Genomic DNA, 72,089 nt, shown 5'->3' with positions numbered 1-72,089 from the left:
GCCAATCAGCGTCTTAGCTGTAATGACGAGTCATGTTTCTTCTACGAGAAAGAACATAGGGATGCTTAGGGCCAGGGCCGTCGCTGTGATATGGGACTGGGGTGGGATCTTGTTTTTATGGAATAACCAGTTCAGGAGTCTACTGAAAAAGGTCCAAAAGGTCACTGTGATGGTCGTCGATGCTACCGATGTCCAGATCTCAGTGGCGTAAAGCAGCGGGGATTGCAGAACAGGCATCACATATTTTACTGCTGTGGCCTTGTCAAAACCATAAACAAAGTACTGTTTTGCTCTTCACTCAAGGCATGTGGCACGCTTGATAAGTTCATGAATGTAATGGCTGACTCCCAGCTTGGTGTCGAAGGCAATGCCTAAATCTCAGTAAGTGAGTGAGTACAGTTGAAAAGCTTCTCCGAGCTTAATTGGACTTAAAGAATAAACTTTTATACATATACACTTATTTTATATAAAATCATATAATTCATTATCAGCATAAAAGTTTCAGTTTATACGAAACTCACTTCTATCTGTAATTCTTTTTACTACAGTTAAAATACTTAAACATGGAAGAGAGGTTAAAATTTTACATTGAGTTCACTTAGTATTATCAACATCCCCTTGTATAGGAATGGACTGGTCTATGACGCTGGTGAAGGCTCAAATTCGGGAAAGGCTGATATAAGATTTTCGTTCACACACCTGGCGATCAATTTTTGAGTTTCTAGGGTAGGTGTTGCTAATTCAAAGCCAAATAAGAATAGTATTTGCTACAGTAGTCATTATAATTACCAAGCTACGTCACCTTTCTAACGTTACTTCTTGATCAGTACATTCAACAACGGTGGTTGCCAATCTGCAGGGCGTGACACTCTTTCTAGTGAGTATGCCGAAAATCACATCACGATACTAATCATACAAATCACTATAATCAACATTAGTAAGTGGGGAATGAATTAAATGAAAAAAAGTTTGATAAAGATTGATTTCATGCAATCCACCTATTTTATATCATAATAATAAAATCTGAGTCGATATATTAAATTTAAAACGTTTTCCGGCAAATATTTAAATTTTACTTCCTTTCTGCGTTTACAGTTTTCGTAAAATACAATTTTCATAAAAGGAACGAAAGCACCAAATTTCGTTCTTTTTTTTCTTCCCTCTCCTCTTAGCTCATATTTTCCACGAGTTTCCTTTCCTGATTCTATTCGTAATCACTAATTCGATTTTTAATAGTGACGTCATTATTTATCCGAAGTTGTTTTCCTTTCTTCTTCTTCATTTAGGAAACAAGGCTTGCCTAACCATAAATGGAAAAACGGCGAAATAGTAATAAATTAATCCATTTAACTGATTAACACAGAGTAATCACAATACAGTATCCACTCCTAACAGACTGAGAATTAAGCTGTTTCTAATTGCGCTGTTAACTACTGCATACTCACACTTCCAAACGGATAAGTAAAAACCACTTAGCGAAATATCCATTCGGGGAAAGACATACATCATTTACTTAACTGAATTAAAAGAATGAACTTTTATACATATATTTATTTTATATAAAATCATATAATTAATGAAGACTCACCGTTGTAAATGAAAGCTTCTCTAAAAACAATAGAAACCAGCAGAGAAGGCTGGAAACTTTTGTCCGTGAAATTAATTATTTTCCAGATAAAAAAAACTGCACATTGTTATAACAATTATGTTATTATTATCCCATGACAATTAAGGAAAAGGCAGAATTATAACAACTGCAGTAATAGTTGTCCCCCAACATGTTTACTATATCTAACAATTGGCAAGATCCTCCATTCGATCAGTGTCTCGCTAAAAGAAGGACACAGCGAATAGTCATAAATGGACAAACCTGGTGTCCCTCAGAGAGATCAGTGTTGGGGCAACTTCTGTTTTTATCTTTCTTAATAACATTCATAAGGAAGTGCAGGGGAAGCTGTCAAATTTTGGTGATGATATACAGGTAGGAAAGGAGGTTAACGACATAAACTAGGCCATTTTCCCGCAGAATGACTTACAGACGTTGCATAAATGGTCTTAAAAATGACATCTAAGGTTTAACGCTCCTAAATTAAGATACTGAAACTAAGGAACAGAAATCAAGGAGTTGCAAGTTCAGGAAGGGGGAGTAGGGGAAGTTCTCTAGGAAGAAAATGAGTTAATGGTTACAGTTCAGTCGTATGTGAAATTTTGTATGTAATGTAAACTTGCTTCTAGAAAGGCACATAATGTCCTGTCTGTAATAATATAGGACCATTGAAAGTAAAGAAAAGAATGTCATCACCTGTTTGTATGGACGATGGTGAGACCACGTTTAGACTAACGTGTTCAGGCCACACTTGTAAAAAAGATACAGAACTTCTTGAAAAGAGTTCACTGAAGGACAACCAGATTGGTAAGGGATGCGAATCGATATCCACATGAAAAACGGCTTAAAAAAGTGCGGCTACAAAGCTTGGCAACCACACAATCTTTAGGGAGAGGGACCTGATAGAGTTAAACAAGGCCCTGAAGGGAATGAGTAAAATGAACAAGAGGATATATTGTAACTAAGAGAGAACCACTGGGCTCAAATCACAAAATTTGTAAAAAGGCTTGAAGTTTACTTTCGGGCAGCTTGTTATAGATATTGTAACGAATTTCCTGGCACAGTGGCCAAGTTTGATAGTTTGGTAAATTTTAAAGCGACATTGGACAGACACTTTTTTGGCGAAGGGGAAGATGTGAATGACAATTTTTTTTTTAAATTTTTAGCAGTGCGGAAAAAGCCGGCTAACAAATAACGGCCAAATGACGCAATACTTGACCATTATAATATTAATACTAACATGAACAGAATTCAGTAGTTCCCTTTCGACTCACATTTGCTTTTGTTTTGTGTATGAACAGGAAACAGCACTCTTGCTGCTACCCAGACATCACAAAAATGAGTAACATTTTCAGTACACCAGAATCCACCTCACCAGAATCAATCAGTACACCTGTCTACTGGTTCTGGTAAGGGCACATTCAGACCAGCTCAATATATTGTCTGCTCATCGCTTATAATCATACCGAATATTGTTAGTTTGTGAAATGTGATCAGCAGGGAAGGGTGTTCGCTTAATTAATTATAACGCACATTGTTAATCTATTAAATTTCTCATACATTAGCATATTATATTAGTTAATTTCTAAATTGTGCATCTTTCTAAATAATCATTAACATACAACACTATGTGTTATTACATACGAGTGATTTAATTTGGTACGTCACATGTAATATGGGTAAGCCCATTATTCATTTGACAATGGTTAAGCAAACTTCTAACAGAACAACTAATAAAAACTCCATTATAAAAGTTTCAGTAAAAAAAATCTAAATTGTGAGAAACCTCCAGTAGTACTCTACTACTAACGGACACGTATATATTTATGCCATTTTTAAAATTTGTAGTGGAGAGCAAAACCAAGTGGTTAACTGGTAACTAAAAATGAAACTGTTGTATTTCCACTAGTTTTCTGATGCGTGGAATGTGAGGAACAGTACTTTTGCTTTTTTTTTTTGCGCTAAAGCAAAATGCTATGAGTTGTCAAAGTACTGTGTCTATTCTATGGTCGGCTTGTGTCTTGCTGGCTGAAAAACTTAATCCTTGATCCATCAGTTTGGAGAGGGTTGCATGGTTATTGGAACCATGCATCCCTTTCCAAACTGTGAAGTAGTAATAATTATAACTGGAGCAATTTTCATGAATGCTATCCTAAAATACAACGATCAACCAATTACTTCATTTGCTCATTGCATTTTTAATTAAAGGATTAAAAAATCCGGAAGAGATATTCAGCTTGATTGCAAACTAAATAGAAAAGCAACAGAATACGATCAAACTTTAATGAATGGGGAATTTTTTTAGAGAATTTTGGTACTTTTTACTTTTTTTTTTTGGCACTTTTTAGCTATTCTGAAAAGGCATTTTGAACACTTGTGGTGCAGGTTCTCTAAATGCCTTGCTGGCTGAAATGTATGCCAGCCACGTATCCGGATAGCTTACTGTCCGCATGTAATATCATGGTCAGCACTCGTAGAGAAACCTCGTCTATATTTCGAGCAACGTAGAATAGAATATAGAATGATATAATTGATGCTTGCAGTGACAACATAGTTTAAAATATCAAAGTTTAGTTGAGATAAACGCTGCACAAAGAAAATTTTAAAAGTTAATCGATCAATCAAGATACTAATGATATTTTCCATTTCGTGAGATGGTGAGTAGGTAATCGAAGGAAATTGTGCTACAGTGTCACCAAGATAAGTAATATAATAAGCTATAAGTAAAAACTCAAATAGCGAAAATACTAATCTCCCTTTTATTGCCAGTTCTAAATGAAAATTATAAAAATTTCTTATACAGAAAGACAAGTGACAAATCTGATATGAAATAAAACTTTAAAGAAAATCACACAGCATTCAGCTTCACTACAGCAATCATATTTATGTATTATAAGTGTACAACATAAATTTTTATCTAGTTCAGCCAGTAGCCTTCAAAGAGAGAAATGCAATGAACAAAGTGAAGGAGCGGGGGAAGAGCGGTAATTCACACATAGGGTAAACAAACACATCATTGGTATTTTTTTTCAGTGTTCAGGGGAAAAAATAATAATAACTATGTTTTTATGCAGCATTCAATCCTACACGATGTGGATTAAAATCCCCATTAACGCGTAACAAATACAAAATTCTATTTCTGGATGTGCACGGTTTCTCACTTAGGAGTATAAATTTGAATAAAAAGTCACCTAGTTAGAGTAATAAAATTGAAGGAAGCATTAATGCTTCTACTTGACGTTTCTGCAATCAGAGAAGTATAATTCCTATTAAACCGAAAGCTTCGATGGAAAGTCTAGAGCTGAATAAATTCTATTTCTGGATATACATTGCTTCTAAGAACCGTTAGAAGTACAGAATCTTTTGAATTATGAGAAAAGGAAAAATCGGATTTTATCCCAAACCTTTTTGATCATTGCAGTACTTGTCTTCCAGGCTAAACTTTCTCATTCAATTCCCATCTTAGCAGCTTCCCTCTATTATCTCTACTGCAGACTTCAATACCTCGTCATATCAACAGAACATAAATCCTTCCCGTATGACGACAGCACTTTTTTCAATAACGATGCAATTCATATTTGTGACACTGAACAGTTTAGAATATCGTACCAACTTTGCCTCAAACTCTAAATCACAGCTCCCTATTTATTCCGAGACATCTTATTGCTTATCATCTTTCCCATTCCACTGACAGTTACACCTTTGGTATTTCTTTTCCATTCCACATCAGTAGGCCAAATCGCTTCATTCTGCACATACCAATCGAAAAAGGACAGGCGGAAAAAAATTTAATAGGTTTCTGCATATCGGCGACAATCCATTGTGCGAAGTCGTCCACACAAAAGAGCGTGAGACGGCAATTCATATGAAGTAAAAATTTAAATAATACACAAAACACTGATTGAAATAATGCACATAAAATTGATTGAAAATACGTGGGTGACAGGAAGACGAGTAAAGATTTTTTTTTTAGTTAATCAAATTTTTCCCTTTTTACAATTAAAAGAGATAAAAAATGAATAACTTCTTTTCTAATTAATTACTAATAATTAACTAATATAAAAGTAATTATTTTCATTTCACTGCATATTATACAGAGGTGTCCAAAGAAAGTGTATCACCAAGGAATTTCACATTTCTAACCCTTTTTCACGATGGTAGGTTACATTAATGACTAATATCACAAATAGAAATATAAACAAAAGATATTTACTAAGTAATATTTGACAGTTGCTCTCAAAATATTACAAAATGAGCATTTGCAACCTTTATACAACAGTTTTGGTAAACACGACAATTATGGCGGAAATGTTATCGGAAGCCCTCAATTTGCTTCAGTTTATCATTTTAAATGGAAAACAAAATGGGTGCAAATTAGGTGCAAACTAATATTTAGATGAACTGCCTCTGGCCCTGATGACTGCAGCACACCGTCGAGGCATTGACAAGATCAATTTCTGAAGATAATCAACTAATAGTTCGTGGTTCGAAACACGAATTATGGCTTCCTGAAGTTCACGAAGAGTCTTTGGTTTCTTTCTGGCAACTGCAGATTCCACATGATGCCAACAGTTCTATAGGATTCAGGTCCGAGCTGTTTCTTGTTGAGTGTGCCACTAAATTTAAAGCGCTTCAAGATTTTGCTACAAATGTTTTCAAGAAGCGTCTTCAACTAAGATCCCTAGCTTTCGGAGGATGTAATTAATAAGTGATCTCCTCAACTTCTTTCTCCCTTTCTCTCTCTCACTCTCCCTTCTTTTTTTTTTTTTTTTTTTTTAGTAAGGATTTTATTATTCATTTATTTTAACTATTTTTATTTATTTTTTATTTTTTTCGGCTGGCTCCCAGATGTGGGCTACCTGGGAGTGGGACTGCGGGCACCCACTGGTATTGCGCTACCTCCAGTGGGTGCGGGATTTAGTGCTTATCTGTACATCACAGGTGATAATAGACCCAGGCCTGGATCCTAGTGCCAGGGTTGGGCACCAGGCAAACAGCTACCCAGCTGTTGGCTGCTCCCTGGTAGAAAAGTGGCCTGACACAAACCAGAACACACACTAACATCTCACACCCAAAAATTTACACTTTTCCAGAGTTCCTGTACCAACACAGAGGACAAGGTGGAGATGGGCTTTTAGCCTAGGAGCCACCCAGAAATACAAATACACACACACACACACACACATACAGATATTCCCAAATGAGAATGTATATTTAAAATTGTATATAAATTAATGTATAAATTTTTAAAATGTACATAAAATTGTGTGTTTAAAAATGAATGAACGAATGAAATTTGACATTTTCCTTACACCAAATTAATCAGGCCTTTTTCATTTTTTGTGAGGAGGGGTTTTTTCCTAGGACGACAGGCTACATGTCCATTTTTGAAGAGGTGTCTTCTGACTGTTACTGCGCTTGCTACCACTCTTGTATGTTCGTCCCATTCTGTTTTCAGCTCAGATGAAGAAGCTTTACGGTTTTTAAGGCATAAGTGCTTCAAAACGCGGTCCTGTTTTGGCGTAGAGACTCGTTTGCGTCCGGTTCCTTTTTTCCTATCAGCAGAACCAGTATTCTTGAGTTTGGAAAGAAATCTACTCACTCTCGACTGATTTCATGACACTCTATAAGTAATATGACGGGAAGAATATCCTTCCTCACGTATCGCAACAATAGCACTCTTTCTTCGTGGCTCAACTGCACGTAACTCGCCATCCTGACACAAGCAAGGAATGACTGCAACTCTTGCAGAGAGTGCTTATATAGCTGAAAGTAACAGCTGATGCAATATTACGTCATCACCTAAGCGTGTCAATCTTATCTGATGCAATCTGTAAGAAATATTGCCATATACTTACGTTATTCGGACGACAATTACAATTTTAAGGGGTGATGCACTTTATATTAACACCAGTGTAATTTACAATTAATATAAATATTCGCTCAACGTTTTGTAATATTTTAGTTATTTCCTCTTGGATTTTATTTAAAATTAAGATATATTTTAGGGATCGTCTTTGAAAGCAGAAAAAGCAAATAGTAATATTTACACATTTATAAAATTGATGATAAAAGATCATTTTCAAAAAGGAATAATTTTTTAATATGCGTAATTTCTTAATTTCTTAAGCTAATAGGTTTTTTCCGCTCTTTCGCTATATGTGCACATTCATTCCTCCAACTAGTGGACTACCAAACACAGAATAACCAGTGCTTCAAGTGGTACAATATATGAAAAAATATATAAAATAATTGCTTTATTTAAAATAAAGTTTTAACATAAAATAACAGTCCTTCATACTTTACTATTATTTTCGTGACTGTTATGGGGAGAAAAGTAGTCTCGTTTTGAGCACAGCGAAGTGATTTAAGTATACAATAAAGAGTTCTTCAATTTGTATTTCATGTTTCCTTCCGTTGTTTCTTTTTTCATATTTTTCTTTAGACTTCTTTTGTTTTATTAAATATAAGTCAATAAAGAAGTTTTAATATTAGGTTAAAATTTAAAAAAATAAATACAAGTTACAATTAAAAATATTAATATTAGTTACAATGCAATTTTATATATAGGCATTATCCAATGAGAAAATATAATTTAATAAATATATATAAATAATACAAAATTCAATTAATACTCAATATTATCAAACGAGCCTAATAATAGCTCAATATTATTAAACGAGCCTGATTAATCTGACAATATTATCATATTGTCAGTCTACCATTCAGACGACTTGGAGCATTATGGCCTCAGTTGCCAAAGCACCATTAAACACTAAACCAACCAAACAACCAATGAATTCAGACGCCGACTATGTGTTTTGTGGCTTACCACATTAAAGAAAAAATAAAAACATCGCGAACTGAAAAGCGCATAACCAAAGAAATGATTGTACATCACAACCTTGTATATCCATTATGCCAACGTAAGGGGGGGGGATACCTGAAGAGTCACTGGGCGTCGTTCAAGGTTTCAGGATCATGAACTTGTCCAATTTCACCCCCTCTCTCTCTCTTATAACACATTTTAAAAAACTGTGTGCGCAGAGCACGCATAGCGGAAGTTAAGTGAAACTTCTTTAGAATCTTTTGAAACGTTTATTATTCCAATGCTACAGCGGTTTAATATTCATTTGACAATGTTTTACAAGTCTAATACAAAGTTTTTACAAATCTCTCCTTTTTACTCAGTGGAGGTTGTTTCTGTGGTCGCATTGCACGGATACGTGCTCTATGCTCTTTACAGCACTCACTATTAGTCTTCGGCATGTTGGATCATAATTTTTTTTCCGCCGAATTTTTTATGAAATACGATAGAGAATGAGGAAAGAAATATTTTGGTTCTTAAATTTTTAAAATTGGACTGCTAGAAGCTGAGATATAGCGATTTAAAACGTAAACGCAACATGCGTGCTAGTTACACCGTGGCCGCGCTGTATGGGGTACTGATTGTGTCATGCGTCGCTGCTATGTACGGAACCGCGTCACTCGTGCCTGGTACGTAGTGGTACAATGGTGTATGTGTAGGGGCAATAAATAATTTCGTGTCGCATTTTCGTGGCGATTTTTGTCAATCCACGGACGCAAGTTACTCCCATGTGAAAACTGCCTGGGGGGGGGGAGCCTAAAGAAGTTTCACTTAAAAACATGCTATTACATTTTTTTTTTAATATCTTTAAAACATACAATATGTAAAAATATAACATTTTATAACATTTTACATAAAATTTCAACTTGAAACACAAATGTTATCTTTTATATCATTTTTTATAGGAAAGTTTTATGAGGAACTAATGTTTAGTATTAGTATTAGTATTAGTATTAGTAACGGCCGTATGGTGCAAGAAAGCCTATGGCTTATGCTGCACCAGCCAAAAAAAAAAAAAAAAAAAAAATCCGAACAAAACAATGATAAAAACAAAAATTAAATAAATAATAATAATTAATAAATAAATAAAAATAATAAAATGAAATTAAAAATTAAATAAAAAGGAAATTAATCCTATCATCCTATGCGCTTCCCTTACCCGAAAGTACTATCCAGATGACCTTTGAATTTCCCCAAACTGTCAGCCTCTACCACCCATGAAGGCAACTTATTCCAGTAATTTATAACTCGCTGGCTAAAATAAAACTTCCTGCAGTCCAATCTAAACATTTCCCCGCGTAACTTGAATTTATGTCCCCTAGTTCTAGCATCATTTATAATCTTGAAAATTTTGTCCTCATTCATTTCACTGATGCCTCTCAGAGCCTTAAACACCTCAATCAAATCTCCTCTAAGGTGTCTAGTTTCCAAACTCTGCAACCCACATATTCGAAGTCTTTCTTCATACGGACGCCCTTTTGCCGATCTCACCAGGCGAGTTACCCTTCTTTGCACCCTTTCAAGAAGCTCGATGTCTTTCTTTAGGTGCGGTCTCCATACTTGAACACAGTATTCCAAGTGTGGTCTAACATAGGCCTTATATAATGGGATTATCACGTCCCTATCTCTACTTGCAAAAGTTCGATAGATCATCGATAGGACACCATGGGCCTTCCTTGCAACCTGTTTACAATGCTCAGAGAATTTCATGTCTGACCGTATCGTAACACCCAAGTCCCTTTCCTCCAGTACTGGGTTTAGTTGAACTCCACCAAGTGAATAAGTTATTTTGGGATTACTGTTTCCCAGGTGTAATACCTTACACTTTGTTGGATTAAAGCACAGCTGCCATTTTTCTGACCATTCTTGAAGTCTATCTAGGTCTCGCTGAAGAAGCTCAGCTTGACAGTGATCATTAACTACTCTACCAATTTTAACATCATCTGCAAATTTAGACATCACGCCCTCTATCCCTTCATCAATGTCGTTTATGAAAATTAAAAACAACAGTGGTCCTAATACTGATCCTTGGGGAACCCCACTTCTTACATCAACCCAATCTGAGGAATAGCCATTTATCACAACCCTCTGCCTCCTGCCCTGAAGCCATCCTTCTATCCATCTAAGGATTTTTCCAGTGATTCCAACCTGTTCCAGCTTATAAAGCAACCGCTCATGTGGGACTGAGTCAAAAGCTTTGCTGAAATCTAAATAAACAATGTCGAAATTATTCCCTAAATCCAGCTCGTGAGTGACCCTTTCGAAATAGCGAACCAGATTTGTTAAACATGATTTTCCCTTTACAAAACCATGCTGAGTATCCTTGAGAATTTCAATTTGATCCAAATGATCCTGAATTCCACCCTTGATCAATGTCTCCATGATTTTCCCTACTACTGAAGTCAGACTGACAGGTCGATAATTTCCCACTTCACTTTTAGAGCCACCCTTATGTATGGGAGATACATTTGCACTTTTCCAATCCAAGGGAATCTCCCCAGAGTCTAGTGATGCTCGCATAACCAGCCTCAGTGGTTCAATGCACTCGCTTGCCGCCTCTCTCAAGATTATAGGGTATATTCCATCAACTCCAGGAGCCTTACTAGTCTGTAGGCTTGAAAGTTTTTTCATTAAATAATCTTGCGAAATTTCAATATCATTAATTACATATTTTTTAACTTCGCTCCCACAATTTCCCATTGCCACAAAAGGCTTTTCATTTGTAAATATCGATGCAAAATAACTGTTGAGTTCATCTGCAACGGCAGCTGGTGTATTTATTACTATCCCCTTTCCCTTACGTAAAGGTCCGATCTGGTTTGTCCTGCTATTCTTGGCATTTATATATGTGAAGAATTCTTTATCCCCCCTCTTTGCTCTGTTTGCTAGTGATTTCTCATAAACTGCCTTTGCCTGTCAAACCTTTTCTGTGGCTCTATTACACATCACCTTGTAGCTGTTATAGGCTTCAGTACTTTTTATTGCTCTGTAAGGTTTCCATGCCACCTTTTTCTGCTCAAGTAATGTGGCAACTTCACTATTCATCCAACTTGGAACCCTTCTCGTGGAGTATTTTTTTAATGGTTTACTTTAATTGTAGGCCGTGCCTTTAAACAAAAATATCGAAATTATGAGCTTTTGAAAATACAGAGCACACATTATCTTTATAATCCTCATCAAGTCTCTAATGCTATTTAAAGAACAAGGATAAAACAACAGTTACGTTACTCCACCAGTACATCCATTAAGGAATGAGGTAATTCAATTCCAAATTAATTATGCATAAGGGGAAAATAAATATGTATTCCCAAACAGAACGAAGCTGAAAACAGCTCTTTTATTGAAAGCTGTTCATGAACATCATTCTCACTCTTACAGATGATTGAATACAAAACTAATTGCACTCGATCAGGAAAGGAATGGCTTAATACTATATGCATATTTGTGGAGAGATCAATATTTGCATGTAGAAAGAACCGTTAAAATAAATTGCTGCAAAGGAACAATGAGAATAAATATCTATTTAAAATGCATATCACCACCAATTACATTATCTATTACGTGCATTTTACACATAAACATTACGACTAAATGTATGGTATTGTTTACTTCGAAAAAAAAAAATGGTCAATAAGAGATTGAGTGTATCTTCTATTAGTCCATTACCGTCTTTACATGGTGATGGTCTAACCATCACCTTATAAAGAGGAATAATGGTGCTCTTCTCCCTACTATTTTTGCCATTTTCTGTGGCACTGTAAAGTGCCACAGAAAATGGCAAACAAAATTTGAAGCAACATGGTCTGGATGGATCGGATTGTTAATCACTCGTCCCACCTTCAAATCATCAGTAAACTGTGATGGCTTACCTTGGATACCCTAATCAATATTATTTATAAAAATTAGAAACAGGAGTGGCCCAAACACCGATCACTGAGCCACACCACTTATTACGCTGGTCCACCAAGAATAAGGAATCAAATCACATTTTTTTTTTTATTTTTGTTATATTTTTTCCCAATTTGTTTTATTTCTCTACAAATTGTTTTCCCGACATTGTTTTATTTTTCCCCAAACTGTTTTCCCGACATTTAAAATTCATGCCTCTTTTGATAAACAAAACGTATTATGACAAAATTAAAAATCTTAAATAAAATATCAAACCGGTCTGGAATAAAATTTCAATAAGGAACTCAGAGCAAAGCAATGAAAAATTTTCTAAAGAAAAATCCTTCCATTTTTCGATTTTTTTATATCAGATGTAAATTTCTTCAGTTATTGTTAACTGAATGTGATTTTTTTCTGTACACAGCTCCCCTCCATAAGAATCTGATACATCCTCCTGGGATCACACCCCATTAGTTTGAGAACCCATATTTTAAATGAATAAAAATTGGTGCAATAATTTGATATATTTCAGAAAGGACTATGAGCATCTTTTTATATAGCCAGCTGTGTGTGGGTGTTCCTGTCAAGCTAATGAAGTTATAGATGAAAGTTTCTTATAGATATGGCAGTCGGTGTCCTTGATGTAAGAACTACTGCATAAAGTTTGCTAATTATGATAATTAAACGCTCATTAACGACAATCCCATGATCTCCTAACAAATCTTCAGGTCTCTTTCAGAACTGCAAGGAACTTTATGGCTAGGAGTTGAAATCTCTATGGTGAACACTATACTGAATTTCTTTCAACTACGAGGTGAGATCAAAAACGTTTGGGACTTTGCATTTTGAAATTGAGGAGTCGTAGCGAGTTGAGACTTTTCGGAGCATAAATAAATTTTCTGTTTATACTTCGGACGACTATGTAAGGGTCAGAGGAGTTCACAAGACAGAAAGATTACAAGCACATTAATGTATTCTGTAATCAGGTGAGATTAAAACACGGTCGGTCAATGAAGAGCGTACTGGCGCATGAATTACTTGTTTATCTGCAGTCATTCTGAATTGGAGAGCGTTGAACAGAATTTTAATCAAATTATGTTTCAAATTCCGGAAACATAAACCTTGGTAACGTTAAAAAGACTTTCGGAGGAGATGATACTCGTATGTGTCGTTCGAAGACTTTTCAGCTGCTTGCAAAGTTTAAAGAGGGATACTTGCCCGTCAAAGATGATCCAAGCTCTGGCCGCCCTTCAACCCCAAAAACCAGTAATTCCACAGCGATTTTTCACATGTCAGGATCTTCGTAAACTTGATGCTACTGATCCACACTTTGTTTTTAATATCATTATAGGCGACGAATCGTGGCTGTACAGGTATAAAACGGAAACAAAGGCCCAGTCCTCTCGATGGAAGAAGACTCTGTCATCTGTAAGCCTTAAAAAGCAAGACAACCTCTATCATATTAAAGATCATGGTTACAGCATTATTTCTAACTCACAGTACATTATTCATTATGGCTTTCTTCCATAATGTCAAACAACGAAACTGGAATACTACACTGAGTGGACAGAAATCACTGGATACCTACCTAGTAACGGGTAGGCCCACCTTTCGCCCAGATAAGGGCAGTTACAAAGCGAGGCATTGAGTCCACTAGTTCACGAAAGCGTTCCACAGGTATTTCCATCCATGCTTCCTGCACCGCTGTTCATAATTCCGTCGCATTCCAGGGCGGAGGATCCAAAGCTCGAAGGGACCTTTCCACAGCATTCCAAAGATGCTCCACAGGGTTCATGTCCGGAGAACGGGGAGGCCATTCCTTGGTGGTAAAATCTGCGGAATGCTCTTCGAACCATAGAGCATTCGAACGGAATGCTCTTCGAACCTAGTCGCCACGGCCCTGTGGGGAGGCGCATTGTCCTGTTGGAAGAGTCCATTGCCCTGTGGGTGCATCCTGACCATGAAGGGATGCAGATGGTCTGCAAGGATGGACACGTAACCTGGACCTTTCAGAGATGCGTCTAGACTACCAGAGATTCCAACGTGTGCCAGTTGAACACGCCTCGGACCATTACCGATCGCCCACCTTCCCGATCAGTTCCTAGTTGACATGACGGGTGCATAGCTTCGTGCGGTTTCCGCCAGTTATACACCCTCCCGTCAGCTCGAAATAACTGGAAACGGGACTCATCGGACCAGGAGACCCGTCTCCAATCAACCAAGGTCCTATACCGATGTTCTTTCGCCCAGTTGAGGCGTAGAGTTCTGTGTCGTGGTGTTAGAAATGGGCTCCCATAACCTATTGCGGCTAACGATCGCCTGGTGGTCTTGGTGGAGAAGTTTCTGGAACCTCCCTCGTTGAAGTCGACGATGATTTGTGCCACGGTCGCTCTCCGGTTGGCTGAAGCAATGCAAGACAGACGTCGACGGCTACGTTCATCTACCACCTTTCTCCGCTCACAGCGTTGTCCACGATGATATGTTATTCCGGAAATGGCGTATTCCCGACACACTCTTGATACTGTCGAACGGGACAGTGCAATTTCTGTACCACCTCCACGATAGAGTGACCCATGCGTTGGGTACTCACTATCATCCCTCTTTCAAAGTCGGTTAACTCACGACGTTTATCCATACTGACATCGAATTACTGTCTACGTGAATGCAGTGTACCTATATACCTGGCACGTGATGGGGTCATCCACTAGGGGTGACAGCGTCGCCTTACCCAGGAACCAGGTATTCCCATGAATACTGTCCTTTCAGTGTATATGCTAAGAAAGGCTCTAAAACTGCCCCAAAAAGGATAGCTGAAATCACACTTTCCGCTGGGATTCCTCACGTAATGTCACAGGTTACCTTGTAGTCGCTGTAGGAAATTAACATATGTCTTGAAAGTAAACTTGACTCCAAAATTTGCAGTAGGATATCTGACAAACTGAAAAAGTGTTTCAGTATGGTAAAAAAGAGCTAGCAGGTATACTCTGTCATATGTCGATTTTATGCCCAAGAAGATAATGCCAGTCTTGGATCTGTTGTTGGGAGACTGTGTTGTACTCTGAAGATGTTATCTAGAAGATTGGTAGTTGTTGACTTTGTAGATGACGGTATGTAGATACTCGGGTCTCTGACAAAAACAGTGCTAGACTTTTGCTGGCTAAATCAGTTTTTGAACGCAATTCACAGACAATATACACACAGAGACATGGCTTAAGTAGCCAGTGCTCCTAAAACCCAATTACAGCAATAACAGTATTTGAGTAGAGAACAACTGATGGAGACTGGCCACATGTCTTTAGGAGATGTTGGATTTTTAATCTTTGAAATAGGCTTGACGTGACTGGAATCCAAATTGTTGGGACGATTCAATTTGTAGTAGTTGTTTGACGATATTAAGAAGACGGCCTATAATATTTGCTGCAAATTTTAATTATAAACAGTTTTAATCCATCTGGACCCACAGCAGTTTTGATAATTTGTTTATGATACCAATAAGATTCTCTCTAGATATTTCGACAGCGTCCATCCGCGACTTAGGTACCCAGCCTCCCGTAGGAGAGAAGACACTATGTCAATAACGTAAAGTATAATAAAATTTATTATACTTTGCATACATTTTCTGAAAATGTATGCATTTCCAAAAAAAAAGTGGTAGAAGGGATAAATGAGAAATAGAAAAGGTTGTTCAATGAGTTAGGAGGCGCACGGTGAACAGTTGATAACTGCATCACGAGTCCGAAGTGGTTTGGAAGATTGTAAGGAATTACAAATGCCAATTCAGTAGAATAGTGCCCATCGATGTAACTATAGAAAGGGCAGGTGGCAGAAAAAGAACACCTATGAGACAGAGAATGGAAAGACTTTGCAAGAGATGGGTCATTAATTAACTTGACTGCCTTCTTTTGAATGGAGTCAAGATGCTTGAGAGAAGTTTTGGGAGCGTCACTCCACATGGGAAACAATATTCCATTGTAGGGAGTATTTAACGTGTGTACATTTTATATATATATACACAAATACTTTTCATATACAATCCTCCAGTTCTGTTGGGAAACTCCTAATTATAAACCATCTCATACAAAACCATAAAAAGCAATAAACACTCAAAGACTCTATAGAAAAACATGTATGCATGTATGTATGTAAGAGTTCTGTTTAGCGGCGGCACCTGGAAAAGAGTCAACTCTGCCAGTAATCACCGTATTGTTTATAGAATGCCAAAGGTATTTGGCCAAATGTATATCACACGTGTTTTGTATGTGCCGCCTTAACCGGGCAGCAGCAAAGCGGTACTCATCCTCAACACGAGAAGATAGGCCTATTAACTTAATTGCCCAAAAGGGGCAGATCCCGCACCCACGGAAGGCAATGCTAAATCAGTGGGTAAATCTCTAGTTGCCCAAACCAGAGAAAAAGAAAAAAAAAGAACAAGTCACTGAAGGCTACATGAATTTCAGTACTACTAATATTAATTCTGAGAGGCAATCAGGATGCGAAAAGAAAGCATACATTCATAATGATATGTCATTGGAACGAATCGAGAAGGTTGTCAGTAACTGCCTTCTTCTGTTGAAAACGTCAACAGAAAACTGTTGAAAATGGTTGAAATTGGAGACAGTTTCAATCAAAACTTTTACATTGTCAAATGAGAACTGCAGAACTTTTATTTAAGATCTATACAGAATGAGCTCTTGGCTTTCTCTCAAAAGCCAAGAGCGAAAAAGAAAGTCCATATTTTTGGATGCAGAAGAAGCAACAGTTGTGACATGCTTAGGCCAAGATAGATTAGAAGTTAGGGTAATCTGTAATGAGAACATCTGAGCGTCATCAACGATAAGCATAGGAGTAATACAAGGAATGTCAGAATGAACATAAGCACAAGTACCACCACGGAAGAGAAAAGAATCATAGAGTGAATAGTCAGGGCAACTAAGACGAGTAGTGGTTGAAGCAACCAATAATTAAGACTTAGAAAAATAACTTTTTGGCGGATTGCAGGTGGAAATGGACATAAATGAGATTACAACCGAGACCACGTATATTTGCGAAATGAATGAGGAATCTTTAGGAAGCTTAGACATTTCCGCAGATAATTTTTTTCTATTACTTTAACTATTCATGAGCGTTTACTAGATAAAGTAAAAGTAGAGGGGGAAACACATGAATTAATAATTTTTGGATATGAGATACACACAGCAAGAATATATTCAACACCTCAACATTTTGTCTCTTCTCCGCATGCTCACTAATCGGACTCCTCCCGTCACCAGCTGGCAGGACAGAAGCAGCGAGATTATACATTAACTGATTAGGATGCCTCCTAGAGAGTTATTATAGGAGTCAATAGCCTATGCTCCGGCCGCTGGATTTTCATCGTTCTTCACGTCAAGATCTCAATCTAGAGGTGGCGGTGTTGCCATCTTCGTCAAAGATTCCAACCTGAAATTTGTGCACGTCACATCTAGCAACTCCTTATTTTATGAAGCAATACTCGTGACTGTGAAGCTTAATGCCTGTTTAATCGATTTAACGGCAATCTGCATACCTCCAGCTCCAGATACTGCAACAGTTGACGATGCTACCGGCTGGATAATGAGTAAGTTACACCCTTCTGCTACGCACATACTCTGCGGCGATTTTAATCTTCCACCCCACCTGAGCCCTCTCTTTCAACGACTAATGAACAATCTCTCTCCATTAAAGTTGACGATTATTAATGAGGAGCCAACGAGAGGCACCAATCGCCTTGACTTGATTCTATGTTCTGGAATTTGCAGAGTCGACATTCCACCAGAAACGTCCTTCAATTCAGATCACGACCCAATTGCATTACTTCTTGTTCTGCCTATGCCCAACTTCAATTGCCATAATACTGTTGAAAAGAAAATCATATTCTCTCCGAATTTTCTGGATCCAAAAAAGTGCCTCGAGGCAGCGCAGTCTATTCCATGGCATGTGCTTGATGGATGTGACCCAATCCTCGCAGTTGATCTAATCACTAGATGGATTAATACAGTCACCCTCTATGCGTCAGCTAAAACCGTACACATTTCTCCAAGAACTAGAGCTTGGTGGACCAAAGATCTAGCGTGCAGTTTCCACAACAAACAGTATCTTCACAGGCAGTGGAAAATCTCTGCCACAACCCAAGATCGAATCCTATACTACAGAGCAAGAGCTATGTTCAACAGACTCAAGGCATCAGCATTAAAGAGATACACTGATGCTACCTTTTCAGTTTTAGGTACCTTGTCTAAAGGAAAAGCGCTATACTCATCAAGACACAGTCGCATTAATTCAAATCTTGATCTAGATAACTGGATGGACTACATTTCAAGATTCAATACCAATTCCGCCTCTGCTGAAATTCCTCTCCAAAACTCCCAATTTGCTCCTACTGATGACCTTTCCATAATTTCCATCACAAGACAGCAACTGATATATGCTATTAACTCCCTGCGACCACCTAGTACCGCAGGCCGTGATAAGATACCTCATTTCATAATTAAATGCCTTAGCCCCTATATCCTAGATGCATTACTCTCAATCTACAACTCTATTCTTTCCACACGAGTTTTCCCTGCTCAGTGGAATGAATACTCTGTGAGGCCACTGCCTAAGGTCAAAGCACCAAGAAGCCTAAAAGATTTCAGACCAATCTCAATTTCTTCCACCCTCCTCAAACTTCTAGAAAAGGTACTCCTTCCAGCATTAAACAAACAGCTGATGCCACAGAAGCCGAAACAGTTCCATTTCGCAGTAGAAAATAGATCCACCATAACAAACCTCATGGCCGCACAGACATCAATTCTTCAAGCCTTCGAAACTAAATCTGAATTAGCTATAGTGTACGCTGACATTGAAGCTGCTTTTGACAGCCTAGACGTCACAGCCCTTCTCAGACTCCTGCAATTCTTCTTCAGGATTAATGGAGACCTACTAGCTTTCCTCACCACCTTATTGAAGAATAGAAGTGTCCACCTCACTTTGAAGAAAATCCACTTTACAAGAAAAATCAATGCAGGAGTCCCTCAAGGTGGTGTCCTGTCTGGCCTTCTCTTCTCAGCGATTCTGATTCCTTTAATGAGTCATCGTAATGTGCTCTAATATATGCCGACGATATAAAGTTTCTTACCTTAATCCCACCGTCTGCAAACCCAATGGAAATTACGTCTTCCATCACAGAGAACTTGACCACTCTTTCAACTTACTTGAAGATGTTTGGATTAAACATTAACCCGTCAAAATCTGCAATAATGACTTACTCATTGAAACAGCAACCAACAATAATTCAACCTTCAGTTTTAGGTACTCTAATTCCAGTGGTTACCTGCCATAAAGATCTCGGGGTCTATTTTGATCCGAAGCTGAAATTTAATGATCACACAGAATACCTCCGGAAGCGTTTTAACACCCTACGCTGGAAAGCGAAACAACACTTACTTCATTCCAACGATGCCGCAACCACTACCAGATATCTTCAAGCCACTGTTTATCCGGCTATTTTATACGCTGCTGAAATTTGAGCATCTGCGTCGCCTTCACTTCAAAAACCGGTGTTCTCGTGTGAATACTGGACCCTGAAATGGCCGCAAATAAGCATCGCCGACCCCCTCAATTGAGAACAACTGACATGGCTGAGCAGCTAAATGTACCCAGGATCCCGAGGTTAATTGACAGCAGGCGTTTAATGACTTCAGTAAAAATGTACACAGGAGTAATAAACGCCCCAAACATCTGGGATTTCTGTCAGTGGCACAATCCTACGCCATCCTTGAGGTCAGAGCCCACACTAATCCTCAAATACAACCGGTTGAAACTGTGTAGTCGGTTCCTACCTGCCCAGGCACTCCCCAAAATTCAGGCACTGCTCCGTCTTGGAGTCGACCTTCAAAAATTAGCTACCGACTACAAATACCGTCACATACTCCTCGAGTGGATTCCATCTGTGGAACTAGGATAATTTCCTCCATATGATTTAGTCCTCATTTTTCATTATTATAATTTACATGTTTGTAACTCATAATTTCCATGTAACGGTTTTTTTTTTGCCAATTAATTTCATTTCTAATGTAAAACTCCTGGCCATGTCGCCGTGTTGAGTATTATTGTCTCTAGTACATGTCCTGTACTTATTAGCAATAAAGAATTTATTTATTTATTAGTAAGTTTGGTGCGGTGGATTATCTTGAAATATAAGTAACAGTGGATCTCCCCACGATGCTCATCGTAATCTCAAACGACATCACTCATACTATATGATGAAAGAGATGGGTTTCCGGAGGTTTGCTTTGGCGACAAAACATGGGTTTCGCCACTTCAAGCCTCCAAATTAGCAAAGTGGTGGTGATGGCGTTGCACCGGACGATGAGAGTCATCCACCACCTAGTATCGCCTGGTGATACAGAAAGACAGCATTCCTATGTGGGATGTGGATGCCACACCTGGGGTGTGGCATCCTTCAGTGTATTAGATGTAGTGTTTGACGCCTTGCACATGGGGAAGGGGTGTACTAAGGGGGTATTCTAACAAGAAGCAAGAAGAGGATTTGATGTCTCAGAACGACTGGACTACACCGAAATTCGGTCCTCTTGACTTACAAATTGAAATGAATATCCGTTCCATCAGCTTTTAGACTCCTAGTTGTACTTGGCCTATCATACCTGAAATGTCTGTGGCAAGTCTCAGGGATAGTTTACTTTATGTTCACTAATATTATACCGAAAAGGAATCTGGACCGCGATGAGTTACATACTTCTAATACAGACCCACGGAGCCTTAGTTTCGCAGGGAACCCTGGACACGCTACTGACCTTGCTTTTTAGGCCTCCAAATATATGAATACCACGATCCTAGACTACCTAAATCCGGCATTGTTCCTTAGACCCACCAATGTGATCGATCTACGGGAGGATGGAGTAATAACTATCATATTATTTTGTTTAAGGAGACCGGATTGAACCGCGAATACAAAAAAAAAGCGCAGATAGTAAAATTTTGATATACAAATATAAAATTTGCTTTATGTCACATCTGCGGTGGGAAAACGAGTGATTAAGTTTTATTGAACCGTGCCTCTTAAAATAAATCAGTGTTTTTACCTTTTGACGGAAAAATAAGTGATCCTAATGTAGAGCAAAGAATTGTTATGTTTAAGCGAAACTCAGTAAAAATGGTGGAGAAACGTTGGAGATGTTACGGAAAGTGCGACGTGATGAAACCATGAGTCATCCACGTGTATGCGAATGGCACAAACAGTTCAGAGAGGTATGGGAAGACGCCCCCAACGACAAGAAGACAGGAAAACCGTGAACTTGAACGATAGGCGAGGATGTTTTAAAAATTCGAGAGATCGCATTTAGTATTTTAGTATTAGTAATAGACACATGATGCAAGGAAGCCTACGCCTTATGCTGCATCAGTCAAAAAAAAAAAAATAAAATAATAATAATTATAAAATAAAATAACAAAAAATACATAAAATAATAAGAATAAAAACAAATTAATAATAATAAGAAGAAAATTAAAAAAATAATAATAACAATTAATAACAGGATATGAAATGGACAACATATGCATTTCCCTCTTCCGTTAGGTTATCCAGCTGACCTTTGAAATTCCCCTGACTGTCAGCCTTTATCACCCATGTAGGTAACTTATTCCAGTTATTTAAAACTCGCTGGCTAAAATAAAACTTCCTGCAATCCAGTCTAAACAACTCCCCCCGTAACTTGAAATTATGGCCCCTTGTTCTAGAATCATTTATAACCGTGAAAATTTTGTCCTTATTCATTTTGCTTATACCTCTCAGAGCCTTAAACGCCACAATCAAGTCTCCACTAAGGTGCCTAGTTTCCAAGCTCTGCAACCCGTATTCGACAACATATTCGAAGTCTTTCCTCATATGGACGCCCTTTTGCCAATCTCACCAGGCCAGTTACTCGTCTTTGGACCCTTTCAAGAAGAACAATGTCTTTCTTTAGGTGCGATCTGCATACTTGAACACAGTATTCCAAGTGTGGTCTAACAATAGCCTTATATAATGGGATTATAACGTCCTTATCTCTACCAGCGATTGTTCGATAAATCATCGATAGGACACCATGGGCCCTCCTTACAACCAGTCTACAATGCTCGGAAAACTTCATATATGACCGTATCTTAATACTCAAGTCCCTTTCCTCCACTACTGGCTTTAGTTCAACTCCGCCAAGTGTATAAGTTATTTTGGGGTTACTTTTCTCCAGGTGCAATACTTTACACTTTGCTGGATTAAAGCACGGCTGCCATTTTTTCTGACCATCTCTGAAGTCTATCTAGATCATTCTGAAGAAGCTCTGCTTGGCGGCAATCATTAACTACTCTACCAATCTTTACATCATCTGCAAATTTAGACATCATGCCCTCTATCCCTTCATCGATGTCATTTATGAAAATCAAAAACAACAATGGTCCTAATACTGATCTGATCCTTGGGGACCCCACTTCTTACATCAACCAAATCTGAGGAATAATCATTTATTACAACCCTCTGCTTCCTGCCCTGAAGTTACCCTGCTATCCATCTAAGGATTGTCCCTGTGATTCCAACTTGTTCGAGCTTATAAAGTAGCCGCTCATGTGGAACTGAGTCAAATGCTTTGCTAAGATCCAAATAAACAACGTCGAAATTATTCCCAAAGTCCAGTTCTTGAGTGACCCTGTCAAAATAGCTAACCAGATTAGTTAAACATGATTTTCCCTTTACAAAACCATGCTGGGTATCCTTCAGAATTCCATCTCTATTTAAGTGATCCTGAATTCCACCAAGTTAGACAACAAGACCGTCAGATGAGCAGTCGACTAATCGCAGAACAGTTACATATTGACAAAGAAACAATAAGAACAATTTTGACAGAGCGATTGGGCAGGAGAAAGGGGCGCACGCGAATGGATTCGCTCATCTTGGCAGACGATCAGAAGCAGAAACAAAAGTACAAACGCCTAGAAGTTTGTAGCGCAAATTTGGAAAAATTTTGTGAAACTCCTGACTTTTTGGATTCAGCGATAACAGGAGATGAATCTTGGGTCTTTCAGTAGGATTCACAAACAAAGCGTCAATCCATGCAGTGGCAAATTCCCTCTTTTGCTTTTTATATTCAAATGTGTTCCTCTATTCTGTTTCTGTAAACCCATATTTTTTTTTATCAAAATGAATTCAAGAAGGAACACATACTGCTAAACTCAAGCTTAAAGTCATTGAATATGCAGAAAAGATAATTGTGCAGGTACAAGACAATTTAATACAATGGAGCATAATGTTAAGAATTGGAAGAAGCTCTACACAGCTTAGGAAAATGCTTAAGAACAAAAGTGCAAATAGAAGTAAGATGAATAGGTGACCAAAGTTGGAAGATGAAATAAATTAATTTGTCACTGAATTTCGGCAGAATGGAAACAATGTTTCTCATGGACAAATTCGGATCTTTGCCCTGAAACAGGCAAAGAAAATGAACATTGCTGATTTCAAAGCCAGTGCTGGTTGGTGTATTAGCTTTATGAAAAGATATGGTTTTGTCCTGCGAAGGAAGACCAAGATTTCACAATGGCTTCCCTCAGAATTGGCTGATAAAATAATTTCATTTCAGAATTTATAATCAAACATATCGATTCACGTGTAATGGAAACATGGATGAAACTCCAATGAATTTTAACATACCAGTCAGCAAAACAGTAAACAAAATGGGGAAGGGGGGACAGTGCTAGTGAAACGACTGGTCACGAAAAAAAGAGATTTACTGTTGTATTAATATGTATGGCTAATGACACTGAGCTGAGTCCAATGCTAATTTTCAAGAGAAAGACATTACCAAAACAGAAATTCCCTAAAGGAGTATGTTGTGCATGTTCATGGTAAAGGTCGGAAGGATAAACACGGTTTCAAATTTTGGCTGAAACAAGTGTGATTTTTCCGACCAGGGGCACTGAGGAAAGAAAAAAGTCTACTGGTCTGGGATACATTTTAATGCCATTTAATGGACAGTGTCGTTGCTCAAGTTAGATCCCAGAATACAGATATAGCAGTGATTCCTGGAGGTCTAACCAGCATTACACAATCACTTGACGTCTGCCTAAACAAACCTTTTAAGGATGCTATGAGAAATATTTGGAACAACTGGATGACCAAAGGCGAAAAGACATTCACAAAGGGAGGAAACATTCTGGCTCTAACACTAGAAGCTGTTTGCAAATGGGTTGTTCAAGCATGGGGAAATATCAGACCGGAAACACTGGTGCGTTCATTTAAGAAATGTGGTATCTTCAATGCACTTGATAGGACAGAGGACAATTTCTTGTGGAATAAAGATTACACTGGCAAAGAAGTTTCTGATGATCCTAGGATAGCTGAAGATGCTGATGACCTGTATGATAATCAAGTTCAAGCAGAAGATTGGGACATGTTATTTGTTAATGAAGACAATTATGAACAAGTTTTCAATGGCTTTTAGTTAATAAATACCAGTAAGAGTAGGTACTATTTTTTGTTGTAAAGAATTTGTATTCAGTAATAAGTGGATTTAAACTTGGCTCTACTTCACACTGTAGATTTATATTATGAAATTTATAAAATTGCCATTTAGGCATGATCAATACGAGTACCCAGTGTTCATACGAGTTATAAGTATTTGGGAAAACACTGAGAAACGTTATCACTGATATTAATTTTATATTTTTCTTGATAAAAAAGGAAAGGAAAGCGAAAATCAAACAGAAGCCCAGCTTTGATTTTAGCATAATTAGATGTCGCACAATCAGCCGTGCAGTATTGATCAAATGGAAACAAGATCGATTTCACCTTTAACTTGAACCCTATTCCTGAAATGTTTTTTCTAAAAATATTTCTACATTTATTTGTCAAAAAATAATCTAATTACATTAATGTGTTTCACTACTGTTAATGGAACGAATGTTTCTAGAGTAGCTTAAGAATCAGAAATTACACCGTATCCTGTGATCCCTTGAGAAATGTTACAATGAGGTATGCAGCTAGAAACAAGGACAAATTGGAAGGGGATAATTATACTTTGGCTGGAAAAGAATAAAATAGAATCAATTCATTTTCCTAATTACGAATCAGCACACACAGAAGAGAGACAGTACAAACGTTATCCTAGTAGCAAACTGAAAAAACCTTTCAGATAATTAACGTAATTAAAACTAAATATGATCACTTATGCATAAGCTGCTGTGGTTCTAAGAAAACAGAAGAGTAGTAACAGTTTCGAAAATGAAATAAAGTTCAGCCACTTGATTTATTTTATTTCATTTCGTTTTATCTTTATTTATTTGTTAATGATTATTTATTTCTGGGGAGATTCGGAATAGTCTCTTGGGACATTAGTAGCGAACACAGAATTGAGGTTTTTGTTGCTCCCTTTTGAGGTTATTTAATGACATCATATCACATGTTACTGACACCATGTTACAGATTTTTCATGCAAAACGTATTTCATAAGGAAGACAATTAGATATAACAGAAGGCCTTATTTTTCACTATTGTATTAAGAAATCACGTAATACTTCCTACGCTTCCCTACACAGTTCATGGGTTTGTTAGACAATCAAGACCCAGGTAATTGGTCGACACAACTTGATATTATTACAGATATCATGCAAAACAGTGATTAATATCTTTAATAAATTTTATATTTTTTTTACAAAAAAGAGAAAAAAATTAATATGGTACAATGTCACAATATTTGCAATAATTATAATCACAATCATGGGAAAGTTTGAAGTGTCAACTATTGAGAAAACTATTGGGGAGAACCTATTTTCCAACATTAACTTCCGAGTGAAATGCTTATGTTATGTCAGAAACCCATGATAAATAAATAGTGAGTGTATTGTGGCTTATTATGGTGAGATTATAATGTCACTTAGCATCGTCTTAAAAATAAAAAAGAAGTGCAGCAGGCCTCCAATCCGGCACGTCAATTTGCATAGCTAGGGAGGCCAAACAAGCAAAATTCTACCTCTAGCACAAGACCCAGCGACTTAGAAGACCATATTGCATGTTGTTGGGTTTTAGGAGCATCGGCGACTAAGAACACGTTGCATGTTGTTCCGTGTATATTGTCTAAAAATTGTGTGTTCTGAGGTCGATTTTCTGTTTGCTGGAGGAAAAATCATGTTACCCTAGCCTGAAACCGACTAACTCAGTCAGGTTGTGAAAAAGACCCATAAAAATTCCTCCTGTCATCGAAGATAAATGTGATTAAGTGTCCGAGACTATAACAGAAAAAAGTTACACGTACACAATATGTGTGCACATTTCAGGTGCGTTCAATTTTTTTTCTTATATTAATTGAATTTTTTTAAAAAAAAATTCTAGTATTAATTGAAATATCTCTTTATTCACTGTTCTATAAAGTATACTTTATAGAACACTTAATAAAATTGTATAGTTTTAGGTTCTCTAAACCTAGCCGTTCAATTTAATTACAACTGAATAACATTTATTACTCTTCTCCTATACATCTTTTTTTTTTTTTTTTAGGTCTCTTTTCTCTATACATATACAGTATGTATCTCTTCACAAGCAAAACAACGTTCACCTGTTTGCATGCACGAACTATCTAAAACTAACAATATTCCATTAAAACAACATTTAATCTATGAATTTCCTTTTTACAAACAAATCTAGAATCAAGAAATAGCAATTGTCGGATTTCTGTTTGTCCAATTTTAGTGAAATTTGGAATGGCTCGACACAATTTCATGAAAATCCGTACACTGGGAATTGTGTTGTTACATAAAGACAAAAAAGACGGATAGACACGGTGAAGACAACATTATGTATATACAGTACATGGAACACACCTAAAAGGAACTTTAATTGATATCATGACATTAATTAATAAAACGATAAGGAACATTTTTTGGCAAGGAATGAGTCAGATATGTGACTAATCAAATTAAAATAAAATTATATATATATATATATAAAAAACCTTTTAAAGTAACACCCATTTCTAGCAGTGCAAACGCATGACCCCCCTGCACAATGGAGATGTACCCTCACACCAGCAATAAATTAAATAAAATAATGATAGATAACCATCAAAAGTTACTTCTCTTCAAGGAATATCAGCCTTAGTGAACTTCAAAAGGATCGCAATTCAGACGTTAATTGCTGTTCAGCAAAACGTCAACGGGCTCCTAATAAGTTCCAGATATAGAATGGAAAGTAACGAATACACTAAACTCAGAATTATATGCATAACAAACGCCATGGTCACTACAGCTTAAATAAACAGTTAATTTAAATGCAGTCGTGGCTGAGTTAGCCGGTCTCAGGCGTGGGTCGCAGGGACTTTTTCTCTCAGAAAGTCGGATTTTTGGTCCAGCAAACAGCAAATTCTACCAGAGAACACATGCAATTTACAGACAGCGACTTAGAAGACCATATTGCGCGTTATGCAATATGGTCTTCTAAGTCGCTGTGTCTTGTGCTAGAGGTAGAATTTTGCTTGTTTGGCCTCCCTAGGTAAAGGGGGTGCTGGCACCCGCCGGTCTTTCACTCCACCAGGGGATGCAGGATTTTTTTTTTTTTTTTCAAAAGAAATTCCAAGAACCCAAACTCGCTTTGGGCTTTCACAGGATAGTCGATATCCACCACGGTTCATGCCAAGTTGTGGCCCACGTCCTTGTTGTGTAGACGGCACTGGTCAAGTTTTCAAGTTATCGCCTTCCTGGTGGCAAAATTTCCAGAAAAAAACTAAAGAACGCTAAACAAACACATACACTGCACAAACATAACTACACACTTTCTGGCGGTTTGCATCGTCACAGCGTACAACGGCAGAGCTGAACTAGCTGTTCTGGAGCCGCCGTAAATAAGATACTATACATGTCTCCACATATTATTCTTGTCGTTGGGTTTTAGGAGCATCGGCGACTAAAGCCACGTTGCTCTGCGTACACTATACTGTCTGTAAATTGCGTGTGTTCTGAGGTCAATTTTCTGCTTGCTGGAAGAAAAACCCGAGTTTCCGGGAGTTAAAATCATGCTACCCTAGCCTGAGACCGTAACTCAGCGACGTTGCGAAAAAGACCTATAAAAATTCCTCCTGTCATTGACGGAATTCTAATTCAGGTCTTTCTCACCCGGTGTGGGGAGAACGGCGATACATGTTGCCACGTCTGTCTGTATTTCGACGCTGGGGTCTGCGAGCGTAGCACAGTAGTATCTTCACCGTCCTCCCCATACTGAGTGAATTTTTTTCCGTCACCTCCAATCCTCGCCACCCCCACTATTCCCATCTGGTTGGGCATGGGCATGCCCAACTGAAACCTGGGGCCGCCTTCTCTATTGGCCCCATACTTCTGCCTTTCTTCCCCAAGTCTTCAGTCTCCCTCCCCTCTCCATCTATACGCTAGCGAAAGTCCACACGCCTAAATTTAAACATGTCCAAATCACCTTTCGGCCTTTTCAAATTCAAGCGACACTACATTCACGCTATTGATTAGTTAAAAAAGAAATTTTAATTATTATTATTTTTTTTAGGTCCTAACCGCCGAAATCTCAGAAAATTAAGCGGCAGGACCTGTCAGAGCAACTAAGTCTACTGGGTTCCTGGTCTGCCTCCACGGGGCGACAGTGGAGCAACGTTAGGCCTCAGAAAGGGTCCAGCAACTAAACGACCAGATGAACAACGGTACATGACATCACACAAATACAAAGCCCACACACTTTTAAATCTCTGGCATTCCCAGCGAACTGGCACACCCACAATGAAAGCAACGCGGAGATGGGGGAATCCCCCTGGTGCTGCTAGACTTCAATACACTTTCACTTTCACTGAGTGGAAAACGCCCTGGTTCATATCCCATCGATGACGCGAGGAACTTTTATGGGCTTTTTTCACACCGTGGCTGAGTTAGTCGGTCTCAGACATAGCTGGAAAGGTTTTTCCTCCATGACCTGGGGTTCGACTCCAATAATCCAAAACCATAATGGGAAAAACGCGTGATCTATCAGTTTTTGAAAAGTCTTATGGTGGGTGCACGTTTAGCAGGAGTCACGATTCAAGAAACGAAAGACATAACTGGTTTCTCAAAAGCATCCATCTCAAAGATTTTTAATGACTGGAAAGCAAGCTGTTCTTCCACATCTCAAAGGCGTAAATGTGGTAGAAAAACAATACTTCAAGAGAGAAGTCGTCGTACTCTAAAGAGGACTGAACTGAAACATAGGACATCCATTGTGCAGCACATAACATTTGAATTCAACCAATCCCAGAACCCCTATTTCAACCAGTACCGTGCACAAGGAACTGAAGAAACTGGGATTTGCAGTTGCCTGCCTATCTGGAAGCCACTTATTTCAAGAAAAACAGAAAAACTCCGCTTGCAGAGGTGCTGTGAATGTGGTTATTGGACAGTCTAACAATGCCAAACGAATCGCGATACACTTTGTTTTGCACTAATGGTAGGCAGAGAGTGCAGAACTTCACAAAGCGAAGCAACCTGCTTGCCTTGTTGTCAACCCAAGTACCTGAAGGTTATCACGGTATGGGAAGATGTTTTGTTGGCACGGACTGGGTCCGTTAATGCCGGTGGAAGGTCGAATGTCATCCAGGAAGAACCCGAATTTTGTATCAAAACTACTACACCATACACGTTACACTTTTATCCCGAAGGTAATAGCCACTTTATGGATGATAGTGCAACAGCGCATAGTACCAGAATCGTGCAAGAATGGTTCAGAGAACATGAAACTAATTTCCCCCATCTTCCCTGGCCCCCACATTCACTTGATCTCAGTCCTGTTGATAATGTGTGGGATGTGCTAGAGCGAGTTATTCAGCTACAAAATCCTCTTTCTTCAACTTTGTCACACACAGCGATATTTTGCTGGAAGAATGGTTACAATTAGAACAAAACGCACTAAAACACCTTATAGAATCCGCGCTGCACACTTGCTTTATTCAAAAATGAGGCAGCCCGATTCGATACTGAATAGAAGTTCGTATTGTTTTGGCAAGTGTCTGTATTTTAGAGTATAATAATTTTATAAATATAGTTGCCAGTATTATTCGTTAGCTACTTATAAAAACAGTGGTGTATCTACTGCTATATGAACGTTGTTCTTGATTTCAAAATGGACAACACTGTTTTGTAAATTTTTGTTATGTATACCGCAGAAACGGCTAAGTTCTTGGTTTCGTGTTTTAATTATTGAATCATAAATTGCCTTCTGTCTATTTTCATGATGACTCATAAGGATGTTAATACAGACTCATTTTTTGTGTGGAAAACTTACATTTTTTTTTTTAAGTGATATGACAAAAACATTTGAGTGGTAAGGAAAAACTTTCAAAAGTTTCTATGAAATGAGGATCGTTGTTTACATAACATTTTCTTTTTGTCACCGTAAATGACCTAAATTGAGTGAAAAGAACTACTTTTAGGTCAGGCCATTAATTTTGGTCGCTAGTCTCATGAGAGAATTAACAGACGTCAATAGACGTTTCTAAACGTCAGTTAATAAATAAATAGTTTAGGTAATAATTATTGTTGAGTTTACTGATTTCTGGTACATAATTGTAGTCAATTCCCTTTTTTTAGCAGTTAATAAGCTAATCAATCAATATTTAATTCGACTCAGAGCTGATTGTAAGGAAAATGCTGAAAACATCAGAAACAGAGCTACAAAGGAGTATGGATTACTGTACGTTCAGGAAGAAGGGCCATAAAAGTGCTACTCATCGGATGTAAATATTTAATGACAGTCACTACACTAATGTACCGACTGTAGTCACTAAACTTATGAACTTAGTATGAGTTTACAAATAAGTGTTCGCAAAAATTATTAGTTATTCTAAGAAACTTAGCGGATTTTTTTATCGTTGAGTTTGAGAAAAGCATCGTTCTAAGGAAATCAAACAAAGAACATATGCACTTTTTCATTGCTAAAACCGGAATCGTGGTGATTTCTATTATATACATGTAAAAATCTAACACACACACACACACACACACACACACACACACACACACACACACACACACACACACACACGTACGTTACATCTTTTAAAGTTAAAGGATGTAACTCAAAACCAGTTAATAATTTTCGCATCGTCATTAGAGTCAAAAGAGCAGAAACTGAGTGAAGTTACCATTAAGTCGATTAGCACTTATCGCAGATAGGTAGAGGTTCATTTTCACTTCACAGCCTGTTAGCCAACTTTACAGAACTTATTTCACAGCGCATTACTCTTTCAAGACATATTTGCAGTATCCTAGCAACCCAGCACAGAATAAACAGGATGCGCAGCGCAGAAAATGTGTTGGCAGAGAGCTCAGGTGACTGTTCATTAACAGCAGTGGGCGCTGTTATTCTCGTCCATAGTCTTTCACAATCTTATAATCGAAAGAAGAGAAAATTAGACCATCTTCCGCCATTGTTTTCAGTAGTTATCGGATAATATCGACTTTCTCTAGGCGATAACAGCAGGATGGTGCAAACAACGTGAGGGCACATGGACAACACGAAAAAATACAATAAAAATATTTCATATACTGTATATACATGTTCTGTTTATATTCCGAGACAACCGAATAAGATTATTAATGACATTTGTTTCTGTGACATCTCGTGAGCGCGTATCCTTATTATGCCACCCATGACATAACCACAGGTGGGTCTACCATCGTAATGCGTGTGAAAGAGAGGGCGTTGCCATCTTTTCATTTCTAGTTGGCGGTATTGCACGTTTATGCCCTCATTTGTAAATCTATGATACATTATCAAAACCATTCCTGAATGCATGTTTATCCACCACAAAGGCAAACAATGTACAGTATCTAATTCGAAGTTGACGAGGTGTTGTTCTTAAGGGTGGACGAGGAATCGAGTTTATGATATCGACCAGAATAATATAGAAAATAATTTTTAATTACGAAATTATCCAACTAAATGAGACGTATTACCAATTTCCGCCGGTGTTTATTTATTTTTTTTATGAGGGTTACACGGATCACTTGAATAGCATGGCATAGAAAGAGATCGCAACGAGTGTATTAACCAGTTTTTCTCAATGTATGGCATGGATCAACGAGCTTGGAAAGCATGTATTATCTGTTAGTACATGGGATCTAATCCTCAATTTCAGCGAGTTCTTTATTAATTTACTTTTTTATTATTTGAAAAACAAATTGATGTGAAGGTATATGTGAGAGAGCTTATTAGAGGGAATAAACTTTGGTTAAATAAATTCAGTCCTGAACAATGAAAAGTAACTTTTCTATGAATAAATAAATTATGCAAGCAATTTATGCAAAATCTGTTATAGTGATTTTATATCTGAAAGTAACCACCGCATGCAGAATGCTGCTTTATAATCTAGGTAACTGTATTTAATTTCTCTCTCTTTCTCTCGCCAAACACACACCTCCCCGCATACTTTCATCAACTCTACCGCTACTGTATCAATGGTACTTAAGCTCACTCTGCGAAGTTTGAAACTATAATATATAATAATAAAAATGATTGCTACATAGAGATATGATATAAAACACAAGTATATAAAAAATATATTTACACCAAGAAAGACAAGTGGGGGTGGGATTTAAACAGGGATGAAGAAATCCAGATAAATATTGTTACATACAATGCAGTCTTTGAATTTACACTAGAAAATGTTTACCTTAAGCAAAAAGCAAGCTCTGCCATTAATAAACCTATCCATATCAACAGAGAACTTGTAAGGACAAACAGAAAAAAAGCGCTGTAATTTTTTTCAGCCTTGTTGTTTTAGTAGAGAGAGAGCCTTATATTCATATAAATGAATACCGCAGTGTACTCGACTCGAGACAGCACAAAGTTGAATTCTGCGTTGTGAAACTACACCAGATTTCTAACGTCTAATAATTTATTTCTTCCTTCCATATTTCTTTTTTTCTTCTAATAAAATATGCTGATATTTTTTAAAAATTTTGCTGCTTGATGTTATATGTTTTAATGCCGTATGGTTAGCAGCTTAGTAAAAACAAAATAAAAGGGCGTTGGAAGAAATTACATTAATTGTGACATTTTGTTTTGTGACATTCTTACATTTTGTTTTGCTTGTAATTAGTACTATATTCTCTTTAGATCGCCGTAGAAATTTCTGAAGAACTCAAATAATGTCCAAATAGTCTCATTGCTAGAGTAGTAGTAGTAGTGACATGTGATGCAAGAAAGCAAGTGTATGAGCTTATGCAACATCAGCAAAAAAAAAAAAAAAAAAAAATCACACCATTCCCTCCAAATGCCTGTCCAGTTCCTCCTTAAATTTATTTAACCTATCAACTTCCACAACGACAGATAGAAGTTTGTTCCGGCAATTAACCACCCGCTGGCTAAAGGCAAATTTCCGCACATCTATTCTACATCTGTCTTTTCTTAATTTGAATTTATGCCCCCTTAGGTTCGTAATCTGAACAAGTGGAATGATTCCATCAGAATTCAGGGCGCCTCCGTAGCCAGGTGGGAAGAAGCAGCAGTGCGCAACACACGCTTCTTGATTAGACCGGGGTTCGAGCCCGTCACCACAAAATACGGAGGATGCGGAAAGGTCAGGGAATAACCACTGCATAATCCCGGAGCAATATGGCCTTAGTTGCTAATGCTCCTAAAAACCAAATAACAACAATCAGAATTCAGTGTGCTCAACCCATTCAAGGCCTTATACACCTCAATCAGATCACCGCACAGGTGCCTAGTACTCTATAGTAACTAGTATGTTTAAGTATTGAATATTTTAACTGCTGTTGTTCCATTATTAAAAAAAAGGAAAACGAAACGTAAATGAGACAAAATATAATAATCTATCATTAATCAATACAAAAATAATATAAAACTAGCAGTACCCTTTGCGAAAATTTCGCAATTGGTAGCAGAGTTTTTCTCCAGCTGTCCTAAATAAATTTAGTCCGTGTTTGGTCGTGAGCAGGTAAGCCAGTACGCGTCAAATCCTTTCTCATTTCTTATTTCTGTAAAATAAAACTATTCTTTCTTTTAAGGTAGGCAGCGCTAGTAGAGAAAATTGGCCCGTTCTGTAAAATTAAATTAAATTGTAAATTAAAATAAAATCGGGTTTTTACTATTCGGAATTTTTATATTTTGCCATGTTTCTGCACACCTAGGAAGAAATATCTTCAATTTGAGATCAAATCAGTTAGGCCTATCGTACACAATGGCTAAAGCTACCTTTACCCGTTGCGAAATTTTCGCAATTGGTTGCAGAGTTTTATTATTCTATTTTTTCGGAACAAAAGACGTGATTGTGCGAACGTGCAAATTGTTAATCAGTAAAATAACTAAAGTGCAAATTGTATAAATATAGTGCAAATGCATCAGAAATGCTTATGCCCTAAACGCTTGAGTCTAAAGTGCAAATTGTTAATAATATAAAAATGCTATATCAACTTAGACAACTGTTAGTTTAACAGTTAACATCTTCCTGTGGCTCCATCTATGAATTAAATGTTGAACTATTCTTATTTGTAGTACAAAACTGGCTCGTTCCGTAAAATAAAACTATTCGGAATTTTTAAATTTTAACAACTTTCTGCACACCTAAGAAGAAATGTCTTCAATTTGAGACCATATTTCGCATTTCGCGCATGTTCTGGAGATCAGCCGTACCTTTTTCGTTCAAGGCCTTAAACGCCCATGCACCATAAAAACCAAAATCAAGCCAAACTAAATCTTTTTGTTCGTCACGTGACCTTTCCCTGTAACGTATGGCGAGAAGAAGAGGGGAAAAGCAGTGAATATGAGGAATCTCCACCGGTCAATCACTGCCTTCTTCCTTTTCTTCTCGCTGATAGTCTGGCATGAGCATCCTGAATTCAGCCAAGACATTTTATTATTATAAGTTATCAAAAAATTTTGCCGACTATTAAAAATAAATTTAATTAGTTAAAAATGTAAAATTAAGGTCTGGGTCTACACATACACATATCCCCATTGAAGAATTTCGAGTACAGGTACCGCATCCCTTCCCCCCCACACCAAATTCTCCCACTCTCGTCAGGCTTGTGCCGCCACTGATAGTGAAATGGAGATATCACAAACAAACAAAAAAGAGAGAAAGAGAGTATAAAAAAATATGAAACATATACCCCTCCTTCGACTAAAGAAAATAATGCGTTCCTGGAACATCTCAGTCTAGACTTTTAAAACTTCACTAATTCAAAGTAGCAATAGCAATAATAAATGGACCAAATTAAAAGTTTTCCCTTTGGAATTTCACTTTTGAACTTCATAAGTGGCTTTAACTTAACTTTTTTTTTTTTTTTAAATGTTATTCAACTGTACAAAGTTCATTCTAAATATGATCAGTTCTGTTTTCACGCATTATTGAAAACCGTGTATAATTCAAAAGGAATAGAAAATAACGTTTCTTTTAGTGGAAACCAATTAATTATAATAAAATCTATTGGTTTCCAAATCAAAGCCATTATTAGGCTTCAATGAATTACGTGTATCAAGTATTAGGTGTTAATGAAGAAAGCTAGAAAGGCTCTAAATTATGAAGCCAAAAGCAGATATCCCACGAATGCAGAAAACAACAAAAAACAATCCATGCTGTATTACTATTAAGTGATATAATTTAATATAATATCATATATTTAAAACCTGCATATATATAGACCTACAGTGTCCTCGGGTATTCTCTCTGCTGAGTCACAAAATTTTGAAATATTAAACATCAAGTATCTACCTCTGTTATATCCGAATTAATATATACAAAAAAGGAAAACGCTAGTGATTACGCAATCAGCATGATCATACCAGATAAATTTCAAATTTAAGCTTTAAAGGTGAAACATGCCAAAAATGGAATTATTTCCCTGTAAACAATGGCCATGTTATTCATGTTATAATCTGATGTAGAAGATCAATGAAATCATGTACTACGAAATAATGCGGGTTTTCAGTCAAAGTACAGAAACACCTGCACTAAATTTTATTGGTGGAATAGAAAGAAAGACAAGGATGCTACAATGCTACAAATTTTTCAGTCTCTAATAAATGTGATTAGGTAAACCACATGTGTGAAATATACTGGATGTTGTGGCATAGCGGAAGTATACTCACCAAATAATCTTATCGCAAATAACAAGCTGGAGGTGTGTGAAGTATATGAGAAGATCCAGATGCTTGGTTAAAAAAAAAAAAAAAAACACGACCAGAGAGAGAGAGGCAATGTGGAAAATTTAAATTATCTCCGACTGTGAACAGTCAGCATAAAGTCACTAGAGCAAAATGCTCCTATGCTTTCTTATGTTTATTGTGACTTTTCAACACTTTGGAAAAATTTTGCATTATGTCATATGGTAGACTCTATTAAAAATACATAAGCGCAAGCTATAGAGGTTACTGTGAACCGCGAGCAAGAACACACCTCACTGAAAACTAAATACAGTATCATAGAGAATATGTAGAAGACAAATATGTAAAGATCTTAATTATGAATCTGAATGAAGGGATGCAGCGATTAGTAGTGCTGCGATGGTAATTAATGAATAGAGACCACTTGTTGGTTTTAATTAGTCTGAAAAGAAATACATTGGACAGAGAGACAGAATAAACGGCTGCCGTAGCCGGGTGGGTGATCAGGCGCGAGGGTACATAAGTATACATGTACTTTGAGTAATCTGACTCAAACTTGTGTGACTACCAAATACGGTACTGTTTCTTGCATTTTTCTATGTTGTGAACTCTTCAGACGGTGTATTCGTCCCGGAGTATAAACAAAAAAAAAATTATTAATTATTATTTAAACACATAAAGTGAAAATAAATAAATGTTCTATTATTGTAGAGGGAGAGATGCCACATACAAACTAATAATATCCAACAATGCAATGCAGGCCAACAGTATAGGTTAGTTAGTTGTTATACAAGAAGTTATACTAATAATAATGAATGGATAGTTAATAAAGTGAATGCATAAGGAGAAACTTTAACAGATTCAATAGAATTAAGAAAAATGAAAAAAAAAAAAAACAGAGAATTATATATATATTCAGTAGAACGTCGATTATCCGAACTAACTGGGACCAGGGTTGGTTCGGTTAATCAAATAATTGGGATAATCAAACTCTCTCTCTCTCTCAGGGTAACACAGAATTTTTTTTTTGACCGGTGCAGCAAAAGCCTGGGGCTTCCTTGCACCATATGGCTAATAATAATAATAATAATAATAACAACATGAGAATACCCAGTTCATACGAAACAAAGCGTAAATAGGCCTACAATTAAATTATTGTACGCAACGTTATTACTACTGTATTTTGAATTATGAAGTATTATAAAAAATAATTGATTTAGGAAATGGTTTGTAAATAATAACCAAAACGTTTTGAAGAAACAATGTATATTATATTTATTTTGATCTTACCTAATTTTTTTTACACGGTTTCAACTATAAATCACACTTTTTGTTTTACATAAACAGAAACAAACAAACACAAGTAATTTCACACAAATAAGAGTATAATGAATCTTGGGAAGGGAGACTGTCTTGTGTCCACACAGTAGCTAAAGCCAACATTAGATTTTTAACTCCCGTAATGAAGTTAAGACTATTTCTATGTTATACTGCATATATCTTCGAATAAATAATCGGAAACGAATGCATCAAGCGGCAGGAGTAATATTTCAGCATAACAACCAGTGCACTAAAAGTAAGTACTGTAATTTCTTTAGGGGGGGGGGGGACGGTGGTTCGGATAATCGACGTTCTACTGTAAATATATAAACAATAAATTAAATAAAAGGAAAAAGAAGAAAGCGAAAATGAAAAAAAAGGAAGAGTGATTTACAGACAAGTGCACTGACAGAAAGTACCCTTTTTATTCCTTCGCAAAGTTTTAGCACCCTTTTCTTACTACTACTTTGCACGTTACTTACTTTTTTCTCTCTTCTGGGTTGTTTTTATCATGAATTTAATTTGCTTTCATTTCATTTATTTTTATTTTTTATTTTTACTGCTTGTAGTCTCTTTTGGTCTTAGTCTTTTATGTACTAGTTATTTCCATTACATGTTCTTCTTGGTTTTGATTTCTTTTTGAACTAGTCGTTTTGTCCATTAGGTAAGTAAGTTGTTTTGCTATGATATTTATACATTCCGTTTGTTTCTTTGTCGTTCAATCACATGCCTGCATTATCTGTTCTCCTCCGTATTTATCAGCTTTTGGCCTTTACCTCTTATATTTCGAATTTATTAATTTTATTAAATTTTCACTTATTTACCATTTTTTAATTGTTTTGCATTGGCATGTGCTTTACATTAGAAACAGAGGCTCTATATTGTGGTCTTTCCGTGCAATTCTGGGGGCTGACTAGATTACGACACGGGGTTGTGCGATATACGATAATATACTTATTTATTTTTGTGCATATTTAAGTATGTTTAATTTTTTTTTACACCGTAATTTCTTTATCCTTTTTACTCTAGTCTCTTCTTTACTCTAGTCTCTTCTTTACTCTATTACTTATATGTCTTTACCTTTTTTCTATATTTCTTCTTCCTATTACTTATATCATTTATATATACATACGTACTGATCAATCTTACTTGAACATTAGTTAAAGGACAGCTTTCTTTTATTCAGCATTTGTACAAAATCTGAGAAATTTTCAAAAGATCCTGTCAAATGAGGAGAGAAGTATGTAACCAAGTTCTATACGACATCGAATTTTTTTAAGGCTGTCTTAGCTCTGAGTAGTGGCTGATGCTCCTCCATTGAAAATATTTCCAGAATAAATCCAGACATAAATTCATTCAGAAACCCATATTATGGTGTTTGTCAGGAGAATACGGCCACACGACCATAATCGTCTGATCTGGCTGATACAAGAGAAGTTTCAGCCTCTCTTCAGATATCTTAAGAGAGGGTGTACAGGTTCTTCGTTCCACCTTTTAGGGTATATCTGTACTTGCTTTTATTGAGCATGTTAGACAGTGGGTTGAGTGCTAGGCAGAACCACAGCGGGCTAAGAGCAATTCCCAGGAAGGTTCCACTTCTGATGGCGATCGATCTGGTCGTGATGTTTTCGACCTTGATGGTGTCCATCCATTTCGCCATGGTTGCTTCTAGAAAGTGTGTCAGTGTCGGGTTGACTTTGTAGACTTCGGTGTCTCTATCAGCCAGCTATGGGAAACGAAGTGAAAGCCTTGTGGTAGTCTTGCAGCCCATGTACAGGTTGGGGGTGCTCCTTGTATCCTTTGCGCATCAAACCCAGGGGCTCACATCTGGTGAGTATGGATTTGGTACACCCAGGGTCCTGAGCTGGATATCATTATTCTTCTCTTTCTTGGTGATTTCCTTCTCTCTCTCTCTCTCTCTCTGTGTAACTCAATTTTTTTTTTTTTTTTTTTTTTGGCTGGTGCAGCAAAACCCCCAGGCTTCCTTGCGCCATATGGCTAATAATAATAATAATAATAGTAATAATAATCTCTTTATATCCCTTCTGCTGCTCGGCTATGACGTTCTGGCTCTCCAGGTGGTTTGATATCATTTTGGTTATGCAGCTGGTCAGGATCTTGTACATTGTTCGAAGACAGGTGATCGGTATGTACTTCTCCGGGTTTGTGGTATCTTTGTTCTTAGCCTTCAGATAAGTGATTCCTTGAGTTAGAGACTCTGAGACTTATTATCCGGGTGAACTGCTCCGCTATATGCTTGTGTGTGCAGCTAAACTTCTTTACTGGAGGTTGCTGGTGTTGGGCATAGCTATGTCGATCAGATAGGTAGAGTGTAGAGTGTGTTTAGTGTCAAACGGCACCAGGGGTTTCCCCCATCTCCGCGTGCTATACATTGTGGGTGTGAAACAGAACACTGTCAATGCCAGAGGTTTAAAAGTGTATGGATTTTGTACATGTGTAGTGTCGTGTACCGTTGTTCCTCTGGTCATTTAGCCGCTGGGCCCCTAATGAGACCCAACGTTGTCCACACTCTGCCTCGTGGAGGCAGACCAGGTACACCAGTATTATAGTTATTTACTCTGGCAGGTCCTGCCACCTAATTTCCTGAGATTTCAGTGGCAAGGACCTTAAAAAAAAAAAAAAAAAAAAAACACGTTATAGTTATGGGTCAGCCAAAATGAAGTACTATTTATGCAAATAAATGTTAAGTTTTTGGGTGTAGGGCTCATGCAATTTAACAATGGTTCAGACACTAGTAATTATAATTAAAAGAGAGAGAGGGGGGTGGGGAGACTGAAGGCTGGGGGGAAAAGACAGAAATAAGCAGGCCCATGCCCCACCAGCGGGAAGAGAGGGGCGGCGAGGGGAGGAGGAGACTAGAAGTCACCTCCCCCTCCCGCCCGGGGAGTGGAGGCAAAGGGCCACGCAAGGGAGCGTGGCTTAAAAAAAAAAAAAAAAAATCTAGAGTCCCAAAGGAAGGTCTTGTATCAGTCCAAGATGGTTAGTTTAGTCCTGGTGCCTGTTCTTGATCCCTGTAGATAGCATTAAGTGTCCTTCTTCGGGTGAACAGTCCCTGGGCGAATTTTGTCAACTCCTTATACTCCTCTTGCGAGTCCAACAGGTTTGATTCTCTGTCGCGAGGGAAGTAAGTCAGCTTTGTCATCAGGAGGCAGCGGAGATCCTCATAATTTTCACAGTTGTACATTATGTGAGACTATGTCTCCACTTCCCCACAGACACAGCGGGGATCGTTTACTAATTTAAAACTGTTTAGTTTGGCATTCAGGGCCCCATGACCTGTTAAAAGATACGTAGTGTACAGTCCAGGGTGAAACCATGATGGTGCTTTTGGGTATAATCTTCCGACATCAGGCAGAAATTTCCTAGTTATTTCCCCTTTTGTGGATTCTGACCACCTATCCTGCCAGACCTGCTGTAGGTGGGTGGGTGGCGAGTTTTGTTTTCTCTCTTTTTAGGTTTCCTGTAGGTAGTGTTTTCCTTCTTGTCAGTGAGGGTTATATCCGGTCTGTTTTGAAGAATCACTTTGTCCAGTCTTATGGCACGGTCCCAGTACAGCTTGTGGGTGAGGGTCTCTAGTATGGCCTGAGATTTAGTACTTGTAATACGATATACTTTCTTTGATCAACTGGCATTTCTTCGCGAGCTTGTGATGCATTATCCTGACGACCTTGTCGGGTCTGTGCGTGTACTCCGTCTGGGTGATAACCCTGCATCCCGCGGTGATGTGAGGGATTGTTTCTAGGACAAGGTGGAATGTGCAGGCAACGTGTGTCGCTCTGGGCTCGTTGGCGACGTATTTTCTTTAACTGGTCTTGGATGGCGAGCATGAATGGTTCTGTCTCGGGGAATAGCGTCCTACTGGTAAGCCATGCATTTGAAACTTTCTATCTATGAGTCTTGTTGGAAGTCAGTGTACTGCTTGCCATGGAGTATACCTTCTTCGCTGATCCTTTTGTCTTTATTTCTTCCATATGAGTGGGTGCGATCACCTCGTTCAGGATGAGCGGGGTGTGCCGCTTGTCTATTTATTTTAAGGCCGCCGTAGCCTAGTGGCCAGGCGCGCGGGTGCATAAGTACACGTGCCTTGAGTGACCGGGATTCAAGCCCGTGACTGCTGAATACGGTGCTGTTTCTTGTATTCTATGTATCTTGTAAACTCCTCTGACCGTCTGGTCGTCCCGGAGTATAAGCAGAAAATTTATTTTATTTTATTTACGGCATAGTAGACTGTTCCTGTGTTTTTCTGAAAGTAATTCTTCAGGTTTTCAATCGGTTTATTCTGTTGTTAAATGAGATGTTGATATTATTATTATTATTATTATTATTATGTTAATACTACATATATCGCGTTTATACAGTAATACTCAAGATATGCTTAATTTAATAGTTTTTTTTTAAATTTTTCATTCTTTTTAATAGCATTCAAAAAAAGAGGTTAACAGTGCCAAAAAAGCAATCACAGTACACTATGTGGAAGTTTTAAACCTACATATAAACCACTGCTTCATAAACTCTGAAAAAAGCTAAAAAATCAACGATGCCAAATTATTGAAATATAGCCTCCACAACGGAAATCCCACTTATAAAGCTCTTTGGGTCAAGTCTCTTTGAAAGCGCCATTGCGTGATGAAAAATAGCCTCCACAACGGAAATCCCACTTATAAAGCTCTTTGGGTCCAGTCTCTTTGAAAGCGCCATTACGTGAGTTTACTGTATATCTATTTTGTTATGATTATTTAATCAAAAAAAGACAGATAAGGAGGTGAGTCACGTAAATAAGGGGATCTCGCTGTTTCCAATACTGAAATACTTTGTATATTTAATTATTTTAGCTTTGAATTTAAAAGAGAAAAATATGCCTTTAAATATTATGAAGAGATATTATCGATAAGTAAAAAAATAAATGGACAAGGGTTCCTTACTTCGGTCTTTGAAATTGTTCTTTATGCAACCACCATTACAGCTGTTCCAACAGTACTGTCTCTTCAGAAGATGAAATAAAATATCCATCAGTGCAACACATGGAAATACAGGAACGAATAAATCTTAAAACTCCTGAAACTGCTGGAAAGCTGGTGACATTTCATTATGAACAGATACTAATATTTTACTTGAATATTTAACTACAGCTGGTTATCGCTGAGATGCAGTCAGCGGCAAGAAGCAACTGAAACTCTGCACATGAAAGATCAGACTTGTCCTTCCTTGTCTATTATGAACAAATGAATGTTTGTTAAAGCCCATTACAGAATAACGAAGGAAAGTCCTCTATTTTTAATACTATTACCTTTTAACATTAAGACGCTGTACGACCCGTGCAAATAACAGCAGATTAATAATTTTGTTAAGTTTCAGCTTTTAATTTTATTTCACAGTTATGCCTATCAGAAACTCAAAAGCACGTACTAAAAGGCAAACAGCCGTTAAAAAGAAGTTATGATGCTCTCTGAGCATCATAACTTCTTTTTAATGGCTGTTTACCTTTTATTTTAACAAAATAATATTGTTAGAGTACTCAGCGCATGTGCTGCTGAGTACTATAACAATATTATTAAAGATATTTATCTGCACTCACTCTACACACACATTTCTCCAACCAGATGATTTCAATGTAAAACAGAATACAGTCTACAAGATATGCGGTACACAATCGTAACACAAAGCAAGCAAGCAACAGTTATTACAGCGTGACATTCCAAGTACAGTAACTAAGGGCTTCATTTCACATTCCATAGCATTCTTGGGTGTGAATTCGGGAACTGCGAAATTGAAAGTTCAGAAAAAGTATCCCGCAATTCACCTTTATGATATTAGTTTAAAATGCCGAGGGAAATATTCCTTGCAATTTAGTAGTAACGAAGGTACAAAATAAGCATTATTCAGAAGAAATAATGCACTCCCTGGACAAAAACTGAAAACCTTTTGAAATTAGCATAAAGATAATTAAGCGTACGGTATGCCACACAAAGGGCGGCCTCCGCAGCCGAGTGGTCAAAAGCAGGAGTGCATAGCACATGCCCTTTGAGTAGACCGGAATGACGTGATTGACCATGACATGCCTACAAAAATTCTTTATACTTATAGAAAGTTTCCTAATGCCTTATACGAGAATTATATTAAATAAGGAGTTGTATTAAATAAGCAGTTTTGTAAAAGAATCCTCTGAGATCGGGTCGGGAATTGTATGCATATCAGTTCTTGTAGACACCCAATCAACGTGAACAATTTTCGAACTAGTCGGTGTCTACAAGGTCTTATTTACAAATAAACAAATTAATCCAGTTCCGTAGCAATCTGAATTATTACGCAAATCTAGAAACATCAGTCCAAAATACAATTCTCATCTACGCTTATTAATGTAATAACAAAGTAACTGTAATGAAATATTACGGCATTATTACTAATAAAATAAAATTCAGCTATCAGGGTCAATCATATTCACAAATGAAATGGCCAATGATGTGTATATCGAAAGCATCGTTCCTTCCTCTCAAATTGTTCATGCACGCTAATTACATTAATGAACAAACCTAGCACAACAAATTCACTTGTCTGTATTCCTGTAGTGAAAATTAACTATCGTTCCTGACAATTAATTTTGGGTTCTGCCTCAACATAGCGAACTAATATCCCCAAAGAACGAAGTCTCATATCTGCAATAATTTAAATGGTGTAGTTTCATTTGCATACTTTAGTGAGACTATTTCTGTGGAGAGCAAATGGATCACTGCAGTTCGCAATCTCATTTAATAACACTGGGGGAAAAATGGTCATCATTCACTAACACAAAGCATCAATCTTTCAGAGAAATAACTCTCTCTCTCTCTCTCTCTCTCTCTCTCTCTCTCTCTCTCTCTCTCTCTCTCTCTCTCTCTCTCTCCCTCTCTTGTAATGTGTAAAATATCGAATTTGTCAACGAATAGAATGCTACATTTTAATAAATGAGAGAAGAATAGTTAATTAAAAGCTTATGGTTCGTGAAGAGTAAATTTCAATCAAGGGAAATCAAAATTAAATAAACAGAGTCTAAAAGTCGAAGCGCACCATCAAGGAGTAATTTAAGGTTGACTTAAATCAACCAATTTAAGTATGAGGTTTTCATACTTAAATCAACCAATCAACCAATACTCAATTCTTATGTATTTCCTTTTCAAGTATGAAAAGGAAATACCTAAGAATTGTGCATTCCGATTAGCGTCATCAACAATTATCTGTTCAGAAATCCCTTTACTTTATACCTAGTTTTCCAGAAATCTAATGCAACACTTTTCATTTTCTCCAAAATCATTCCAACACACTTGCATATAGACTCCGTATTGGTCTGTCTGCTTCTCGGGGAGCACCAGTGGATTTTACCAGCAGTAAAATTTTACAATAATTACATAAAATAACCATATATAACTACATAGGACTGTTTCAATTGATCAATGCCTGCTATAACTTCTCACTCTATGGGCCGTTTCTAAATCAACCTATAACTAGACCAATAATATTAAGAAATTCACTTTAAAGTACGTCTCAAAATGAAAGAGCCAGAACTGAATTTTGGTGTTTAGCACCTAGCAGTGATTTTTCAGAAAAACTAAAGTATCATAACAATCATGTGCACATTATGAACATATGTTACCACAGACATGAACCAAATGAAGGTGAAAGAAATAATATTAGCCATACATCATATTTCCGGGTAATGAATATGTCTGACAACATTATAGACCCACCACTGAGGAAAAATGTAGATAAACTGCGTGCAAATGAAGAAATGTGTCACCGATTTAAGATGTACTAAGCAGTCTATAACGTTTTGCATGGGCGGGCAACCTCCGGCCCGCGAACATGCGTGATCCGGCCGGCAGTCTTTTTCAAAATAATAAACGGCGGGCCCTTTATTATATATATTTCTGACGTATCATTAAATATTGTAAAAATAAAATATTGCAATTTTTGTTACTAGAATTGTATTTCTTTTTACTATAATTGTATTTTTTTAATTTTATCCTGAATTTGTACTTCGTTTTTCTTATTAATAAGATTAATTATATGTGAGTGTATGTATAAATATTAAATAACATAAAACTGTTTATGACAATTTTTTCATTATACACCACTTTAATAATCCGAAAAATCGTGGAAAGCTAAAAAAAATTTGGTCCGCGAGTACCTTATAAACATTTTATTTGGCCCGCCATTTATAAAGGTTACCCACCCCTGCGTTATTGCATGTGGGAGCGTAACTAGTATTTAACAGAACTTAAGACTAGTTATACATCCACATGATTTAGACTGTAAAATGGAAGCATATGGAGTGATAATAAAAAGTTCAAACTCGCGGATAGGATGGTTTGAAATGCTATTGGCATAAAATTCGCAAGAACGAAGTGGTAGTCTCAAATCGCCAACAAGGAGGTGTAAGTTGGGAGGATCCTGCGGTAGTGGAAAAAACAAATTTCGTATTTGTATCTACACGTATAAATACAGCGGTTTATCAATAGCGAGACGTTCATCGAATCCTTACAAAAAACTTCTTGCCAATTTCAAAAAGACAATTCTCTGATCCAAATGCATCATCCACTTGGAAATGGCTCCTAGCTAACAATATTCCTGTGATGAACTGCCCGCCATGATCACCAAAAAAAAAAAAAAAAAAAAAAAAAAAAACACGTGGGGAATATCAGCAAGACAGGTTTACTGGGATGGTTGGCTCTTTTGCCCTGGTACCATAATTTTAAGACATATATACGTATAAGCTTTAAAGTTATTACAAACTACAAATTAAATAATTTTCAACATCTTTATAGTAAATGGATAACTACTGCAAGAAATTTTAGTGTAAAGTTCAGTCGTAGAAATCGAAATTAAACTCCTTATGAGAATTCCTTAGAAGAAGAGAAAATAATAAAAGCAGATAAAAAGTTCTCTATTGCCATCATTGAAAACTATTCCCAGTTAAAGAGATATTCTTTCCTGTTTGTTAAACAGGAAAGAAAATATCAAACATATTTTCTTTCCTGCACACATATTTAACAAAGTGAAAACACTTTGTTGAAGTGTTTGGTTCGATAAATGGGAGGTTATCTTCCCAACAGTATGTTTTTCTGATAGTAATGTCCTCCCAATAGCGAACGTTGGTCTGCCTGTTATTTCGCTTGATTAGGAGTTATTTATTTTTTGTGATGAAAAGTAATATTTCTTTATATAACAGGTATATACATCGCTACTCTAAATGTCAATTAAAAAGCATTATGGATAAAAAGAGAGAATTTAGTTCTCTCTAATAACAAGTATTATCAGGATAGCAGCATAAAATGTGTAGGCTTTGCGTAATTTCCATGTTATCGGCATGTTATGACAAGCCTTTGTTTAATCCCTAATAGCGTCGGGTTAGAAACTTCAGTCAACAAATTTTTCGAAATAAGTGAGCGTCCGCCCATTAGCTGGAGAGCTGGGTAACAACCAAACAGTGAAGAAAAAAAAAATGCATTACGCAACGAGAAGTATGGGATACACTGATGAAATCCGGGTTAGAAAGAATTGAATAAAAGTCAAGTTGAATAAAAACAGCAATATATGATATTAAAACAGAAAAAGGTCCTTTACCTTTTACCAGCAATGCTTTACCGTATGGAACAAATTACGGTGTGTACACAGAAGGTTGAACATATCAATACTTTTCACAGAATCACCCAATTACATGAAATTGTAATTTATTTAGGTCAACGCATACAATCAAATTTTATATGTCAATGCGGTATAAAATTGCATTCTGTGCCTAGTCAATGTTTTACTGCCTAGTGAACGTCGTCATAAAACCGTGGGTGCTGAACATATTCTTTTAATCTGCGAACAGGTGGGAGGTGGAGGGAACAAGATTTTGGATGTACAATGCGTGATCAAAAACCGCCCATATCCAAGGTTTTAAAAGGTCCTGGTTTTGCTGGATTTATAAAGCTGTGCATCGTCATGGAGCATCATACCATTCATTGAAATCAGACCTTGTCGTTTTTGGCAAACTGCTCCTCTCAGTTTCGAGAGTGGTGGTTTCATTCTAATGTGCTAAGTTACATCGTGACATGCAAAACAGAAATCAATCAACTTTTTCCATCTGGAAAAGAATCAACTTTTACTCAATATAGTTCTTTCATTTACAGTTGCTTCATTCTTTCTACTGTAGGCTAGAACATTTTCAGATTATCCTCGTAAAGTCAGCAAGCAAGCAGTCTGCAAGACACTAAGAAGTCAACAGGTCATTACAAACTGACACAGCTGCTTCCCAGGGTCGTACTTCGGTTTCCCATAACTTGGACTAGGATAAACTATAGCCTAGCTCAGAGGTTCCCAAACTTTTATACCTTGCGCCTTTCTTAAAATATTTCATAAATTTCACGCCCTCACTTCACTTGTTCTACAATGCAAATAAAAAGATGCACCCCGCATTTTGAGATCCTCTGGTCTAGTTCATTCTCGAGTCCCCTGTCATGCAAAGCTCCTAGAATTGTATCTTAGTAAGTATTTACACTGGGCTCTATATTTTTATTCCTTACTAAGTCTCTCCAAAGAATTGTTGTTGTTTTAATTGTATGGTAAAACCATACAACTTTAGGCACATGAGAGACTTAAACTACATTGAGTCATGTATACCACACTGGTGTGCAAAATTTAAGGACCAGTCAAGTTTTCAGGGTATGTAAAGAAGAAAACGTATGCAGTTCTATGGACTTCCAGACAGGAGCTGGTGGGCATTGGGAACCCCGACCTAATTAAGAAGTACATTTTAAGATGCGCCATACTTGTCCCTCTCTACCCATCTCTGCCCCCGGACACTACTATCAAAGTTTCTTAGGATTAGAGTACTGGGTCCTGAGATGATTAAACAGAATCACTTCGCAGCCATTTACCATCCCAAGGGCAATTTTATACGCTAAATTCGATGTCACGCCGTGGACACACATAATCATCACAAAGAACATTCTCACACTCGCGAAACTGCTGACCAAGAGACTCGACTCGCCGAAAGCTGAATACTTGCTGACTCGGCCCCGCAAAGGTGGGCGAATAATCCCCCCCTTATTAGCGCGCTCACTCTGCTAGGAAGTCTGCAGCGAATTTTTCCGTCCAATGCTATCAAGATCTACAACGATCTCCAAGTAGAAAGTTTTCCGTCCTGTACTTCTCTGTGAAGTACAGGACGGAAGTTTTTCAGAATGTGTCACTCCACTCATAAATGCTGCGAGAAAGTGAAGCCCACAGAAGAAAACAGAATGCAGAAAATGAATAGTGTAATGAACGGGAAGACAAACCGAATGTGCAGACTGAAAGAAAAACAAACTTAATGAGTATGATACTCATCGTAATATATTATATCCGCGCTGGCACTTCTGTTATATATATGTTTTATGTTTCATTATGTTGTCTCGCTTTAAATAGTCGTGTAGATGTGAACAGAGTTAAATGTTCTTTTAATTTCTTGTAAAATTACAAATTATGCTTTGAATATAAAACTAACTATATAATAAGACAATGATATGTATAATAGTATTATGTTATGTATAAATTATAAGTGGATAATGATATGCATAATGTATATTATATTTGTATGTGCACTCGCTAGTCAACAGACGTAACCGGGTGTCTCTTAGGAGAAATAAAGATAATAATAATAATTATTATTAAGTTAGGGATGTGATATAATAAAATCCCGTGCCAATAAACTTCTCTGGGATATGAATGATTTCGATGTACCGAAATTTCATTTTTTTCTAATATACAGAAAACTTTTCTGTATCGATTTTAAAATCAGAATTAATTAAGCAAATTATAGAACAAAACATGTACTCAAAAGTAAATACATTTGTATATATATTATAAGTTTAAAGCACATTTTATTCATAAAAAATAAGTTCAATAATATTACTAATTCCGTTCTTATGTTTTCTTCGATTCCTACAGTATTTTCTACTTTTTGAGAGGGGGGGGATATTTCGGTACAGAAAATTCATCCTCTCACACATTGCGTGGAAAATTGAACCATAAGGCTTTAAAACGCATTGGAACTGAGCATATTCATTCAGAAATGTGAAAAACGTATAGGGTGATAAGTGAATTCTTTTGCCACATCTTTAAAAATTTGCATTCTTTGCTGCTAGTGTTTCTTTATTCCCTCCAGAGCCTTATTTTCATTATGGGGTGCGCTGTTTATACAAAGTTCCAAAGAATGAATTTCAGACACGACTGGAGAAACTAAAGTTTATTCTTCCTGCAATAGTGAGTAATTTATACTAAACTTAGCATATGCTGGAAAACCCATGAAGTTGTAAAAACCAGCACAGTGCCAGATTATAAAGCAATAGGTAAGGACTAGGTGCACACCAGTTAGTCAAGCAAGACGACTTTAGACGACCTTACTCCACGATGCAGTTTATGAAGTAATGCGCAATGAATCTGCCTTGTCGTGTCTTGTCTTGTCTTGATTCGGTGTGTGTTGTGCCATAAATTGCAATGTGATAATTCTTCAGTAAGTTTGTCTAAAGATGTCTTGTCTTGATTAGCAGGTTTGCGCTCAGCCTTATCCTTACTTTTATGCAATTTTGGCACTAGAATTGCAGTGAGAAAGAGTATCATAATTGCTTACTTTAGTAATATAAGGTCCGTTTCACACGAACGATTTACGCGTATATGGATAGCCTATGCGACATGCACGGAAAAAAAAAAAGAGAGATAACTACAGGATTTTTATTAGACCAACTTTAATGAAATTTGTCAAATATAAAATTCCAAGAAAATCCATCCGCTGAAAGTCAAGTTATTACATGCGGACCGACAAAATGATACTAATTAGCGGATTTCTACTGATCTGATTTTAATGAAATGTGGAATGGCTTTACAAATCTTTCTAAAGGAGCCAAATATAACATTTCATGAAAATATATGTATTGGAACGAAGGAATGGAGAGACAGTCGGACGGATGTGGTGAAAACAACAGGCACTTTACGCATAAAGTATATGGTAACGCCCCTAAAAATGTCATCTCAAAGTTAATCATACAGTTATCTCGGCTAATACCACCACCAACTCATTTCAAGCTTATTTCCAGCCACAGTCTTAATTTACGACTAATCACAGAGAAATACAGAAATCACACCGTTTCTTCTGTTTACCCGGAATAACATCGAATAGAACCTCGTAAATCCGGTATCCTCAAGGACGTAATCCTGATTCTTGAAAAATTCCTTTTTTTTTTTTTTTTTTGTACTTTCCTCAAACGAATACAACTCTATAGCGCACTATAAATTTCAATTACAATTCATATTGATAAAAACAGTGCGTTCAACTTTACCATAGTTAGGCGCATTGTGGCCGTGTCGTCCTTGCGCCACTAAGTCCACACAAACAATGTCCATATTTTTGATCCCCAAAACTTTTACAGAATGATAGTCGCCAGCATTACTGGACCAATACTGCAGAATTGGTCCGGTGGGAAAAGGTTCTTACCTGAGAAAAAAGAGGTAAAGCTAGTGGATTCGAATGCGGCCTCGGGTATGGGATTTTCGATCGCCTATATTAAAAATATATGTAATGTAATTAGAGGTTTAAACATTGATATGATTTCAGTAATCGAATCACTTCATAAACTAAATCGAATCACTTAAAACACCTGCCAATCACTGCCTTCTTCCTGACTTTTAGTTGAAGTATGGTTGAAGTAACGGCGGGATTCCCAAGATCTGAATTTCCATCTTCTTTGCTTTGCTTATATACTATTTTTCTACATGTAACATTTTTTTTCTTTGTAGCATCCATTCACTTTGTAAACCTCTGGCAACTTTCCGTGATAAGAATAAAGATTTATTTATTTATTTATTATACTGTGAACTAGTCCGAATGTCTCGCAAACTGAATGATTTCATATGTTGCAAATACACTATTCGACAAAATTAACAGAACAAAACGTTTTTCATGAATATTTTACTGTAAACAGTAAAAGGATACCTATTATATCAAATATATTATATTTGATATAATAGGTATCCTGGCATGAAAATTCCGAGTATCCAATAGAAATCGATCTAGCACCTTACAGAGCCGCATATTATGCAAATTATTCATGCCTATAAAAAAACGGGTTGCAACCACATCGCTTCATTCCCGTTTTCTGGCTTGCCCAGTGGGATTACTACATCTCCAGTACTCACGATGGCAAATTATCGTCGTATAGATGATTCTTTGAAATGGCGGGCCGTTGGACGACTTGAAGCCAGGCAGTCGCAGACGGAGGTGGCAAGCTGGCTTAATGTGTCATGCACTGTCGTGTCGGCACTATGGAAGGACGGGGCTTGCCCCATGTGTGGCAAAACAGAACAGACTAAACGCAGAACAGCTGCAAACAGCCTGATGCGATCTGAAGAGGACACCCTAGCCATCTTCATCTATTATTCCCACTTCCTTGGGGAGAGGGGACGTCCCCTCTATATGTTCCCTCTTCTCCACTCCCAAACTTCTACTCTGGTGGGGCATGGGCATGCCCCACCAGAGTAGAAGAAAACGGGAGCTATCTACTCTATTGGCCCTATATTTCTTTCTCCCCCAATCTTCGGTCTCCCTCCCCTCTCTACCTTCATCATGGCGAAAACCCCCACACATCAAAAACTTAATATGATAATATTACCTTACGCCCAAAACTCGGCCTAGCAAACCTAAGCGATATTACCCCTAAGATAGCGCAGATTTTTTTTTCTTTCTTTATTTAATTTAATTTAACTTTTTATTTTTTTTTAGGTCCTAGCCGCCGAAATCCCAGGACATTAAGCGGCAGGACCTGCCAGAGTGAATCTACGGCTACTGGGTTCCTGGTCTGCCTCCACGGGGAATAAGTGGGGCAACGTTGGGCCTCAATAGGGGTCCAACGGCTAAATGACCAGATGAACAACGGTAGATGACACTACACAAGAACAATTCCCACACACTTTTAAATCTCTGGCATTTCCCAGTGAACTGGTTCACCACAATGAAAACAACGCGGAGATGGGGAAACCCCTGGTGTCGTATGACAACAACACACACTTCCACTTACACACTATGGAAGCGGTTTCAGGAAACAGAAACCATTACAAGAAGAGCTGGAGAAGTTGGCGCGAGGGCTACGTCAACCAGATCAGACTACTATCTGGCTCTAACAGGAAGACGGAACCCTATGATTTCCTGTTATCAACTGCCTCTTCAGGTTGCTGCAGCCACAGGTGAAAACATTTCCAACAGGACTGTATTAAGAAGGCTCAATTCAAGTGGACTGTAAGGAAGCCAGTGTTTTGTATCCCATTAACTCCTTTCGGCACATAGGGAGACCGCCTTAAGAAACAAGAATACCTTAATCCCATTAACCCCAAGCCACCGCAGAGCTCGTCGAAAGTGGGTCCATGAACATGTGACTTGGAGCCCTGACAATAGGGGTACAGTTCAATTCTCTGATGAGTCCCGTTTTAGCCTACAAACAGATTATAGACGTTATTTCATCTGGAGACAACGACGAATACACTACCATCCCGCCAACATCGGAGAAAGGGACACTTACGGTGGAGATGGTGTTCTCGTGTGGGGTGGAACAATGAACCATGGCCTCACCCCTCTTCTCTTCATGTTGCTATTTGCACATAGGGTTCGAGGATCCTCGAACCCTATGTGCGAATTTTAGGGGTGCGATTGGTCTAGATTTTATTTTCATGCTCGACAACGGTGAAGGAATATCTTGAAACTGAAGAAATCCAACGACTGCTGTGACCAATACGATCACAAAACTTAAATCCGATCGAATATGTGTGGGACGCCCTTGGGCGTCGTATTGCAGGCCGACAGCAAACTCCTCGGTCACTTGGTGAGCTAAGGTCTGCGCTCGTGGAAGAATGGAATTTGTTGACATAGAATCTTATATACACTCATATATCGAGCATGGTTCACCACTGCCAGGCCTATTTAGCCACTAGAGGGGATCATAAGCCGTACTGATGTTATGTGACCATGTTTTCGAGCATCTTGTATCGACTTCTATAATATGACCATTGGTAATTCTTATACAACCCCTATAAATGTCCCTTATACCTGTCCGAAGTTTCTCGCTGTCTCCTCATTTCACTGTTATTCTATAGTACACCACCACACCAAATTTTGTCCTGCTTCATTGCAAGCTACACGAGTTACACCACGCTTTCTATGTGTTCTATTGATTTTGTCGATCAGTGTAGTAACAATGACATACAATGTGGGAGATCTTAAAACAGAAGGAAACTGGAAATTATTAATGGACATAATGCATAAATTCGGCACCTGAGGGTTTTTTTTTTTTTTTCTCAGTTCAGCGAGCCTATGTTTCCTCTGGCCGTGGCCGGTCGACTACCCTCAGAGAAATATTTAAAAAATACTGTATTTTCAGATTCTACTGTGTTTATAAACAATTCAAGATATAGCTGTTACTACCCAATTTTTCGCTCTCTCCACAAAAATCCTGCAACAAGTTGTTTCTATATTAGATATTGTGGACTATATTTAGTCGTCAGCAAGAGTCTAATCAGTTTTGTTGTCTTCATATCTTCCTGCTCTGGTAATTCTTGGAGAAATAAACATTTAGAAAAATTTTAAAAAATCTGGGAGAATACATTGCCTGAAAATTAATAAAAAGTACCCCTATGGTTAATATGACACAACTGGGGCTGAAAAGTAATTGTTTTCACCGTATACTATTAATAATCAGTTTGTTATGACGGGAACAAATTCTGCATGTCGTAAAAACCGAGCGGTCTTATATACATTTATCATTGGAAGGGAGTACCTAGTTTTAGAAAGCTCTTAGTTGTTCGCCTGAATCTGGCAGGACGTTAAGGAAGACAGGCAGAAAAATGTCCGCTGAGGATTAATGTGGTTATTTTCATGAATACAGTGCGAGCGTGTGTGTTCTACAGGATAAGTAGGTTTTCAGTGAGATTATAAGCTCAACTACTACATATAAATAATTCTGGGCGGAGCAGACAGTAAACCATAAATTTTAAGTTCAGTGAAAGCTGGTCAAAATAACGATGGAAATTCTCAGGGAAGTATTATTAGGTATCACAAATTAAACTCTTTAATAGTCACGTCTGCTAGCCTACAAACCTATCATTTAACATCGATTAATCTTTTTTTTTTTTTTTTTTTTGATTGGTAAGTTGTTGGCGCATCGGCTTCTGTGGCCATATTGCACCTCCCAAGGTTTTGCAGGTACTTTGATCCAAGCCGAGGCGGAATCGAACCCGCGACCTTTGGGTTGCCGGGCAGGTACTTTACCCACTCGGCTAGCCCGGTCGGCCATCGATTAATCACTGAATGTAATACATTAAATTAACTCAGAGTCTATGAACTCACTACTCGCTCTGACGAGAAGCACAAAATTCAAATTAAATTTAATCATGCAGTTTAATTAATTAATATCGATTTTTATATACATTACTATGCTAAATCTCTATTTAATCAACAGAACCAACTTTTCCTCTTCCTCCTTTGTCCCTTCATTTGGGGGGGGGAGGACTAACCTTTCTTCTCATGTATTTGCGAAGAATTCCAATCTACAGAAATTCAACTCTAATGTCAACAACTATCTTCCGTTTTCTCAGCCTTCAACCCATGCACCGTACTATGCGTTTTAATACCATTCATTTTTCAGGGTTCTATAAAAAAAATCCGTTAATATTGATTAAACTCAAAATGGAGAGATACGCGGATAAAGGATGAATAACGGAACCCACAATAAATAAATGAATGAATAATACTTTTAATGTGTTAAAAGTATTATTCATTCATTTATTTATTGTAAGGAACTAAGTTATTTGCAAGGAACGAAGTCCTATAGTTTCTAATATGTTATACGTCTGGGGTTTTCATAAACCAAAAGAATACACTGAATAAAAAAACTTTTGGAATTCCCTTACTGCCCAATATGCGCTGCAGATGAACTGCACAATAATAAGCGTGATCAGGTACAACTGTATAAAGTTATACAGGCCGCGAGTGTAACCTTCCCTCAATGTAATACTACAAACTATGGTTTAAAACTCTCTCTCTCTCTCTCTCTCTCTCTCTCTCTCTCTCTCTCTCCCCGTCCCCTTATCTTGTGAACATCTTTCATCCTATACGATCGCTCTCTAATATAAAAAAACAACAATATATATATTTTTTAATTTTCCAAGAAAAGTCTCCTAAATATGATATTTAAATGAAGCATATCGTATTATTTATGATAAAGTTTACGTCATTTTACTATCTATGGAATATTTATATATCTGATTCAAATTTTAGATAAACAGGGAGATTATCTCAAGAAGTAACAATGTTTCCATTATTGATACTTAGTACACAATAAAATTTTTAATTTTTACATTTGAATAACCTTTCTGTTATGTGAAAGAATCTCTGGGAAATGTTAAGGAGTCAGAATGCTGAAAGAAATGGCATAATTATCTCACAGAAGCGTTGTTAGAAAAGTTACTGAGGTTAAAGGAGGGCAAGGCTCTTTTAACCTCAGTAGCATTCAGGGAAGGATGGCATATATATTCAGTTACAATTTGAAAGGCCGTATATGAGTATTATACCACTGGGAATGTTAATGAGAGCGTTATTAAACTATGGGAAAAGCCTCCTGCACAGAAGAAGTGCTAATGTCTCTCCCAATCCACAAAGGTGGTGCTAAATACGAATTAGGTAACTACAAGGCAGTGATTTGACTTCAATGGTAGGGACGATAATGAAGTTTTTGGTTATTAAGGAAGCGATTCAGGCCCATCTCGACAACGATGATATTTTAAATACATCTTAACATGGTTCGTTAAAAGGAAGTCATACCAGACCAGTTGATAAATTAGTATAGATGCAGTCATTAAACAATTCCATGCAGGTACAATTTTGACATTATAATCTAGATTTTAGTAAAGCTTTTGTTACCATGCCTCATGAAGAAAGCAATGTTGGAGTTACCGGTAATAAAAATAAATTTTCTGTTTATACTCCGGGACGACCAAACGGTCAGAGGAGTTCACAAGATAGACAGAATACAAGAAACAGCACCGTATTCAGTAGTCACGGGCTTGAACCCCGGTCACTCAAGGCACGTGTACTTATGCACCCGCGCGCCTGACCACCAGGCTACGGCGGCCTCTCCTATGCTGGATCGTAATATGGTAATATCTTATGCTGCATGATGAAAAAGATAGAGCGCTGAAACTTTGCTCTAGAGACTAAACATGGGTTTCACCACTTCAAGACTCCAATAAGAAAACCGATGGTGTTGCACAGATGAATCCTCTACCATCTAATATTACCTAGTAACACAGAGAGGTGGTATCTCCCTGTGTGTAAGCAGAAGTCGAGGTGTGGACACTACACCTCGACTTTGGTTTACACCTGGATGGTCACCTCCACTATAATAAGTACAGTATTTCAGGACCTGCACACGGTGGTTATACCCAGGGTTACTAACAGTCGCACCATCGTAAAAGTGCAAGTAGAGGTTTTAGTTGTCACAGAACGATCGGACTTCACCGAAATTCAGTCCACCTGACTTACGAGTTTTACCAGAATATCAGTTTCATCAGCGTTTTAGACTCTCAGATAGCATGCCTTAGTTTGTTATATATACATTATACCAGAGATATCTCTCTCTCTCTCTCTCTCTCTCTCTCTCTCTCTCTCACACACACACACACACACACACACACACACTTTAAAAATAAAAATGGGCAAATAAAGTAGAAAAGAAAGTTCTGTTTATATCCCGGCACAACACACCACGTCAGAGGAGTTTGCAACTAATTACTGTAGCAATAAATAGAATCATTAATCATACTTATTAGTCATGCGAGTTCGAATCACGATCGTTTCTGATTGAGGTGTTTAAGAGTTCGAATGGCTTGAAGAAACTCAGTGCTAACAGGATTCTTCCTCTTGCTCAGCTTATTCATATGAGGGGAATAAATTCAAATTGAGAAGGATGAATATATGTGCGGAAGTTTACTTTCAGACAACGGGTGATTGATTGCTAGAACAAGCTTCCATCCGTTGTTGTGTAAATGGATAGTTTAAATAAATTCAAGGAAGAACTATACAAGCTATTTGAAGGGATGGTAGGTGAAACGGATTTTTATTTATTTTTATTTTTTTTGGCTGATGCTGTATAAGCTTGCTTTCTTGAATCATCGACCACTATTAATACTAATACTAATTGATATTCATGAATACTGCACTTGAAAGCTGATCACTTTACTACATAAGCCACCCTGGGATAAAGGTTTTTGAGATATGGCAGTTTTTAATACAGATTAAGAAGTAATCAAATTCAGAAATGTTTAGAGCACTGGTTTTCAAACAGTGCTCTACAGAACACTTTAAAAATCAACTGGTTGCGCAAATCACCAATTTTTTAAAATTTAATTTGTACACTTGTATATTAATGTTAACTTTTTGATGTTATTGTCAACAGACCAGTCCTCTATAACCTTCGCTGTGTCGCGCTGACATTCCATTTCCGTACTACTACCACCAATTCAGGACTAGCTAAAAGCAATCAGCATCCCCCCCCCCCAAAAAAAAAAAAAATCAAACACGGAACGAAACATTCATCAGCAAGATTCGCCGTCCATAACTTTAGTCTGCCAATATTCTAGAGCCCATGAAAGGAACTACGCCACCCAAAAAACCTTACGCACTGGTAAGAGTGACACTGGGCTTACGCGCAACTCCCTTACCAATGAGTTCACGGCTATGCAGCTTCCTACTGGTTGAAGTACTAATGGTACCTACTACGGGCCTATAGCCTCTTGAACATGATATTTTTTGCAGACAACAAAAAATACACGCTTCAGGAATGCTGTCTCCAGAAAACACGAAGTACCTACTCGCTATTGGTAGGTGTACCTAATAAAGTTCCACTCAATGTACGTTTGGTTTTATTTAGGCTGGAAATTTCATGGAATTCGTTGGCATATATATTGACATTTGGTGATTTCAATGAGCCTATGGCTCAGTAGGTTAATTAGTTTAAACTACAGTTATTTAAACAACCAATAAATTAATTTTAATTTACTTTCATGATTTTCAAGTAGTTTCACATTTTTGTTCATTGTCTTGCCTGGAGTTCTAAGTTCATTGCGCAACCAGCGTTCATTATTTCTTTAATACTTTCCTTACAGTTCCATTTTTACTGCCTATATCGTCTGTGCATAATAAGAGACCCGGCACTTCAGAAAGAAAATGGCCTTACTAAAGGAAGAAATTCCACGAGCTTCGTTCTCAGATATATTACAGCTGCTGTCTGTTATCCTTACGTCGATTGCTGCTCTAACGTGATAGCAGTTCTCCGTTACAGTAAATAGTGGAGTAACACGGTGGACGTCAATTAGCTACAAAGGCCTACTAACTCTCCAAACGCTCATTATATCTCTTCCCAACTAAGTAGGTCACAAGCTACGTAGCAATAAATGCCGTATTAGTAGGATAATAAAGTACGTAAACTTTGACATTCAAAATTTCAAGTGCGTGAATTCGTGATGGTGGTGAAACACAATCAGATGATAAAGTCAGAGGCGAGATCATAATCATAGCTGGCATAACTGCAAACCACTAAAATTGGTATTATATTCGTGCTACAGTTAAGTTACAGATTTTTAAAAAGGAAAACGTTATATTGCCATAGATCATCAATATTTCTCACCAATGGCAGTAGTCAAACATATTACTCTTTTGATACTAAACAAAAATTATGTAACATTCGTTTCCAATTTCGAGAACTTCTAGGCTGTTTCCAATTTAAAAAAATAAATAAATAATGAATAATTAAAGCACAGTTTTACGATACTTTTTAAAGCATTTGCGAATATTGTTGATAAATACATGTACTTAAGAGGATGGCATGATTCCTTGTGTCAGTGGCATCTTGAATATATTCGAGTTGGAAATACGCGCGGATCCAGAACTATTGACAGCTTTTAAATTGAGAATGTGTTAAGAGTCAAAGCAACTAAGGCTAGGAACGTAAGTATAAGTCCGTAAGAGCGTGGACTCTGCGGTCGGTTTGCTTTTTTGTTGGACTGAGATATTAAGAATACAAAATATATACGACTCTAAGTATGACAAAGAACACAACTCTGCATAATAAATGCAAAATATTTACTGGATGGAGGAAGTCACCCTTCAAAGCAAACAGGCCAAAGAGTGGTAAAAATCAAAATGCTGTGAAACGAAACTGTCGCTCACCCACACCCGTGGACTCTGCGGTCGGTTTGCTTTTTTGTTGGACTGGTAAAATTCAAAATGCTGTGAAACGAAACGTCGCTAACCCCAACAAGTTAACTCTGTGGCTGGCACCAGCATGTTCGGCTAAGCAAACCTCCAACTTGCGATGGTGTGCTTCACGCACTGGCAGTCAACTCGGAAGTCAGAGTCACACCTCCGAAGGCGTGGGAGAGGGACGTGGTTCTCAGCATCTGACGAACCTTGCGGTAACTTATAAAAGGTTTCTATAATGCGCTGTTTCGCTAATTTCACGACACATTCCCCACTCCTAGCTATAAAGAAAGGTGAAATGGGCTATGCCTCCACGGCTTTCCTGAAAGGAGAGGGCGGTTAATCTATGGCAAATTTGTGAGGAAGGGGATAGATACTATTGAGGAAGAAAATATTTATGACCAGGTCAAGTACGGGGTGGCTGAGCACTTGAAGATTGCAGAGGTTCGCGGCCTTCAGGTTCTGGATCTTATCTAAACAGGTCTTGAAGCTGGGGTGAGAGGGGAGTACAATAGTTGAAAAGAAAGCACACAATGGTGTGAGGGTCAGCAGTTTTTCTGTAAGCTCCTGTGCGGAAGTGCCATCTCTCGAGATGAGTATGCCAAAGAAGGATAAGGTCTTCTTTTGTTCCCGTTTGAAAGAGAAAGAAATGTCAGAATGGACGTTGTTAATGTGGGATAGACAAAAATACCCCCCTCCCCCTTATCGGGTGGAAAGGACCTGAGTTTGAATCTCGTCAATGACGTGAGTAATTTTTATGGGCCTTTTTCACAAAAAATGAACTGAGTTAGTCGGCCTCAGGCGAGGGTAGCATGCTTTTGGTCCCGCAAATTTGGGTTTTTAGTCCAGCAAACAAGCAAATCGAACACGGAGCGCACGCAAATTATAAACATAATATATATGGCGGGGAAAAAAAAACAGTTCCTCTGAAATCCGCCATGAAGACCTATAAAGGTGATAGAGGGTTTCCACATGCTGAAGCTGCCCATAAAAACCTGGCAGGCTGTGACGTCGATCAGACTCAAGATATCTTTGGAAAGAAGAGCGTTAAGACCTCTGTGTGTAAAATTGACTCTTGATTTTTAAGGAGTTCTTATGTGCTGTAATGTAATAACTAGATCGTATGTGGTGAGTGTTGAGTATTGAGGTGAGTGCTGAAAATTAAGCTAAGCTATACATACGATCTAGACCTCTGTGTGTGTGTGTGTGTGTATGTGTGTGTGTGTAAAGTATGTTGATGTCAAACGGCACCAGGGGTTTCCCCCATCTCCGCGTTGCTTTCATTGTAGGTGAGCCAGTTCACTGGAGAGGCCAGAGATTTAAAAGTGTATGCATATCGTAAATGTGCAATGCCATGTAACATTATTAAATAAATAAATTTTCTGTTTATACTCCAGGACGACCAAACGGTCAGAGGAGTTCCTCTGGCCATTTAGCCGATGGACCCCTACTGAGGCCTAACGTTGCCCGCACTTCGCCCCGTGGAGGCAGACCAGGTACACCAGTATTTTAAGTAAGTACTCTGGCAGGTCCTGCCGCCTACTTTCCTGAGATTTCAGCGGCTAGAAAGTGCTGAAATATGTTTAGTTAGAGGTTGACGTTTCCAATCGACTCGTCCAGTACACTGACTTAAAAGACCAATTAGTGATGAAATTCACAACCTGAATCACCTATCCTGGTCGGGTAATCAGACTTGAAATATCACTCAAGGAAGCACCTGTCCTCAAATACTCCGCCTTGAAAGAGCACTCAGTGATAAAATGTGGGCTAACTAGGTATGTTTGTCTGGCCTATTTGTACCAGTCCTCTTGAATCATTAGTGATTATCTAGCAGCTGGCAAGGCTCGTGCCTGCAGTATCAGGAACCGCATCACGCAGCTGTCGTCCGCAGGACAAGGTCCTACCTTGCTGTAATCTAATGATCGACAAATGAAACAGTTCACCTTAGGACATGCAGGTGAGCTGTAGGAACTGGTGACACCTTGGAATTACAATTTCAGTATGATTTAGCCGGAGGATCAAGAATGGACTGTCATCATTCATTTACTCAATCCCTTGAGTGCCTCATGCACATCAGATGTATAGTTGTCGAACTTGGAGGTACACGCCTTCTAAACCATTCTTCGCATGTGCATCGCTTTGCACTCTTCACTAATCTGTTTGTCTTTCTCTGAACCCTCTCGAGCAATTCTATGTCTCTTTTTAGGTGCTGTTCCCAGGCCTGAATATAATATTCCAAATGCGGTCTAACTACTGCTTTGTAAAGAGTGATAATGACATCTCCTTCTCCTTACTATCAAAGGCCCATAAATCATAGCCGGAACACCACGTGCAATCCTAGCCGCTTATTTATATTCATGTAAAATTTCACATCAAACTGAATTATAACACTTAAGTCTTTTTCAAGTCTTGAACCACTTTTGGCTTTCTTTCCCTCCCCCCACACGAGCTTATGAGTGATTACAGGATTTCTGGCCTCCAAAAGCATAACCTCGCATCTATTAGTATTAAACTTTAGTTGCCATATTTTTGGACCATATATGCAGCTGGCGCAAGTTGTTTTGAGCAACATGGCCTGCTTGAATTGTTATTATCCTTTCCAAATTCAAATCATTAAATTATAAATAGGAGGGGAGCTAACACCAATCCCTGATATATCCACTTGTTACGCAGATCCACCCTGAATACAGACCATTCATAACAACCATTTGTCTCCTATCTTTTAGCCAGCCTGCGATCAAGCATAAGATCTTCTCGATAATTCCAACTTCTTCCAGTTTATATAGCAGTTTTCCACGAGGAACGGTATCAAAAGCTGTATACTAAAGTCTATATTCATAGTGTACTTGCATCCAACTGTTTAATGACTATATCATAGCTATTTACTGGATTGGTCTGGAATGACATCTTCTTCACTAATCCAGCTGCTATCTATTAAAAATATCATTCCTGTTGAAATAGTCCTGAATCCCATCCTTAACCATAGACTGTACGATCTTCCCTACCACAAAAGTAAAACTCACTGGACTATAGCTACTAACCTCACCTTTGTGGACATCAGCACTTCTTCAATCCAAGGGAATCTTCCTGGTGTCCAATGATGTTCTCATTACTTTCGTATCATTTATTTCCTACTGTTTCACTCATATGCAGCCTTTTTAACTACAACTGAATACATATCATCTTCCCATGGAGCCTTGCCTTTCTTTAATGTCAGTACATATTCTAACAAATGCTTCTCTGAGATCATTATACTGTACTGCTTATTTTACAGAAGGCTAATTCCATAACATTCCCCAGACTGAAATATCCATGAGAAGTATCTCTGTTCAATTCGTCCGCTTTTTCTGCAGGGCTTTCAATGTACCTTCAATGTACATTGCAACCAATTAAGGGACCTATTAGATTTATTCTCTATTTTTCGTATTTATTATGAAAAAAAATCCTTATTCCGGATCTTAGCTCTCTTTTCCTGTACTTTATCATAATCAGCTTTCGCCCGTCTTACTCCATCAGTGTCTTTGCTACATATTCTTTTATAATGGTCGTATAAATACAGGAAACACGTGACTGTATGTAACTGACCCTTGCTTATTTCTTTTGCTCGATAAAACTTTTAACCTCAGTTGCCATCCAATAGGAGACCTCAACGGGGGCGATATCGCTCCCAAGGAGGCGAAAATTGGTTTTTGGTGAGCGGAAAAATCATGGGTATTACAATAGTTCGTGGTCCTCCAAAATTCAACATTTTGAATTTGACAAACTCGTTTAAGTCCGTTGCCTTTCCCATCTGAAGAACAAGAGTAACACTGATTAACGGAGCTCAGTATCAGGTGTTTCTTACACCGTGTCCCGACCCTCGCACGCGCCGTAGTTCACCTGCAGTTGCTTCGATTTGGATAACGACTCGCTGGTCATAATGTTTCGTGCCTCATACATCATCGGTGTATGAGGCATGGATGGGATGAGGAAATGTTTTAGTCTATTGTTTCTGCTTTCTAAGCGACAATTAGTATAGATTTATTGTTTCCTTGTGGAAGTTTATTTTTGATCCACAGTGCTTTTGTGAGTGACATGGGATACGGAAGTTAACTAAAAATAGTTTATATTTTATTATTTAATTCTTTGTAGTTATTCAACCCATCATCAATCATGTGAAGTGATGAAAAGAAAGTGTCTACAGTATCTGGATGAATATCTAGCTTATGGTTTTATTGAAAGCCCATTCGACTCAAGACAGCCCACGTGTCTTATGTGTAATAGTTCTTTTTCAAAAGAGGTTATGAAACCATCAGGACTTTTAAATCACTTTAAAATGAAACATCCTGATAAAGTTGGTAAACATATCGAATATTTAAAAATTTGAAACAGAAATTTGAACAACGTAACACTGTTATTTCCTTATTTCAGAAGAACACACACAAAAAATGACGATGGAATGATTGCATCATATAAAATTGCAGAAATCATTACAAAAACTGGAAGTGCTCATACAGTTGCTGCAACTGTTATACGACTCGTATTACAGACTGTAATTTCAACAGTGATGCAACAAAATCCTTCCAGAATTTTATACGACTCGTATTACAGACTGTAATTTCAACAGTGATGCAACAAAATCCTTCCAGAATTTTAAAATCCTTCCAGAATTTTATACGACTCGTATTATAGACTGTAATTTCAACAGTGATGCAACAAAATCCTTCCAGAATTTTAAAAGCGTTGCCATTGAGCAACGATTCAATTCGAACACGAATCCATGAGATGTCAGTTAACATCGAAGAGCAGCTAATTGACAAACTAAAAACGAGAAATTTTTCTACTCAGATTGATGAATCCACAGTTAATGACAATAAGTCCCTTCTAATAGCATACGTTCGTTATTTTGACGATGTTTGTAAAATCTATAGAAACTAGGGCTTGCAAACCGGTTTTTATATTGAGTTGTTAAAACCGAAACCGAGCTTCTAAAACCGGATTCGAATATTTTTTTAGTTAGCCCTCGAATATAGTTTTTTGTTACGCACATTTTCTTTCGTTTGTTCGTTTGTCTGGATCGTTCAACTGCTTTGTTTTAAACATGTTTTTTATTTTATTTTATTTTATGTTTAGGTACGAATCTCATGGGCAAGTGGCCCAAATCTAGGAGGGGTACCTTTTTATCTTCCCACCTGTATCATGGCACGATGCAGGTGTACTCATTTACGACTGAGTGAGTTGTGGAACGCGCCTTACTGATGGTTACCCACTAGAAACAGATTCGCTGAATATTGCGTCAAATTTCAATCGTAGAAAGTTTTTTGCTTCTTTATTCCTATTAAATTTGCGATCAAATGTTCTCCAAAAAGCAGCTTCACCAAATTTAGCTTTTATGTAATTTTGAAAATACAATAGATTTAATTGGGGAAAAAAAATTGCGAGTAAATAAATAAAAAATTTCTTTCGTGAAAATTTTGAAACTTGCCTCGTTTAGACTCTTCATTCAGTGCTGGCGGCAGTGACGCATAGTATTGTGCCTTTATTATCTTAAATATTTTTATTTAAAATTGTTGGTGATATAAATTCCTACTAATTAATATTTATTACTCTTAATATGTCTAAGATGAAATCAAATGTATGGAATTATTTTGCTCGAAAAAGCAAAGATGAAGCACAATGTTCGAAATGTCAGAAGATAATGAAGTCGTCTGGAGGATCTACATCATCTTTGATGTCGCATTTAACAAAATGCATCAGATTGACATTAAACAAGATAACAGTGCACCTTCCGTAAAAATGGTAAGAACATTAGAAAACTTTATCGTTAAAAAATCTATGGAAGAAGAGATTTCAAAATTAGCTGCTTTAGATGGATTTTCTGTTAATTCAATTGCCAAGAGTGAGTTTATACAATCAAAGCCTTCACCTTCAGAGAAATAAATACGATAAATTACCACCAGCCTCAGTGAATGGAATTAAAAATATGGTTCTGAATTATTATAAAACTAAAGAACTCATTCAGCATTTCAAAAATTCATTGGTTTTGGGTGCACGGTATTCATTGACGAATATACGTCTATACAAAATAAAATGTATATGAATATAAATGTGCATTCAAAAGACAATCATTGGTCGTTAGGTCTTATTGAGATTAATGGTTCACTTGATAGCAGAAGAACTGAGCAAATTGTGAATGGACACTTGAAGGAATTTGGTTTGAACTTGGGTGGTGTTGCCTGCACCACCGATGAAGCAGCAATGATGATTAAGTTTGGCAAGCAAATTACGCCTAATCATCAACAATGTATAGCCCATTGTATACATCTGTCAGTTATAGATGTGGTAGATGACTTTCATCAACCAGTGAAATACCACCACTTTGCTTATTGGAGGCTTGAAGTGGTGAAACCCATGTTTAGTCTCTAGAGCAAAGTTTCCGGCATCCCCCTCCCCCCCATACTTCCCCTTCAACCCATGCACGGTACTAAGTACTATAGGTTTTGATACCTTTCGTGTTTTGGGTTTTCATAATAAAAATAAAAAATAAAAAAAAGATGTACTTTATGAAAAAGCAATCAATTATGGTGCCACAGTCTTTGAGTCTCCCAAAGACAATGAAGAAAATGAAAATAATGAAGAAAGTAGCGATGAAGAAGAAGTTGAAGAAAGACAGCAAAGCATGCTTTATCAAACCGACTTTACCAATGAGCTCATTTATTTCTTCAATCCAATGGCCAATATTGCACAAACTATTAACAAAGTCAGAAAAATTTGCAAGCTTTTTCGAAAATCGCCTACCAAAAATGACATATTACAAAATTTTGTTAAAGCAAAATTTAATGGGAAAGAATATAAACTTATATTATATTGCAAGACTAGATGGGATAGCACATTCTATATGATTGAGAGATTTTTGAAATTGAAAAATTGCATTCCAAATGCTCTATGTGCAGTACTGTCAACTGAAGCTGTCTGACGATGACTGGAAAACACTTGAATTGCTATGTGAAACTTTGCGACCAGTTGAAATGATTCTGAAGTCTATAACCTCTGAAAATACAGACTTACTTAAAGCAGTCTTCAATAGAATTTCTGCTTGCTAAGCTTGATACAGCAGAAAACCCATTTGCTTTAAAGTTTCACCAAAGCCTTTTGCAGCGTTACAATGCAAGACGAAATTGCCAAACTGTGGCTTTGCTGAGCTATCTACACACCCCCAAAAAGTTTAGGAGAGAAGATTCAGGTTCAAGAACTTTTGATTTTCCAAATAACCAAGTTTTGAAAAAGGATGCTGAAGAGATTTATCAGAGATTATTGGCAAAACATTCCGAAGGAGTCTTAGCGTTGAATGAAGAAACTGAAAATAAACGAACTGTTCTTTTAGAAGAAAACAAAGACTCGTCTAGTTCCGATGTTGGAGATACACTCATGCGAGAGTATGATAGTGTAATAAAGAGATTAACTGAAGAGCCTTCAAAATATCCGAGTGAATTGGAAATCAGCAAAGAATTTAAAATTTTGGAGGCAACTAGCAGTAGAAATGAAAAGCTGGAGAAAGTTTATAGAGCACTGCTGACCATTAAACCAACAAGTATCCAATCTGAGAGAGTGTTTTTTTTTATCACTGGTCTCTTTAACACAAAAATAAGGTAAAGTCTATCAGGAAAAATGCTAAATATACTGTGTTTTTTAAAGGATAATTTTTAGCAAAAAGCTGAGCAATAAATAGTAATTTCCCCAAGCTGTTTTTTTTTCACATTATTTTTATTTATTTATTATTATTATTATAGGGCTTATTATTTTTTTTGTTTACTATACAAGAAGATAGTTTTTATTCAAAGGATTTGAATACAATTTGTAATTTTGTATAATCTCAAGCTGGTTACTTTTTTGGAGCATTTTAATTTTTTTATTTTTTTTACTATAAGAGGTAATAGATTTTGTTTAAAATATTTGATTACGATTTGTACAATCTACCCAAGATAAAATAAATACCTGGGTTATAAGCTTTTAATTATTTTCCCTAAGTCTGAGAAAATCGGTTTTAAAACCGGTTTTAAGAGTAAACTTCGGTTAAACTCGGTTTTGAAATTTCTCGGTTTTATGCAAGCCCTAATAGAAACTGACTACACTGGAGCATCCATTTTTGCTGCTGTGAAAACATGATTCGATGAGAAACAAGTACCATTGGAAAATTTGGTATCCTGTGCCACTAATCGTGCAATGTTGGAAGACAAAGGTTTTATAGCCCACCTAAAGGAAGAATGTCCTGAAGTACTTGCAATACACTGCATTGTGCACCAACATCACCTGGTTGCAAACAGTATTACTCTAGTTCTTTATCAGTCTCTCAGTATGGTTATTAAAACCATCAATAAAATAAAGTCACATAGTAAATATGATCGTCTTTACAGAAAATTTTGTGTTGATAATGAAGAACAGTATATGCGTCTTCTTTTACATACAGAAGTCAGACGGCTTTCTAAAGGAAACTGTCTAACAAGATTTGTAAACCTTTTTGTTACGATAATTAGTGTTTTAGAAAGCGAAGGAGACACATATTTAGCAAAGGAGATCAGCAAACACAAAAACAACATATACTATATGGCGTGGATTTTTCGAAAACTTAATGAAGTATTACTTCAACTTCAAGGGAAATTAATTACGGTGATAGACTGCAAATGCATATTAAAAGCCTTCAGAATTGTTGTTGTAGTAAGGTTTTATGCACATCAGCAACTCAGACCAAATTGCGTGTCTATAATATGTCTGTAAATTGGGTGTGTCCTGTGATCGATTTGCTGTTTGCCGTACGAAAAATCTGAGTGTCCGGGAGATAAAAACCATGCTATCCTTACCTGAAGCCGACTAACTCAGCTACATAATAATCCCTCACGTCATTGACGGTATTCGAACTCAAGTCTTTTCCACCCGGTGTGGGGAGGATAGTGATTATACCCACAAATTAGAAGGGAAAAATTGTCAAACCCAAACATCAGCTGGAAAAGTGTTAGCTGTTGTTGTTGTTGTTGTTATTTGGTTTTTAGGAGCATTAGCAACTAAGGCCATATTGCTCCGAGAATATGCAGTGGTCATTCCCTGACCTTTCCGCATCCTCCGTATTTGGTGGTGACGGGCTTGAACCCCGGTCTAATCAAGAAGCGTGTGTTACACACTGCTGCTCTTTCCCACCTGGCTACGGAGGCGCCTAAAGTGTTAGCCTCAATTGTCTTGGACACAAACGGATTTTTTATAATTGATTCCCTTGTACCTAAAACCAGAATAACAGAGGTACATTATGCCAGCCAAGATGATGCAATTCTAGTAATAAGGCGAAGAATGCTCGGTCAATAGGTTTTACTTCTTCATGACAATGCCCCCGTGCAACAAGGCCTAGGCTGCACAGCTAAAATTCATGAACGTGGATTTAAACAATTAGACCCCCACGTACTGCCCAGCTTTCGCCCAAAATGACTATTATTTGTTCACACAACAGCAGTTTCATCTTCGTGGAACTTATTTTAAAGATGATAACGCAGCTATGGAAGCTTGGCTTAATACCGAACTGGAAGAAATTTTTCGAAGGATTAAACGCGTTGCAGATTAAATACAATAAGTGTATTGAACTTCGAGGATGAATACATTGGGGGGAGAGGGAATTGAATTTTGTGCCTATGTCTTTTATACTCCATTTTCAGATCACCCCTCGTACAGAGGTATTAACAGCCCCGAAGTGTGCGCTCATAACCATAAGTGGATTATATCAATAGATGGATAGGTTCACCAGCCGATTTGCATGTTGAGATGAAGAGCTCAGAAAAACACACGGAAAAAATTCCTACACCCACCGCATGGCATCGGCTAACTACAGCTTCGAGTGAAGAGGGCTTTAGATGTTCCTCTGGTCATCGAAGAATCAAAGCCAAACCTCTTCAAACGAGTGGCAGATGATATATCATACCTATTGCTATTAGGCTGCTTTTTTAATATTAGAAAGGGTTAATCGCATTTTTATATCCGATTAGCCCGTTTTTTACATTTTTCTAGTTTATTTTTTTTTATTCTAACTGTATTTCTTTTTACTTTTCGGATATTTGATTTGAAAAGCAGCGCCTCCACCCTCATTCAATAAATATTTTGCATTTATTCAACTCAGAGTTGTGTTCTTCCTCATATATATTATGTTAGCAGCATGCAGAAGATTGCCCAGTCTTATATTAGGATAAAATACGGCTCTAGAATTATGATATTAAGATTATTGTTAAGTTTTCCCCACTACTAATAAAGCATTAGACCCTCCACTACATGGAATCACGATATACGTACTGTACTTTTGCCTTGTACGATTGGCACATTTCAGGATGGTTATAATTCAGGACCGGTTTTGGAGCTATTAACACAACTTTAAGCACTAAAAAAAACTGGACAGTTGTATATCTCTCTCTGTCCACAAAGTCCGGCAGGCTCTTAAAGAATAGGTTAAGGCAGGGCGCAATCATTTTACTATATTCCTCTAACATTCGCAACAAAAAAACAACTCCAACCTATATCGTTCGCAACCTCAAAATCAAGCTCACATCTTTCGCGACTCCACGAGGCACTCGTGCAATTTCAACGACATCCCCCACTGATGAAATTATAATAAAAACAACTTTATACAATAAAGTACAGTGGGAGTTGTTTATTGAAACTGGGGAGTGACCAGCTCGGATAATGTATTCTATCGAATAATTATTTTGTTCAAAAACAAATGTTAAAATTGACTTTTTTTTTACCTTAAGAGCAATTGATTTCGCTATTCCACAGGTGATCATCAAACTGGTACCATTCCATTCATATCATTCTTCAATTTTTCAATGATCCCAGTTTTGACATTGATATATATATATATAAAGTGAAATTGTTTTTCTTTATATATATATATATATAAAGAAAAACAAGTTAATAATAATAATAATAATAATAATAATAATAAGGTATGTGTGTGTCCTAAGCTACAAACAAAATAGAAGCTACAAAAAATTATAATAATATAATAACAGCTATTACTAAAATCATTATAGCTAATTATCATATAAGGATATATTGAATGATACGTTATCAAGGGCTAGCACCATTCAGAACATCCAAATAAGAACCAGCAAAAGCTATCTGTTTCCGACTGCAACCTGCTAGTAATACTCGGCCTTAATAATATGTCAATAGACCTTTAGAAAGATGCAATAATTTGTCAAAATTTAGAAGCACACTGGCAGAATAACAGCTAGACCAACAGACATCGGACTGAACAAATATATATACAAATTACACACATAAGATGAGAAAGGGGTAGGGAAGCTAACAGAGGATAATAAATAAGCCGAGACTAAAAAAGGCGAAGTGAGGGAAGAAACAGGATAGAAAGTGTACCCAAATCCTCCTCGATACTTTAATAATTAGTAGGACATAAAAATTTATATGATAGGATGCAGACATAAAGAGAAGATCAAAGCATATAGCAATGGTATTCCGACGTACCAGGAACGTAAGTTCCCGCCCGATGAGATGGGGTCGTGGTATTCCAGTAAGACACAGAGCAATAAGTGAATTAAAACAAACTTAAGGTAAGACATAGAAAACTTCATATACAAAAGTTGTTCCTTATTTTCGGTTTAGTCTACAAATATCATCGTGGCACTTCCGAAAGAACATAAACCAATATTATTTGAAGGAAGAAAGAGAAGCAAAAAATAAATAAAAAATAAAAATAAATAAATAATGGAAAAAAAAAAAAAAAAAAAACAGGCATAACAGTTGCATGCGACGTTCGCCCTTTGGTAGACGCGCATTTGAAGTTTGTGTTATAATCACAATTTTTTTTCCTTCTTCAGATGCTTTACTCTGGTTACAGAAGTACACTAGTGACGTTTTAGAAGAAACCAAAGACGAGGAACAACTTTCCCATTGAGAAAAAATGTAACTA

This window comes from Mastigoproctus giganteus, chromosome 6 (genome assembly GCF_048544385.1).
Source record: "Mastigoproctus giganteus isolate SK-2022 chromosome 6, ASM4854438v1, whole genome shotgun sequence".
Classification (NCBI taxonomy): Eukaryota; Metazoa; Arthropoda; class Arachnida; order Uropygi; family Thelyphonidae; genus Mastigoproctus; species Mastigoproctus giganteus.
The sequence above is the reverse complement of the archived record's forward strand: the minus strand, read 5'-3'. Positions refer to the sequence as shown.